At 38.7% G+C, this 61,847-nt stretch overlaps 1 pseudogene; it reads left to right on the top strand.

Annotated features, from left to right (window-relative positions):
- Positions 1–21,129: 21,129 nt before the first annotated feature.
- On the top strand, positions 21,130–56,811 carry LOC105514382 (annotated as a pseudogene).
- Positions 56,812–61,847: the final 5,036 nt, after the last annotated feature.

Genomic DNA, 61,847 nt, shown 5'->3' with positions numbered 1-61,847 from the left:
CCCATCATTCTCAGCCCTAAAACTCCTTAAACTGATAAGCAATTTCAGCAAAGTCTCAAGATGCAAACTCAATGTGCAAAAGTCACAAGCATTGCTTTACAGCAACAATAGCCAAGCAGAGAGTCCAATCATAATGAACTCCCATTCACAACTGCTACAAAAAGAATAAAATAGCTGGGAACGCAGCTAAACAGGGATGTGAAGGACCTTTTCAAGGAGAACTAAAATAAGGGAGGACACAAACAAATGGAAAAACATTCTATCTTCCTGCATAGGAAGAATAAACATGAAAATGTCCATACTGCCCAAAGTAATTTATAGATTCAACGCTATTCCTATCAAACTACCATTGACATTTTTTCACAGAATTATTAAAAAAAAAAACCTTTGAACGTCATATGAAATAAAAGAAGACCCCATAAAGCCACAACAATCCTAAGCAAAAAGAACAAAACTGGAGGCATCACACTACCTGACTTCAAACTATACTACAAGGCTGCAGTAACCAAAACAGCATGGTACTGGTACCAAAATAGGGACCCTTTTTGACTGATGGTTTAAGTCTGTATTTTTTTTTTGTATGCAACCCTAGAAGCCTCTGTCCATCTAGCTTTGTTGTCAGCTAATAACAAAAAGACACAGTCCTTAATGACTTGAGCCAGTAACCATCTCATCATTTGCCAAAAGCTTTATATTTATATTGATGTAGATATTCAAAGCTTCACATGTGTACCATAATCTCTATTTCTTTTACACTTTCACCTACATTTCCTTTGTGTGTGTCCCATGTTTTATTTTGTAGAGTTACAAAGTATAGGTGAAACGTAATCTTCTGGACCTTACCAGTGTGGGGGAGTAGATTTCTAGTGACAGATTTACTCTAGCAGTCCAATCTCCCTAAGATTTGAATTTCTTCCTTACTTTAAACCAGTAAAGATCTATCATCTTCAATTCACCAACAGTGGGCAATATGTTTATAGGTGTTTCACCCAACCAATCAACTAAGCTGCTAGCACCTTTTCTAATTCATTGACCTACAACATTAAATGGAGAATTTCTACTTAGTCGATTTATATCAATAAATTTAGCTTAATCCATTTTTATGTTTCTTGCATCATTCAATCCTGTATTTATAATATCTATTCCCCAGAATAGAATAGAAATCTATTCTGGATTTCTGTTTGTATAATTAGAAAACTTCTGGATTTCTGTTTGTATAATTAGAAAACTCAAGTTAGTACATTTGGAGTACAAAGCAATTGCTCAAGTGTCACACTTTATACCTCACATTTAGGGGTGTATGGGGACTTGAGTCTAGTGATGAGTCTAGAAGCAAAGAAAGTTGGTGGACATGAATCCTAAAGATAATCAGTATCCTACAGATAATCCTAAAGATAATCAGTATTGTCCTGCTTAACACCTGCCTCAGGGGAGACTGTTATTTTTTCCTTAGGTAATTCTGGATTAATTCCTCAGATAGAGATGAAAATTGTTAACACTGTGGGTGGAGAGACCACTACCAATGGGAATAGAGTAAACACTGCCACTGGGGGTGGTGAAGCCACCTCTGCTGGCAAGAAAAGTTTCATCAGAATTTAGAAACTCAATGCTCTAGTTTAATTAGGGTCTTCTCACACATTTACATCTCAAGTTATAGGATCCCATCCTTTTCCCACCAATGCCCCCATTTCAACGGTAGATACCTTGCAAAGCTGAGAATTCAAATTTTGTTTTAACTTACCATATATCATTAAGAGAATTTGTGTTTGATTCTCAGAAATTTCAACCCTGTGACTGCAGTAGAGAAGATTTCCCTGCAGGGCAGACATGGAAGCTTTTGTACTATTTTTGTTAATCCAGAGACAAGAATTGTCTTATCCTTTTCTTTCATCATTTTTCCAGCAACATTAGAACCAACCAACCAACATCATTATACTCTTTACTGTTCCATAAATGTTTGAAAATATTGTTTACAGATTCACCAACTTCCTTGCCTTGAACAAGTGCTTGATTAGAAGTATCATATCCAATGCAGATATTTTGCATATCCCTCTAAACAGATCAAGCCATGAATGATCAGTGTTTTGTCTACTATTGAAAGTAGAGTCTTTAACATTTTGAGGTCTAATCAGATTAGGGAGCCAATTCCAGAAACCTAGAAACCAATTAAGAAAGCTCATCCTTAAATATCTCCTACTCTAGAATCAACCCTGATACCAAAATCTTTATCAGTCAGGGCTCTCCTGAGACAGAATCAACAGATGATAGATAGATAGATAGATAGATAGATAGATAGATAGATAGATAGATAGATAGACAGACAGACACATACATACATACATACATACTAGAGAGAGAGAGATAGAAGAATGAGGGGATCTGTTAGGGAAATTAAATCACACAATTATGGAGGCTGAGAAATACCACGACAGGCTTTCTGCAAGCTAGAGAACCAGGGATGCTAGCAACATGGCTTAGTCCATCTAAAAATTATCAGAACCAGAGAAGCCAATGGTGTAACTCTTAGTTTAAGGCTGAAAGTTTAAGAACCCAGGGGGCCAATGGTGCAAGTCTTTGAGCCCAAAGGCCTGAAGTTCTGATGTCCAAGACCAGCAGAAGAAGACTGTCTCAGCTTTAAAAATAACAGAAATTCACCTTTCCTCTAAATTGTGTTCTATTTGCGCCCTTAGCCATTTGAAAGGTGCCCATCCACATTAAGGACAATCTTCCTTACTCAGTTCAGTGATTCTAGCATCAGTCTCTTCAGGAAAAACCCTCACAGATATGCCTAGAAATAATGCTTTACCAGAAATCTGTTTATTCCTTAATCTGGTCAAGTTGACATATAAAATTAGCCATCCTAGGAGATGTTTGGATTCATTTTTCATTGTTTAAATAATTAAAATAGAAGTTCAGTAAACCTCTGTGATCAAAATGGCTTCTAGTCATGGTATGATATTCCCTCATTATATATTTAGTTCACCAATGTCTTTAAAATATTTTAAATATTTTTAGCAAATTGATTTAGTGTTATTTGTTTATAGTAAGAGAGTTGGCTTTATTAGGTCTTATACCATTATTGGAAATTGGGAGCACTTATTTTACTACCTCTTTGCTGACCTTTCTTTACTCTTAAATTATAAAACCTTCTATGACAGATAAGATATACTCCAAACTCTAAAAAGTATTTATTCTAGTTTTATTTCTCATTTATGTATTCACTATGTAATGTCATCATTGAGATCTTAGATATACCATAGGACACCAAGGGACCTAATTTCTCTCTTGTAGAAGTTTGTTTATCAAATGGAATACATGTCGGGGGAGTTGTGGCATCAAGAGAGAAGTCAGCAATGGCAGTCAGGGAAAGATATATAATCTATCTTGTGTCAAATAGTAGAACAAGATTTTTCTGCAAATATAACTCCTCTAATTCTGCTTATTCATTTAAAGTTCCATCACTTTCAGCTTTCTTTATGCTCTGGCTCACACTAATTGTAGAGCAAACTCAGATCGTATATGCTCACTTTATGTAATTTCTTGAAATCATTCCTAATGACTTCAATGTTCATCTTAATTCTTTCAGAACTAACAACATTTAATTTATTGCTATCATCATTCTGTACTGGCTTCTTATTAATATTGTTCTATACTAGATGATATGATGGCAGGGTACTTTTTTCCCTTTCCACCAAACAAGAAATTCAGTATGATAAAGTTAGAATACTAAACTAGGATTCTAATGCTCTCTCCTTAAAAAATGAAACTCTTCAGTCTTCTAATTTCAAAAATTAATGAAAATGTATTTTATTTATTCCATTTATTATTATTTACAATACATTTTATGTCTTTGTTTAATTAATACTTCTATCTCAACAAACTATCACTTTATTTTACTTTAAAAACCAGTATTTTTTATATCCTTTGTACTTAAAACATTGACATGTACCACATGTTATGTAAAGTATTTTTTATGCTGTTAGCACTTTTTATTCTTTACACATATGAAGAATGTGTGTGTCCTGGCTGTTCAGCAGGTGCTGCTTTTTAATAATTTTCTACACCTGTATTAAGTTATCTTTAATAAAGGGTTTAGGACATGTACACGCTCACAGTGCATACTATTGGGTGCCAACTCCAGCCTTAGATATTATAGGTTGATTTTGGTTTGCACAGTTTTTGTTTGCTTTGGGGGTTCTTTATGTATGCACTGGCATCTGTGCTGGTAATTTATGAAGAAATTGGTAACTAGGTGACAGGTCTTGTTGACTTTTAGTATGTGATTCTTATGTTATTAAGGAAACATGTTATTTATCGGGTAAAGATAAATTCAATTTTACATAAGTCAACAACTTGATGGACTATTAAAAAGCTATAATTCATCAAGGTATTAATTCCATATAGAATATAATATTACATGTGAGAAAAAACAATTTATTTTATGCATATAATAGGTAAAGGGTTTACTGCATAATGCAGGTTAAATTATAATACTGAGTTTTATTTGACCATTGCCTCACAATCTTCATACCCTGTTATCGGTTATGCAGTGTCCAAGCGAAATTCAAATTGAATGCCAATAATAAAATTTGAATTTGAGAGGAAGGCAAGTGATTTTTTACTTCTCTCCTTTTTGCCCTTTCAGATATGAAAAATAGCTTATGCATGCTGGACTTAACCGTTAGGTGATGGGTTGACAGGTGCAGCAAACCACCATGGCACACGTTTACCTATGTAAGAAACCTGCACATCCTGCACATGTATCCCAGAACTTTAAATAATAACATATGTGTTCAAAGAATATCTACATATTTAGAGCAAACTCACTGTTCCAAATGTAGCAATCATCCATTTCTGCCCAGGACACCTTTAGAGAATATTATTAGGTAGCCTAATTTTGTATATTGCAATAGTAATGAGATATATTTTTGATAAGTTAGAAGTGAATCAAAAGGCTAAAATAAATTAGATCAACTGAGGCAATTTGAAATTCTATAATAAACAATAATAATTATAGAAAATTTACAATATATTTATCTGTTTTGCACGGTATTTCTAAAATAAGCTCTGAAAAGCACAAGAGTGTTAGTTGTAGAAATGAGCAGTTGTACATACTCTAAACTAATTGATAAAATAGTGCTATATATTTACACTTAGTTTTTAATATTAATGTATTTATAATAACTTTCTCCTAATCCATTCAAAGATAAGGAAAAAAAGTGAAGAAGTACCACTATATTTTCATGTCATATTGGTTTATCCCCTTCAAAATATTGTATAATATTATGTCATACTAAAATGATATATTACATGCATCCTGCCCTGAATGTCATTTTAAATTTATTGAATAAGAGCAATTTCTTAGAATAAATAGAAACAATATGAAAATGACAAAAGTAACAAGTTGTAATACACATTTTGAATTATTTGGTATATCTAAACTTGGCCAAGTTATATTTAAAGATTTAAAGATTTTTAAAGTGATTGTGAACTTCCTCCACTAAGTAATTTAAGATTCTAGTAGAAGATGGATACAGATGCTACATTCCTACGTTATGGTTGTGTGTCACTGAAATAATCTGGTGCTTCTAAGGAACTTAGAGCAGTCCATGACTATGTGGAAATCATAGATTCCTCAGTCCTTCTTTATGCTATTTATTTTACTGCCCCATCCCTGTACTTATTCTCAAATCTAAATTTATTCACTCAAAGTTAATTTTTTTCACTTGTGACGTATAATTATATATTTGGTACCTTTCTAGGTCATATAAAATAATAATTCACATGCAGTTATTTATTTATTTGTATTTTTTTTTTTGAGATGGAGTCTTTCTCTGTCACCCACGCTGGAGTGCAGTGGCTGGATCTCAGCTCACTGCAAGCTCTGCCTCCTGGGTTTACACCATTCTCCTGCCTCAGCCTCCCGAGTAGCTGGGACTACAGGTGCCCGCCACCACGCCTAGCTAGTTTTTTGTATTTTTTAGTAGAGACGGAGTTTCACCGTTTTAGCCAGGATGGTCTCGATTTCCTGACCTCGTGATCCGCCTGTCTCCGCCTCCCAAAGTAATTTATTTTTATCCAGGGTACCATTGATAAATATTATCAGATGGCCTTGTTATTGTATTAGATGAAGAAGATCAATAGTTCTAGTAAAGTTGCTCAGCTACCTGGAAAACCCCATAAAAACACAATTACAACCACTATAAACGAATCACTTTATAGTCAAAACTCAACCAAACCTTCAACGTGCAGGTGCCTGGGAATTAGAAATATCTTGGATTACTAAGGATAATCATTTAAAATGAGTATTCGGTCACACAATCAGGTAACGCAAGCTATGTTAGTACTATCATTATTCTTGACAAATGAAAATGTGGATACTTGTTTCCCCGAACTATCAAAATGTGAACTATCAAAATTTATTAGAAGTATGTTTACTCTGAAGAAAAATAAACATACTGGTATCAGTGATTTTCTCTAATCTTTTCAGCTCTTCCCTAGTTTCCCATTTTTCTAAAACATCCTCTTTTAATTGCAATCTTGCAATTAATAATCATAAATTGAGCTTATTGTTTATCAGCCCTAATTAAAAACAATAATCACGGGAGTCTAGATGAACATAGATCTGTCCCCTAATAATCTAGTGGATATACTGGTGAATTCTGACAGCTAGAAAAATCATCATTAAACTATTTCTGTGTCACATCATTTTTACTTTGGGGAAAAAATACTTTTAAAATTACACCTATAATTTTATCAGTCTTTGCTCATCATGACAGATTAACTTCAAAGTATATTGCAGAGCAGTTCTCTAGGGGGCCTTGACCTGACCCAGTTCCCCTCCCACCTGTTTTGCCTATAGTTCTGAAGAATAACTGTGGAATGTGCTAGGAATGCAATATGCTAAAAAAAATTTGAAAATGGGGAGGAACTGGTTGGAACAGTCCAGGTTTTCTTCCATCCCCCACTAGAAACACGATATTTTTCAATGCTTTCTCCCAGTAGTTCATACAACTTCAAGGGGTACTTCAGCTGTGGTGCAAGTGGGGTGCATGTAGATAAGACCTGTACCTGATGGGCTGCTTTTTTGAGCATGGGGGTGGACGGTCCAGTGAATCCTAGGTTTCTGTTGTCCCTTGCGCCTATCCGTGAGTAATAAACCTGCTTCATGTAAGTATTTCACTGGACTCAGACAGGTTGGTAACCAGCACATGGTGAATCTACTTCACATATATCATGCAGAGAGTCTTTCAGACCTAGAATATAAGGAGGGTTTTTAAAAACTAGAATATAAGAGGATTGTGCCTCCACCACACATAGGTATCACCATATCTGGCGTTGGATGTTGATGGAAAAAATTATTTCATAAAAATGCTATCTAATAGTAGAAATAAAGCCACTGAATTTTACAGAGAGGATAGATTCACAACTGTTTGAAGGCTTATTATTCATTGTATTTCAAATCCAGAGTTCCCAATCACAGTTTACTTAGCACAGAAAGTTCATCAATTTTTAAGTAATTAATAGCTTTACTTCGCTTGATGCTCTCTCCCTTTGCTGTACATGTTCATTATTATGGCTGTCAATTATCTTCTTAACTGATGATTTTAATAAAGGTAGCTCTACTATTAGCAAATTGCTCAGAAGCTGCTAATAGCTCTCTAGAGTGCACTTGTCTCACCCCTATATCTGCCACCTTATCAAAAGGTCACATTAATTATATCACCCTTATGGAGAGGAAATCAACATGCCAGTCAGATGGGCTCACAATTGTGCCGCAGGTAGAACATAAGGATTAAATCAGGTTTGTTTACTGTCCCAAAGTAGCCCATTTACATTTAGCCCTTGTAAATGCAATTAACACAAATGAAACAATAAATCACACTTAGATTTATGAGTTTACTTTTTGGCAAAAGGCTAATTTGCTATTCTTTTATGTTTATAGTTACTAGTAAAATATTGTAAGTCATCAGATGTTGGTTAAGAATAGTTTTTAAAAATCTTCATAAAATGGTTCCAGAAGAGTAAGGGTTTCATTGTGCCTTTCATTTATCATTTCAATGTTTTACTAATTATGAACATAAATTGATTTTTAATAACCTTCTCTCACTCTTATATGCTCCACATTCTTGAGATCATAGCTTAAGAACTAATTATGAGAAAAGCTAGGACACAGGCCAGGGAAACTGTATGAATTTGAATATTTCTAATTAATATTAATATGTATTACTTGGATAAGTAAATATCTTCTACCCACTTTTTTTTACAAGTGAGTTCTATGTGCCTGGGAGCCAATTTCCTATTCAACATTCTTCTGCCATGAACACATTATTTTTCACACAAGACACAACTATCCATTTGTTCATTTCACATAGTATAGTCTTTCAATACTTATTGGTGTTTTAAATTGAGAACAATGCCACAATTTATAATTATTTTTTCATTACTTTGGACAAATTGCTGACTGTGTACTTAAGTCATGGTCCCAGCAAAACAGATGGCACACACATTTTAGGATAATTTAAGGGTTAAAAAAAACAAAAACAAAAACAAACTATCATTTACACAATTAGAAGTAGATACAGGAAAATAATGAAAGATAACACAGTGATAACAGGTTTTGTGTATCTTAACCCCTAAAGATGGCAGGGGTTGAACAGGGTGAAAAATAGTTTCAGAATGGAAAGCAGAGTCAATAGAAAGTCTTCCTTAAGAGGATCTGTGACTATTGGCTGGAACACAACCAATCCCAGTACCTTGGCCAGGAGGCAGTCAGGGGTTAAACATCCTCATCTCACCCTTCTCTTTCCTGCCAATGTTGGATTCCTTTGTGGTAGCACTTCTTAGAAAAAGTCAAGGCAGACCATTGATGTAATACACATGTATCAGCTTCCTGGGGTAAATAACAGGGTAGAGAGTGGTCAAGAATTAATCTGAAGAGTTAAAATGAAGATGGTTATTTTAGAGACTGAATTCATAAATTTCTAATTGTCAGCTGGGATGAAATAGGACATAGAACTGGAAAAATCTGATATGTGCAAAGTGTGGAAACAGGCAAAGGTATATGCATTCTTAAAAAAAAAAAAAAGGAGTGAAAAACTAAGAAAGCTAAAATTTAAGGAGTTTTAGATTCCCAAAGGATTGATATGTTCGGGAGAGAAGCAGTTTGGAAGCTCTGAGTAAGCAAGAGTAAAATGTAACATCAAGTCCACCAACTTGGAATCAGGGCTACTAAGGCAAACCTCTCTCAAGAGCATCAGTCCTCTGCTATACTACTGAGGAAACTTGTCAAGTTACTAAACAGAAACTTGTAAGTTACTATTCTATGGTAATCTCTTAGGTTTATCTTCCACCAACATACTAACATTTTATTGGAATAAAAACAAAAAAGAGGTTTTCAAAAAATATTATTTTCATATACCTAATTTTTCCATTGTCTTTCTATTCCCACTGGCTCTTAAAATTTACTTATTGTTCAATGTCCAGTCCAAGTACAGATTCTCGTTGTCTTTCTAATTTATTTCCTGTAGGGCTAGTTTGTTATTTTTGACACATTTTCTGTATCACATATTTTTATAGTTCATATTGTATGTAAATTAAATTGTTGCAGATTCTTCCTATGTGCATGTCTTTGATGCACATGTACAATGAATGTTCCCAGAAAGTATTAATAAAGAATACATTTTAACTTCTTTTTAAATCACCAATTTCAGTACCAAGTAGTGTACACAGAATATATTCACTAAATTCTTACTAAATGAGTGAATTTCAAAGGAAAATGGATGATCATAAAAGTACATCTGGAAGGAAATCATGCCCAGAAAATTTATCTGATGACTGCACACACAATTTTTGCTAATATTATGCTGAAGGAAACAAGTGTGTTACAATAACATGAAACATAGTCAATGGCTGGGTTACACTTCACGTCATTCACTTGGTATTTTGGTGTGGAGAAATAATATTTGATCATAAGTTAATAGAATCTAAAATTGTCTTTGTTTGATCTTTATTCTAACTAGTGATATGAATCACACAAAAGCTGTTTAGGATCTTTTCTTCTATGGCATAAGAATATTTTTAAAAATATATTTAGCTATTCAAAAAGTACAATGATATAAACAGAATATGGAAAACTTAGCAGAAAAAACAAGAATTAGAATTAATGACATATTCAATATAAACCTATAAACCATAAAATGAAGTGCCAATCTCAAATCATTTTTAAAAACATGTGGTCTGAAATCATCAAAACTGACTTTAGAAGAAATCAATACTAAAATATTTGTCATACAAATAATTAATGAGAAGGTTATCAAAAATTTCATCAAAGAATTCCTATAATAAAGTTCCTGGGCCAAGAATTCATAGTTCAGAAAGGAAAAGAAAGAATACATAATTTCCTTAATATATAAATGGATTCAAAACAAAAACATGTAAAAACTAGAAATTACTTTTATACAGCCAGCATAAACTCAAAATAAGTGTACCTGAGTATGCTTATGCACACAGATGATGGCATATGTGTACGTGTGTGTGCACACCTCATGTGTATGCACTACACACGCAAGATGAATTCTATTTAAAACATATATGCAGCAAATCTAGTAAGAGAAAATAGCAGAAATTAAATCAACAAGTAATTATCTCAGTGATGCAGGATTTTCACTATCATATGCATATCATAGATGGATGTGATCTGTGATCATCTGACTGAGGGCACAAAAACAAATGCTTAAATGTTTCAGCATAGTACAGCATTTACATCTGTGTGCTATAAGCAATATTGAATAATATCATTGATTTGAAAGACCAAATTTAACAAAATCTTACCTATAATACATACATTTAGTCTTCCTCTTTCATTATTTAATTTTGCTATTCCATCATTATCTGGTTTGAAATAACATGGTTATCATATGTTTAGATAAATATCATATTTTTATAAGTATAGGCAGGGATCCTTAAAATTGGTAAAACATTTTACTCTTTTTTAATGTTTCTTTATATTTCCCCCTTCCACCCATCTAGTCTTCCACAGAAACTTTAGAAAGAAATTATTAGGTTTCAAAAAGTATCCAAATGGAGCAGACTGATATGGCTGTGAATTAATAGTAAAGACTGAGCATGGAGGTTCATGCCTGTAATCCCAGCAATTTGGGAGGCGTAGGCAGGTGGAGCACTTGAGGTCAGAAGTTTGAAACAATCCTGGCCAAATGGTGGGACCCTGTCTCTACCAAAAATACAAAAATTACTTGGATGTGGTGGCGTGTGCCTGTAGTCCCAGCTACTCAGGAGGATGAGGCAGGAGAATCGCTTAAAGCCGGGAGGTGGAGGTTGCAGTGAGATTGTGCCACTCTACTCCAGCCTGGAGGTAAGAGCAAGACCCTGTTTCAAAAAAAAAAAAAAAAAAAAAAAAAGAAGAGAGAGAGACAGAGAGAAACTGGAAATAATTGAGAATAATTGAGGTCTTTAAATATTGAGTTACACCATGCATTAAAAGCAATTCTCTTTTTTTTCTTTTACATAGTTAATTTTTTCTTTCACATAGTTAAGTAAATTTTAACAGATTACATTCCAATGTATTTATTGCTAATTTATTCCTAGGTAATTTGTATGTAGACATAAATTTCCTATAGTAAAATGAATTTCTTATATAATTTTCATTTTTCTTTTGATAATGTATAAGAAATGTTATTTGTTTTATGCTGACCTTATAATTAGCCCTGTTTTATACATTCTTATTAGTTCTTTTTATCTTAACCATATCATTATGATTTCTGCAATACAAAATAATCTAGATTCTTTCTACTTGATATTCACTCTTTTATGTACTTTCTAGTTTTATTGCTATTTTATTGAAAATCATCTCAAATTTTCCATTTAAAATTAGTCATAACAGGCATCCTGGTTTCCAAAATAAAAGATATCTTTCTAATGTTTTTCTTTAAACATAATATACAGTAAATATTTATTTTTAGTGTATTTTTCTGAAACTATGGAGGTAATCGTATAATCCTTCTTCCTTAATCTTTTAATATGACATGCTTACATAAATTTTTTAAAGTTGTATTATCCTTGAGTTCCTGATGTCAGTGTTTTTGTAACAGAGTAAAAGTCTTAATTTAAAAATTTCATTTTGGCATAATTCCAGACTTACAGAAAAGTTGACTTGAGAGTACCAACAATTACTATGTATCAAAAGTCCCCAACTGTAACATTATACTGTAATTCCTTTTTCATTGTCTTTTTCCTGAAAAGACGCAGACATTGTGTTCCTTCAAGGCATTCTCTTAAAGTTGTACTTGAATCAAAGAAAAAATACATAAAGAAGTTGGAAAACCTTTCATACTGAAAAATAATGATACTACTATGTACCACAATTTGTGGGATGCAAACATAGTAGTAGTTAAAAATATTTATAGTTCTTTGTATTGATCCTTAGAAAGATAATGCAAAATCAATTATCTAAACATCCACAATAAGCTACAATAACAGATTACATTAAAACTAAAGAAAGAAGAAAATGGCAACAGCAAATATAAAAGTAGAAATTAAAGACACAGAAAAATACAAGGAAAACTTGGTTCTGTGGAAGATTAATATATTTGTTTGACATGTGGTAAGTCTAATAACACACACACACATACACCAATATAAGGAATTTTTAAAACATTAGATACAGAATGTACAGAGGTGTATGATTTCTTTCCCAGATAGCTTGTGTTTTTCTAAGTATCTTATTTTTATTTATTTCTAACTTAATATGCTTGTGACCAGATAATGTACTTTATTGAGACGATGTATGACTCATATATTGTATCTTGTTAAATGTTTGGTAACATTTACCAACTGAAAAATATATATATTTTGTTAATTGGTTATAAATGTCAAATATTTATTTTTTTTTTAACTCTTCTATTTTCATACTGATATCTTATTCATTTGATGAAGTGGTGATGGAAAGGTGTTAAATTATCTTTATTTTAATAGTTTTTAGGGGAAGAGGTGGTTTTTGGTTATACGGTAACTTATTTAGTAGTAGTTTCTGAGATTTTGATGCACCCATCACCCAAGCAGTGTTCACTGTACACAATGTGTAGTCTCCTTCAGACCTCCTACCTCCCTTCCCTTCAAGTCCCCAAAGTCCATTATATCATTCTTAGGCTTTTGTGTCCTCATAGCTTAGCCCTCACTTATAAGAACATGCAACGTTTGATTTTCCACTCCTGAGTTACTCCACTTAGAATAATAATCTCCAACTCCATTCAGGTTGCTGCAAATGCCATTATTACATAATTTTTTCTTTTCATTTTTTGTTTTTGTTTTTGGAGACAAAGTTTCACTCTTATTGTCCAAGCTAGAGCACAATGTCACGATCTCGGCTCACTGCAACCTCTGCCTCCGAGGTTCAAGTGATTCTCCTGCCTCAGCCTCCTGAGTAGCTGGTCTCACATGTGCCTGCCACCATGCCCTGCTAAGTTTTGTATATTTAGTAGAGATGGAGTTTCACCATGTTGACCGGGCTGGTCTTGAACTCCTGACCTCAGATGATCTGCCCGCTTTGGTCTCCCAAAGTGCTGGGATTACAGGCCTGAGCCACCGGGCCTGGCCTATTATTTTATTTCTTTCTATGCCAGGATAGTATTCCATGCCACATTGTCTTCATTCATTGGTTGATGGACATTTAGATTGGTTCCATATTTTTACAATTGCAAACTGTGCTGCTGTAAACACGCATGTGCATGTCTTCTTCATATAATGACATCTTTTCCTCTAGGTAGATACCCAGTAGTGGGATTGCTGGATCAAATGGAGGTACTACTTTTAGTTCTTTAAGGAATCTCCATACTGTTTTCCACAGTGGTTATACTAGTTTACATTCCCACCATTAATGCAAAAGTGTTCCCTTTTCAACACATCCATGTCAATATCTATTATATTTTGATTTGTTTCTGTTGTCAATGATATCTTTCAGCAGTTTTTTGTAGTTTTCCTTGAAAAGTTCTTTCACCTCCTTGGCTTTGTATGTTCCTCAAATATACATATATACACACACATATATACGTGTATGTACACACATATATACGTATGTGTACACTGTATACGTATATATGTGTACACATATATACGTATATATATGTGTGTACATACACGTATATATATGCATATACGTATATATATGGCAGTTGTTGGAAAAGGGATTAAGTTCTTGATTTGATTCTCAGCTTGGTTGTTGCTGGTATATAGCAGTGCTGATGATTTGTGTACATTGATTTTTGCGTCCTGAAACTTAACTGAATTTATCACATCTAGGAGCTCTTTAGATAAGTCTTTAGAGTTATCTAGATATAATAATATCATCAGAAATCACTGACAGTTTCAACTCCTCTTTACTGATTTGGATGCCCTTTCTTTCTTTCTTTTGTCTGATTTCTCTGGCTAGGACTTCCAGAACTATGATTAATAGATGTGGTGAGCAGGCATCATAGTCTCAGGGGGAATGCTTTTAAACTTTTCCCTATTCAGTATGATGTTGACTGACTGTGGGTTTGTTATAGACGGCTTGTATCACCTTGAGGTATGCCCCTTCTATGCCAATTTTGCTGAGGATTTTAATCATAAAGGGATTCTGAATTTTGACAAATGCTTTTTCTATGTCTATGGAGATGATCATACAATTTTTGTTTTTAATTATGTTTATGTGATGTATCACATTTATGACTTGTATATGTTAAACCATCCCTGTATCCCTGGTATAAAACCCACTTGAAATCATTAGATTATGAATTTGGCTGTTCTTTCTAGCTATATAAAAATTTAACTTTGCATAATCTGAAGTTATATTATTAAGAGCATATGCATTTCAAATTGTTTTGTCTTTTATATGAATCAATTATTTTATCATTATAAAATGTTTCTCTTTCTCTTTTGTACTGATTTTCCTGTGAAGTCTACTTTGACTGGTATTCACATTAGAATTCATATGTTTTTATAACACTGGAACTTATTCCAGACACATGGCATAATAAGGACTACGTTTGTATTCTTGCCTTAAATAAACTAAGAAATTTTTGATAAAATATACAAACCAATACTTTTCAGACAGCGAACATGAGATAGGATAGGACAGTGACCTCAAGACAGGGAAAACGGAGGTAGGAAGTAAATCATCCATCCATCTTATTGCCTTTATTGAACACAGAATAATTTTTCTGAGATTGGATCTATAGAAGTATAATCACAAACACAAGCAAATGGATATAGCACATTGAAGAGGTATTATATTTTTTATGTGTAAGAAACAGGATCAAAATGTGTTAAGTTTACATTTAAGTCTTTAATTCATCTTGAGTCAATTTTTTTGTATATGATGTAAAGAAGGGGTCAGTTTCAATTTTCTATATGGCTAGCCTCTTATCCCAGCATCAATTATTTAATAGGGAGTCCTTTTCCCCATTGTTTGGTTTCGTCTGGTTTGTCAAAGATCAGACGTTTACAGATGTGTGGTCTTATTCCGAGTTCTCTATTCTGTTCCACTGGTTTATGTGTCTGTTCTTGTACAAATACCATTCTGTTTGGATTACTGTAGGCCTGTAGTACAGTTTGAAGTCGAGTAGTGTGATGCCTCCAGCTTTGTTCTTTTTGCTTAGGATTGCCTTGGCTATTCGGGATCTTTGATGGTTCCATATGAATTTTAAAATAGATGTTTCTAATTCTGCAAAGAATGTCAGTAGTAGTATAATGGAATAGCACTGAGTCCATAAATTGTTTTGGGCAGTATGGCCATTTTAACAATATTGATTCTTTTCATCATGTTTTTCATATTTGTGTCATCTCTGATTTCCTTGGGCAGTGGTTTGTGGACTGCAAAACCTTTGGAACACCACCTAGGCTATACCATTTAGAACATAGACATGGGCAAAGATTTCATGATAAAGACACCAAAAGCAATTGTGACAAAAGCAAAAATTGACAAATGGGATTTAATTAAATTAAAGAGCTTCTGCACAGCAAAAAGAAAAAACAAACTATCATCAGAACAAACAGACATCTACAGAATGGGATAAATTTCTGGCAAAATATGCATCTGACAAAAGTCTAACATCCAGCATTTACAACGAACTTAACCAAATTTACAAGAAAAAACAAGGCCATTAAAAAGCAGGCAAAGGACATGAACAGACACTTCTCAAAAGATGACATACATGCGGTCAACAAGCATACTAAAAAAAGTTCAACATCGCTGATTAGAGAAATGCAAATCAAAACCACAATAAGATACCAACTTATGCCAGTAAGAATGGCTATTACTAAAAAGTTAAAAAGTAGATGCTGGTGAGATTGTGGGTAAAAGGGAACACTTTACACGGTTGGTCAGAGTGTAAATTAGTTCCACCATTGTGGAAGACGGTGTGGTAATTCCTCAAAGACCTAAAGACAGAATTACCATTCCACACAGCAATCCCATTAATGGGTATATGCCTAAAGGATAATAAATTGTTCTATTGCAAAGACACATGCATGCATATGTTCCTTGCAGCACTATTCACAATAGCAAACACATGGAATTAATCCAAATGCCCACCGATGACAGACTGGATAAAGAAAATGTGGCACATATACACCTTGGAATACCATGCAGCCACAAAAAAAAAAAAATGAGATAATGTCCTTTGCAAGGACATGGATGGAGTTGGAGGTCATTATTCTAAGCAAACTAAAGTAGGAACAGAAAACCAAATACTGCATGTTCTCGCTTTTAAGTGGAAGCTAAATGATGAGAACACGGACACATAGAGAGGAACAACACAGACTGGGGCCTATCAGGGGGTGAAGGGTTGGGGGAGAGAGAGAAGCAGGAAACATAACTAACGGACACTAGGCTTACTACCTGGGAGATGAAATAATCTGTACAATCAACCCCCATAATGCACGTTTACTTATGTAACAAACCTGCATATCTTACACACGTACACTGATCTAAAAATAGAAGTTTAAAAAAGAGCAAAATGAGTTAAATTCTTGGAAAATTATTTCAAATCAAATTACATATAGCAACGTGTTAAGATCTACTCACTGTAAAGAACTCTTTTACTCATCTGACAAGCATTTAGTGTAAGTGTTCTATTGGCTAGGCAATAGGAACTAGAGGCTGGAAAAAGAATGCTGAAGAAAATGCCCACGCCATTAAGAAATTTGTATATATATGTGTATATATATACATGTATCATGTATTTATTAGAGCAAATTAAGACATTATTGAACAATGGTGCAAATAGCAATTAACAATAACAAAAGGCTAAAATACAAAATTATTAAAACAATAATAGCCTAAAAATTTTTAAATTGAGAGACAATATAATAAGATACTGAAAAGATCCAAATGTCAAAATGTGTGTGTTTGTTGAGGGGGATAGAGTTATGGGGTAAATGTTGGTATCTTTTCATTTCTCTCTTTTTTGTTCTTTGCAATCAAAGTTAAGTTTTCTTCAGTTTAAAATCACTTGTTGCAATGATATTCTTTAGCCTCATGGTAACCAGAAAACAAAATTCAGTAACAGACACCTTAAAAATGACAGACACCTAAAAAGCAAGGAATTAAATCACATTACCAGAGAAAATCACCTCACTATAAATACAGACAGGAAGAAAGGGAAGGATGGAGGAAAAGAAAGGAAGAAAGAAAGGAGAGACAGAAGAGAAAGAGGAAGAAATGAACAGAGAAATAACAAAACACAAAAGAGAGTAGCAAAACAACCAGAAAACAAGTAAAACTGGCAGTAGTATATTTTTACATGTTAGTAATAACCTTGAATATAAATTAATTAAATTCTCCAATTGGGACAGAGTGGCTGAATGGATTTAAAGACAAGATCTAATTATATACTGCCTATAAGAAACTCAGTTCACATATGAAGACATACATAGACTGAAAATGAAGGGATGATAAAAGATATCCCATACAAATGGAAACAAATAAGCAACAGTAGCTGTACATATATTGATAAAACAGAAAGATAATTGTATAATGAGAAAGAAATCAACACAGCAGTATCACCATTATAAGTGCAAATGCAACCAACACTCGAGCACCTAAACACAGAAGCAAATATTAACAGACCTTAAGGGACAGATGGACTGTAATACAATAATAGAGCACCTCAACACTCTACTATAATCAACACCCCACTATCATTAATGAACAGATCATCCAGACGACAAAAAAAAAAACAGTTAAACTGTAATCTCTACTGAATGGACCTAACATTTCACAGCTTTCCCCTCTGCAAATGCACAATGCACATTCTAATTAGCAGCACATGGATCATTCTCCAGGACAGACTACGTGTTAGGCCAAATAACAAGTCACAACATATTTTTAAAAACTGAATTCATATCAAGCATCTTTTCTGATCACAGTGGAATAGTATTAGAAATCAGTAACAGGAGGAACTTTAAAAACTGTACAAACATATGGAAATTAAAATACATGTTCATGAACAATCAATAAAGAAATAAAAAAATTAAAAATTTATTGAAACAATTAAAAATACAAACACAAGAAAACCTGTGGGATGCAGCAAAAACAGTTTTAATAGGAAAAGTGCATAGCCATAAATGCCTACATCAGAAAAGCAAAAAGATCTCAAATAGCCAACCTGACAGTATACCTCAAGTAATGAGAAAAACAAACAAAAATTTCAAAATTAGTAGAAAAGATATCATAAAGATTACAGAAGAAATTTTAAAAACAGAAACAAAAAAATGCAAAATGCAAAAAAATACAGTCAATGGAACAAACAGCTGGGGGGTTTTGAAAAAAAATCAAAATTGACAAGTTTTAACTAGACTAAAGAAAAGAGAAAGAAAGCTGAAATAAAATCATAGATGAGGCTAGGCATAGTGGCTCACACTGGGATCCTAGCACTTTGGGAGGCCAAGGCCGTTTAGATCACTTGAGGTCAAGAGTTCGAAACGACCCTGGCCAACATGGTGAAACTCTCTCTACTAAAATTACAAAAAAATTATCCAGGCGTGTTGGCAGGTGTCTGTAATCCAGCTACTCAAGAGGCTGAGGGAGCAGAATGACTTGAACCTGGGAGGTGGAGGTTGCAGCGAGTCAAGATCACGCCACTGCATTCCAGCCTGGATGACAGAGGGAGACTTTCTATGATATGCTTGAACTTTCTGACTTGTCCTATCTTTCCCTATTTCCTAAATAATTAGTCATTCTACTTTAGGATGACTAATTTACTCTAAGAATTTGCCATACAAGATCCTCTCTCATATAAAATTTCTTTTTTTCATAACATTTCTAACCATAAACACATCTTCATATCCACAATTTTCTTTGTATCACTCCTCCCTACTAATTTCTTATGCCTACCCAAATCAAAAAAGATCAGGCAATGTAAGGTGAAACAGTAAAGCCTTAGATTTTGAGAGGGACCTGTCTGCTTATAGTTCTTGGGATTCCATGAGGAAAGAGAGGTTTCTCCTAAAAGGGGGTCTATGGCACTTTCTGTTTTTCCTGTGGAATCCCAGCCTGTCAGAAATTATCTCAGGTCCGCTCATGTGGGCACTGAGAGTGGCAACAAGACTAGGAAAATAATTCAGACAACTAAGAAGTAAAAGAAAAACTTAGTACTATCTTCATTGTAAAGACAGATAAACTGAGGCACCATGCAGTTTAAAATTTTATGTTCACATAGCGTTAGACTCCACAGCTCTCTCTTTTAACCATCCTGTAATTCTGCTGACTCTACGCCCAGTTACTGATGCACTGGTATGGTAGCTCATGGCCCCTTAGAGCTTGGAACCTGGGTTTCATCTCCTGCTCTACAGCTATATAATATAACAATTTTCCTCCGGATTTGTTGGATTCTAACTCTATATATCCGAAATTTTATTAATATTACTGAATATTAAAGGGGGCTGTGATATCTTTAGTCTGTAGAAACATTAAACAACCTACAAAGGACTGTATGAGTTTAAATAGTATAGAAATTTCTATATGCTTTAAAACATCAAGGCAATGTATTGAGAAACACACCGAAGAAACTACAACCAATCCACTCTGGACAAAAATTTAGACACTATTTCTTCAATACAAGCTATCTAGTGGCGTTTTTACATATCCTTACATACATCAAGAGTAGTTTACATGCTCATAACCTTAAAAATAAAAAGTGTCAACATTATAGACCCTATGCATTTCTGTGGGCTTGAAAAATGATACAATATAGATTGTTTCTTTAAAGTAGTCAATAAAATGCATACACTTCTAGAGTAATCACTAAAAAAAAGATTTCATACCAAAGGTAGTAATATCAGAAATAAAACAGGGTTCAACACTGCAGTTTCTTAAAGGCAGAAGGTAAGAAAGACTTTGTTTTGGTTGTGAATCTTGGCCTTAAAACATTATACACATGATCCTCCCTGTCCTTTTCCTTTGCAAAGATGCGATGAACCACATTTGCTCATGCAGATGACAATACTTTTGAAAATGGTGGCAGAGAAATAAAATGAAGGGAATACAGTTCACTTAATAACCTCATAAACTGGAACTAATTACTCCCGTGACTCTTGCATAGCTCCAGACTACGTGAGAGAGATGAAATGGCTGTTTGCTAGCAATATTTTATTTGATGCTTCATTTTTGATTCCTTGAATAACTACTTACAACACATTAACAGGACCATGAAAGTATAGCTATTCAAGTAACCATAATTAAGCAATCAATGTTTTTCCTCATCTCCAAAGAATAGTAATGGACTGATACAACTCAGTGACAAGTAGTTTATTTTTAACGAAGTTTTGGTTTGTTGTTTGTTAAGGCCATTGCTTAGGATAATGAAAACAAGAGGAGTAGAAACAAGAATAGAAAGAAGAAACAGAAGCAGCAGCATAAGAAAATAAAGAGTAACAAGATGATGATTAGAAGAAGAAAAAAACATACTGAAAGAAAGGAAGAAGAACAGTTGCGGGAATTGGAAAGCCCATTATGATACTTTATTTCCCCTCCTGATTTATGAAATTTGAAAAAATTCCAAGACTTTTCACAACAAAACCAAGCTAAAAGATACACCAATAAGTCACCCCCTAAATTTTGTTAAGAATAAGACAATGTTGCCACTCACACCTGGGCCAGGCACCAGCAGGAGGAGGGCACCTCCAGATTCTGCAGGAGAAGAAGGAGGACTCCTCCTTGTGCTGGCTGTGCCTCCCCTGCTGCCAGCACCTGCAGTACAGCACCTGCAGCTTCCTCCCCACCTCAGGCCGGACTGGGCCTGGCGGGCTCCACAGCATTCCCACTCCAACTTCTCGGATCCCAGACTTGCTGCTGCTGCCACCACTAACACCAACACGACCACCGCTGCTGTTGCCCTCAATGCACTGGCCCACCCTACAAGCCTCCTACCACCTGGCCCCCGCAGACAATTTCCTACCATTCCAGTCGAGCTGCAGTCTCTGTCGCAGCCACCAATTGCAGCGAGGCGAGCCACAGAACCACACTGTCTGCAGGCTCCTGCCTCCAGCATGCAACAGATGACTCCTCCATCTCCTGGCTTGAAGCATCTGGGTGGTCAAAGCCAGATATGCCTAGAACAGGATGCAAGGAGTGGTTGTGTTAGAGGCTCACCTTGTCATGCTGGCTGCTGGGTGGCAGGGGCTGGTTTCAGCAAAGGCACAACTGGGGTGGGTGTTACTGCCTTTGCTGAAACTGGCCCCTGGTTAGGTAGAGCTGGCCAGGAACTGCTGGTCCCACCCTGGCTGCACTCCTCGGTGAGCAGAAGAAGCAAAAACTCAGACCCAGCCAGCCCCCTCCAACCAAGTGCCAGTTCCTGTTTCTGATGCCTCCACCCACGGGGCCCTGTTCCCCCGTGGTGCCCACTACTCCGTACCTGGGAATCACAGGTTCTCTCTGCAACACAGTGAGAAGGTGCAGGCCCGGGAACCATGGTGGGTGTGGGGTCCTTACTGCGCTCAGGATTCCCAGGGAAACATTGTGTGCCTGCCACACTCCAGTACGAGCAGAAGGAGGTTGCCCTCTAGAATCTAGAGTCTGGGAAGAGGAGGACGGCCCCTTCCTCGGAGGCCACAGCTATGGCTGCCACCTCTGTAGACCGCTGCTAGCAGCAGCAGTGCAGTGCAACCCCCAATAGCGTTCCCCCGCCCCATGCATGCCACGGGGCACGTAAACCTGATAGCGCCCCCAAACCGCCTCATTGCCCCCATCTGTGCACCCAGGAATAGTGCCGCTAACCAGCCCTTGCTGGGGGTAGTGACAGCCCAGATAGCGCTCCCAACCTGCCCCCGTCATAACAAAGTAGGAGCTGATAGTACACCTAACCCTCTTCCCAGCTAGTGGTGCAGCCAGCCCGCAGTAGCACACACAACCACCCCCACCACCAGGCAGTGTAGCACCCGATAGCACAGCCAACCCCGCCATCCCACATCCCCCACACCCCCACCCGCAAGGTGACCTTGATAGGCCCCTATCCAGGGTAGTGCATCCCTGGAGAGCTCACCTACCCTGACACCTTTCTACCATGCTGGCCAAGCTGCAATCTCCATCACCTCCACCAACCGCAGTGAAGCGAGCCTAGGTGCCACAGGCACAAGCCTCCAGCTTGGGGTATGTGGATCCCACTTCTGGTTCTCTAAGCTGGGCTCCCAGCTTCAATTCTGATTGGATGAGAGCAAGTCTTAGGACAGCCAATCACAGCATGAGAATAAAGTCCAATCAGAATAGGCCTGGGGGGGGGTCTTCTCTCACCCAATCAGAACATGTAGTCCAGGAACCTCATTTGCATAACCTCAGTATATAAAGCATGCAGAGGGGGCATACCGCCATTTTAGGCTCTTATATGGCTGCCTGCCACGCTGCTCCGTGCAAGGCTTAGAGGACCAGGAGGAGTCGTCGTCACTTGCCACGGCTGGAGGCTGGAGCTGTGGGAGCGGCACCACAGCTCGCCTCGCTGTGGTGGGTGCTGGTGACAGAGACGGAAGCTCGGCTGGAGCGGTAGGAGCCGGTAAGTAGTTCTGGGGTAGTTGGAGGGATAAAGAGAGTTGTTAGCGGCAAAGGGAAAAAGAAGATGGCGGTCAGGAAAAGGCATTGCAAAAAGACGGTGGGGAAAAGATGGTTGGAAAAAAAAGTTTTTGGGTAGATATTGGGGGAAACGAAGGTGGCAAGTGGGAGGAGGAAAGAGAGGGTGGGGGGGGAAACTGGCAAGTAGGAAGGAAAGTTTGCAAAAAGACAGTGGGGAGAAACACGGTGAGGAGAACAGAAAGACGGTGGGGAAAGTAAGGATGATGTGTAAAAAGATTTTGGGTAGACAGAGAGGGAAAACAGGGTGGCATGTGGGAGGAGGAAAGAGAGGGTGCAGAGAGAGGGGCGGAAGGGACAGAAGGTGGTGAGCAGGAGACAGAAGATACTGTGAAAAGATGGTAGGGACAATTTTTTTTTCTTTTTTGATCGATGGAGGAAAAAGGATGGTGATCAGGAGTAGAAAAAAGGGTGGCAAGTAGGAGGAAGAGAAAGTTTTGCAAAAAGACAGTTGGGAGAAAAAACAGTGGGGGAGAAGTTTTTGGGTAGATGGAGGACAGAAAGAGGGTGACAAGCGGGAGGGTGGAAGGAGGGTTGGGAAAACGATGATGGAAAAATAGTTTTGGGGTAGATGGAGGGCTACAGGAAGGTGGCATGTAGGAGGAGGGGCAGGAGTGGGGAAGAGAGGGTGGTGAGCAGAAGAGATTGCAAAGAGATGGTGCGGGGGGAGAGACAGTGAGGAAGAAAGTTTTTGGTAGACGGAGTGGGAAAAGAGGGTGGTGAGCAGGAGGGGCAAAAGAGGATGGCAAGCCGGAGGGAGACAAGGTTTTGCCAAAAGAGCATGAGGAAAAGACAGTGGGCAGAGAAAAGTTTTTCGGTATATAGAGGGGGAAAAGAGGATGGCAACTGGGAGGGAGGCAGGGTTTTGCCAAAAGACAGTGGGCAGAAAAGACAGATGGTGGGCAGAGAAAAGGCAGAGACGGTGGGTAAAGTGGGTAGATGCAGTGGGAAAAGAGGGTGGCAAGTGGGAGGAGAAAAGAGGATGGTGAGAGGGAGCGGGGAAAGAGGTTTGGGAAAAAGACGATGGGGAAAATAGTTTCGGGGTAGATGGAGGGCAAAAGGAGGATGGTAAGGATTAAGGAAAGAAAGAGGGCGAGTGGGAAGTGGGGGAAGGCTTTGTGAAATTTTGGGGGGTAGGTGGAGGAGGAGGAGTGGCGAGCAGGAGTGGGGAGAAGGCTTTGAAAAGATGGTGGGGAGATGTTTTTGCGTAGATGGAGAATGGAAAGAGGGTGGCAGGAAGATGGGGGGAAAGACGATGAGGAAAACCGTTTTTGGGTAGATGGAGGTTGGAAAAGAGGGTGGTGAGCAGCAGGAGTGTGGAGAAGGCGTTGGGAAAAGACGAGGGGAAAGTTTTTGGATAGATGGAGGAACAAAAGAGGGGGATGAGAGCAGAAGGGAGAAAAAGGGTGTCCAGTGAGAGGGAGAAAACAGTAGGGAAAAGTTTTGGGGTAGATGGATGATGAAAAGAGTGGTGAGCAGAAAAGTAGAGAAGGCTTTGCAAAACGACAGTGGGGAAAAATAGTGGGAAAAAAGTTTTGGGGTAGATGGAGGAAGAAAAAGGGTGACGAGAGGGAGGGGGTCAAAGGTGGTTGGGAGAAGAAGGTGGGGGACAAAGTTTTTGGGTAGATCTTTTTTCTGACTTCTTAAATCAGGTTATTTGTATTTTTGCTTTGAGTAGTTTGAGTACTTTATATATTTTGTGTTGCATTAACCCCTTGCCTGATGCATAGTTTGCAAATACTTTCTTCCATTCTGTGGATTGTTTCTTCATTTTACTGATTGCTTCCGCTACTTTGCAGAAGCTTTTAAGTGTGATGCAATTGTATTTTGTCTATTTTTGCTTTTTGTTGCTTGTGCTTTTGATGTACATATTTGGAAATTTCTTGCCCTAGCCAGTTTCACGAAGCATTTTCCTATGTTTTCTTCTCTAGTAGTTTCATAGTTTCAGGTCCTACATTTAAATCTTTATTTTGAGTAAACTTTTGTGTATAATAAGATAACAGCCTAGATGGATTCTTGTACATGTGGGTTTTGGGTTTTCCTAGCACAGTTTATTGAAGAGATTGTCCTTCCCCAATGTGTGTTTTTGGTGCTTTTGTTAAGAGTTTACTGAAAGCTTGAATTTGTTTCTGAGTTCTCTATTCTGCTTCATTAGTCTATGTCGGTCTGTCACTCGTCTCTCTGTCTCTCCCCCTTTTTTTTTTTTTTTTTGCCACTACCATGCTGTTTTGGTTACTAGATTTGTGGTATATTTTAAAATCAGGTAGTGTGATGCCTTCAGTTTTTTTCTTTTTATTCAAGATTGTTTTGTCTATCTGAGGTATTTTGCATTTCCATATGAATTTTAGGAATTTTTTTTTTTTTTTTTTTCGAGACGGAGTCTTGTTCTGTTGCTGAGGCTGGAGTGCACTGGCATGATCTCGGCTCACTGAGAACTCTGCCTCCTGGATTCAAGCAATTCTCCTGCCTCAGCCTCCTGAGTAGCTGGGATTACAGGCGTGCGCCACCATGCCCAGCTAATTTTTGTATACATAGTAGGGAAAGGGTTGCACCATGTTGTTCAGGCTGGTCTCAAATTCCCGACCTTGTGATCCACATGCTTTGGCCTCCCAAAGTGCTGGGATTACAAGTGTGAACCACCGTGCCCGGCCGTTTCTGTTGTTTTTTTTTTTTCCTATTTCTATGAAGAATATCTTTCCTAATTTAACATGGATTCCATTGATTCTGTAGATCACATAGGGTGATATAGATATTTTAACAATAATCTTCTAGTGCTTGGACATGGGATATCTTTACATTTACTTGTGTCTGCTTTAATATCTTACATGCTTTATATGTTTTATAGTTTTTTTTTTTTTTTGAGACGGAGTCTAGCTCTGTCGCCCGCGCTGGGGTGCAGTGGCCGGATATCAGCTCACTGCAAGCTCCGCCTCCCGGGTTTACGCCATTCTCCTGCCTCAGCCTCCCGAGTAGCTGGGACTACAGGCACCCGCCACCTCGCCCGGCTATTTTTTTGTATTTTTTAGTAGAGACGGGGTTTCACCGTGTTAGCCAGGGTGGTCTCGATCTCCTGACCTCGTGATCCGCCCGTCTCGGCCTCCCAAAGTGCTGGGATTACAGGCTTGAGCCACCGCGCCCGGCCTGTTTTATAGTTTTAATTGTGAGATCTTTCACCTTTTTGGTTAAGTTTATCTCTAGGTATCTTTTTTGGGGGGCATTGCGTAACTACTGCAATGAAATAGCTTTCTTGATTTCTTAAGTGTTTCACTATTGGTACATGGGTGTGCTACTCAGTTTTATATATTGATACTGTATCTTGCAACTTTATGAAATGTTTATTATTTGTAGTAGGTTTTTTTTGTGGAATCTTTAGGGTTCTCCATATATATATGACCGTGTCACCTGCAAACAGTGACTATTTGACTTCCTTTTATTTCCAATTTGGAAGCCTTTTTTTCATTCTCCTAAGTCCTCTAGCTAGGACTTCAAGTACTGTGATGAATAAAAGTGGTAAAAGTAGCCACACTTGTTCCAGATCTTAGATGAGGAGCTTTGTCATATACGGACTTTGTCATATGAGTTCTACTATTGAGACCTTCTCATGCATTTTTCAGTTCATCAATTGCATTTTTCAGCTTTGAGGTTTCTGTGGCCTTTTTAAATGACTTCTCTTTGTTAAATTTCTTTGATAAATTTCTGAATTACTTCTCTATATTTGAATTTCATTGAGTATCCTCAAAACAGCCATTTTTTACTTCCCTGTCTGGAGAGTCTCACATCATTTTTTTTTAAAATGGTGTCTTATTTCATCACCTCTGCTGGAGTGCAGTGGCACAATCTTGGCTCACTGCACTCTGCCTCCCAGGTTCAAGAAATTATCCTGTCTCAGCCTCCCAAGTAGCTGGGACTACAGGCACCTGCCACCACACCTAGCTAATTTTTGTCTTTTTAGTAAAGATGGGGTTCCACCTTGTTGGTCAGGCTGGTCTCGAACTCCTGACCTCAGGTAATCCACCTGCTTCGGCCTCCCAATGTTCTGGGATTACAGGTGTGAGCCACCACACCCAGCTGAGTCTCATATCTTAAGCCCACCTGGGTTAGTCACTGGTGACTTATTTATTGTTTGGTGAGGTCATATTTCCTTGAATGTTCTTAATGCTTTTGAGCATATGTTCATGCTTGGGAGTTGAATAAGTGGGTATTTATTCCAGTCTTTGCAGTCTGTTCTTGTTGTGCTTGTCCTTCTTCAGTCTTCCAGAAATTCCAAGAAATTCAAGACTGTTGAGTTCCCCAAGCCTGTGGTCACTGCAGCTGTTTCAGCACCAGAGAGGGCACCTTAATTAAGCTCAGATTCACTGTGGCTTCTGCAGACTGAGGTCCCTGGTGGCCGTGACAGACTTGGAGAAGATAAGGGAGTGATTCCCTGGGTTCCCAGGCAAAGTTCTTCATTTACGTCCCTCTTCTCCTTGCAAGGAATCTGGACACCAAGCTTTGTGGATCTGGGAGAAGTGTGATTTGGGCACTCTCATGGCCACTGCAGCTGGCGTCACACACCCAAAGCCCACAGCCTCCCAGACCAGAGCAGCACTGGGGCTTGTCTGAGTCCTGTGACCTCACTGCTGCTGACTGACTTAGGTTTCTAAGGCAGGTTAGTCTGCTGTTGATGAAGCTGGTCAGGGTTTGGGTCCATCCTGGCTGGGATGAGGGACACTATTCTGCCTGATGCTGTGTCCACTGTGTTAGGGCTTGATACTGGGTTCTCCTCTTTCTTGCGTAGGGAAGGAATTCTCTCTGCACTGCACTGCCTGGAGTTGGGATTGGGGTAACACAGGCAACCCTGTGGCCACTGCAGCTGATGTCACGTACGAAGTCCACAGCTTCCCAGACCAGCACATCGTTGGTTATTGCAGCTCACCCAAAGACCAAAGTGACTCTGGCCTGCCTGTCACTGACGTTTATTTGGGGCTTGAGGCCACTTGAATCAGCTGGTAGTGAAGCAAGTCAGGACTCAGGTTTGTCCCACCAGGGCAGTGGATTCCCTTTTAGGCCAGGTTATATCTAAATGCTCTGTCAGTGGGCACTGGCCTGGAATCAAAGGCCATGGGGTTCTGCCCAGTGTTGTGCTTTACTATAGCAGAGCTGGCACTGGGCTCCAAGGCAAAGTCCCATGGGTCCTTCCTTGTCTCTTTTGCTAGAAGTGGACACATTCTCTGTACTGCCCTGCCTGGGGTTGAGGGAGGGGCAGTGCAGGCACTGCAAGACTGTCTTTTCACCCTCTTTAATGTGTCTTCTATTGTTATTAAGCTAAAACCACACTCTGTGATCTGTCACCTGATTTCTGTAGCTCTTGTGAAGGTATTCTCTTGCTTGGATTGTTGGACGGTGGTTCAATTTAATGTTCTTGCAGAGACACAATCACTGAGATTCTATCTTCCATCTCCCTCCACCTCTTCTCATTTATTTAGTTCTTCTTCAATTTATTTCAGCAATATTTTGGAGGTTTCAGAGTATGAGTTTTGAACTGCTCTTGTTAATTTCTAAATGTATTACTTGTTTTGTTGCTATTATAAATGGGATTGTGTCTTTGGTATAATTTTAAGGCAGTTCATTGACAGTATATAGAAATAAAATGAGTTTTTAGTATTGTGTTTATATCTGGAAACCATGCCAAATTCATTTTGAATACTGTTCTACTGAATTTCTTAGAATTACGTATGTATACGAGATCATGCCATCTATAAATATAAATAATTTTATTATTTTATTTTCAATCAGTATGTTTTCAATTTTCTATTCTTTACTAACTGCACCTCACTAGAATCCACAGTATAATGTTGAGCAGAATTTGCAAGAGTGGACATTCTTTTAACTAATCTTACCAGGAAAGGATTCACCCTTTCATTGCTGAGTGTAATGATAGCTGTGGGTTTCATAGATAACTACCACTAGTTTCAGGAAGTTATCTTACTGTCCATAACTGGAGTGTTTTCATGATGAAAATATCTACTATTTTCTCAAATGCTTTCCGTCTGTTAAGATGCTCATATATTTTGGTCTTTTACTATATTACTATGGTGTTTGCATTCATTGATTTTTCAACCATTAAATCAATGGTGCCTTCCTGGGGTCAATCACATCTGCACACAGTGCATGATCTATTTTATATGTTGGTGGATTCAACTTGGCAGTATTTTGTTGAAGATTTTTGATTTTATAAAACAGAAATACTGGTCTATATTGTTTTATGATTCAGTTTTGGTGTCAGAGTAATCCTGTTTGTAAAATGAATTGGGAAGTGTTCTCCCCCCCCTTTTATTTTCTGCAGCAGTGGGTGAACGATTGATATTCATTTCTTAGAGTGTTTGATTCACCTGGGAAGCTAGCTGAGATGAGATTTTTATTGTAAGGTTTTAAAATTACAATCCAATCTTTTAACCTTCCATAGATCTATTTATATTTTTTATTTCTTCTTTAGACTGTTTTAGTTTCTGTCATTCTAGGACTTCATCCATTCTATCTAGGCTGTCTGTCTGTTTTGGCATAAGATTTTCATTGCATTCTCTTTTAAATCATTTTTATTTTGTAACACTGGCAGTGATGTGTTCTCTTCTCTTGCCGATTTTAGTAATTTGAGTCTCTTGTCTTTTTTTCTTGCTTGGCCTGAGTAAACATTTGCCAATTTTTTTTTAATCTTTCCAAACATTTAATTGTGGTTTATTGATTTTCTCTGTTTCATATTCCCTTTCTGTTTTCTTAACTCTATCCCTCCCCACCATTTTTTTCCTTTTTTTTTTTTCTCTTGAGACAGAGTCTGGCTCTGTCACTGGCTAGAGTGCATTGGTGTGATCTTGGCTCACTGTGACCTCTGACGAGTTCAAGTGATTCTCCTGCCTCAGTCTCCCTAGTGGCTGGGATTACAGGCATACACCACCAGGCCCAGATAATTTTTGTATTTTTAGTAGAGACAGGGTTTCTCTGTGCTGGTGAGGCTGGTCTCAAACTCCCGACCTCAAGCAGTCTGCCCACCTCGGCCTCCCAAAGTGGTGGGATTACAGGTGTGAGCCACCCTGCCCGGCTGGCTTAACTCTTATGAATGTTTGTCTTTAGGAACATTGTATTTGGTTAATTAAAATGTAAGATTTTGGAGCATCAACTGTTCTCTTATATGAAAATAAAAGCATGAATTGGGAAATAATGGGTTCCCCAATTTTTTTGTGGCGGGAACAAAACAACTATCCATGTACATACAGTTTTTGGTTCCCCAGATCATTGAGCCAACTTGGCCAAAATAAGTAACCCCTCATTCCACATCTCAAGAAGGTGGTCTTGCCTTCCTTGGAGACACTAAAATGAATTCGCTGGATATAGTTACTTTTAAGTATATCAGTTTACTTCATGTCCCATTTTCAACCAGTTACTGTACCTGGAGTAATTAACAGAATCAAATTCTGTCATGCACAGGTAAATAAGTAAATTCTATCATTTAGTACCTAAATTCTGCGTATATATTTATATACCTATATTTTACTTGTAATTCAGTGAAAATAAGGCTTTGTATGTATGCGCTGTGTAAAATATGCTGTCTATATTAATTCTCATGATAGTAAAGAATAGATTGAGTAATGGAATGTATTTGAATTTTAAATTTATCTTTCATTTAGTAGCAGAAATAAAATCTTAGCCCTTGACTTGGTAAATACCTCCATTTAAATTAAGATTTTACTTTAGCAGAAACAAAATGTATCTTAATGGGATGATAATTCACTAGTTTACCTCTGATGAATGTCAGTTGGTATTTTATCCATTGTGGAATGACACAGCATCAAAATAAAATAGAATACACTTAGTTAAAAACACAAAAATTATCTTATTGATTAATTTAGACATCAGAAGTTTACATTATAAAATCAAAGGTACTTTTGGTTTTTGTTTTGTTTTTAGAATATTAGCGTATACCTATCAAACATGAACCATAGTAAAGTTCAGTAACACTTTTCATTCCATTTTCAAGTAACCTGAGTTTATGGGTCAGGTTGAAAAGCTTTTAGATGAGTCATTTATGTTTCTGCATGTATTCAAATATTTGTTTGTATATCATGTAGACAACATAAGAAAATATGCACGTATGTAAGCGATTGCATAGAATGGTAAAGAATACATTCTTTTTTTTTTTTTTTTTTTTGAGACGGAGTCTCGCTCTGCCGCCCAGGCTGGAGTGCTGTGGCCGGATCTCAGCTCACTGCAAACTCCACCTCCAGGGTTCACGCCATTCTCCTGCCTCAGCCTCCCGAGTAGCTGGGACTACAGGCAACTGCCACCTCGCGCGGCTAATTTTTTGTATTTTTTAGTAGAGACGGGGTTTCACCGTGTTAGCCAGGGTGGTCTCGATCTCCTGACCTCGTGATCCGCCCGTCTCGGCCTCCCAAAGTGCTGGGATTACAGGCTTGAGCCACTGCGCCCAGCCAAGAATACATTCTTAAAAGAAATAAGAGAGTAAGATGCATTCACTTAATGTTCCAAATAGGTCTCTAGTATCTCAAATGCACTATTCACCCATTACTTTCAAACAGTGTATCAGAGCTAGGCACCGTGGCTCATGCCTGTAATCTCAGCACTTTGGGAAATTGACATGGGTGGATCACTTCAGGTCAGCAGTTCCAGACCAGTCTGCCCAACTTGGCAAAAACCTGTCTTGACTAAAAATCAAAAAAAAAAAAAAAAAAATAGGCATGGTGGCACACCCCTGTAATGCCAGTTACTTGGGAGGTCGAGGAACCAGAATCATTTGAACCTGGGAGGCAGGGGTTGCAGTGAGCTGAGATCATGCTACTGACTCCAGCCTGGGCAACAGAGCAAGACTCTCAAAAACAAAACAAAACAAAACAAAAAACATTATATCATGGTATGTGATTAATCTGAATTCAAAAAATTTTAACATAAACTAAATGAAAATTATTATACAAAATTTTGCTTGTTATCTGTTTTTAATTCACTAGCAATTCAAATCTTGCTGAGAATATTTGCACTGTAAATATTTTTCTCATTGTTGGTTATATTCAAATTTGCTCTCATTTTCAGAGCAACCTGTATAAAATTATTAAAATTGTACATAGCTTGAAATAATATGTTGAATATAATTATCATGTGATACATTTATATTCAATAATTAAAAGCACATGACAATGCTTTTACCTGATCTTAATATTACTTAACCTTAGAAATATAGAATAAATGATAGGAATAATATGGGAGACAAGACTGTGAGAAGCCACGTGTTGTATATCTTTATTGTTTTTATTAAACTTTTTTCCCCACTGCACTTACAACTAAATTTGTCACGGACCATGGTAACTCTTATTGTAATCTTACTGTAGGTACATTCTCTTAAAAGCGTAAATAAAATACATGATCAAAGTCAAACATATGTGCAAGGAAAATATAGAAAATTTAAGTTATAAAAAGCTACTGTTGGTCACTGGCAGCCCTAACGCAGGCAGAGCTGAGAGTGCAGTCACCCAGGTCTGCAGCGGCAGCAGGCTGAGGCCAGTGGAGATGACCCCGATGAGCCCACTTCAGGTCGGGGCTGAGTGTGGGCGCATGGTTCTTGGCATTGTGTGACCCAGTCCTGGCCAACCACCGTCCTCTGTGTGTGTAGGTGTCTGTGGGCCCCAGAGCCCTGCACCGCCCATCCCAAGGCCGCAAGAAGGCCTTCTGCCTGAGACAGTATCAAGGCTGCAGAGTTTTCCTCCAAAGCTACACCTCGATTGGAAGGGGCAAGTTGGAGGACTCTGAATGGTAGCCATGGAGAGATGGCAGAGTTGCCACTGTCACTTTGCAGTGCCTGTAGGACTTAGAGAGCCTGGAGCCTCGGTTCCTTGAACAGCACCCAGATCACCCTGTATCTGGGACACAGTTCATTCCCCCCTTCCCTAATTCTGGAGTAAAATCTTGAGGGCTGTCATCTGTGGAAGCCACCTTGTCCCTTCAGCCATAGATACAGAAATAGTGCCATCGTTCCAGGAGACTCCAGCTGGATCGAGCTGTCACCTCAGTAACCTGTTGAGCAGCCGGAAGCTGATGGCTCTGGGGGTCTTGCTTGCTGGCTCCTGGTCATACATCTTCTGGTCAATGTGAGGCTGCTGTGCCTTCTGTCTGCATTGCTAGCGGTGCTGGGAGGATGGCTGCGCTCCAGCGTCTCTGGAGTGGCTTCAGATCCACTGCTCCTAGAAGGCTTCATCCCATTGGCCACCTGTCCTCTATGTCCTAAGGCAGAAAGACAGCTGGAACAGGAAATCAACTGCACCAACCTGATGTGATTATTTGAGATTTTGTGCTATCCTGGTACCGTTCTGTGAGTCAGGAGCCAGCCTTTGAGGAGGAAATGGAGGCAGCCATGAAAGGGTTGGTCCAGGGGCTTCGGAGGAGGATGAGCATGATGGACCATCATGCTCTTGCCCAGAGTGTTCTGATTCTCTGCCGTTGTCACCTGCAGAGCTACGTTCAGTCAAAGGAGGCCATTACAGGGAAGAATGGTCCAGTTGAGCCTTCCCACCTCTGGGAGGCTTACTGCCGGGCTACTGCCCCACATCCTGCTGTGCACAGCTCCAGTGCTGAAGTCACCTACACACATGGCGTTGGGAATTTGTTGCTTCAAGGGCTGGTGCCCAAATCCCACTTAGAGACTCATACCGGACGTCATGCCGTGGTCGAACTCATCCCATGCAGTGTAATCTTCCCACTGATGAGCAGGCTGTCAGATCCTGACTGGATCCACCTTGTACTCATGGGCATCTTTTCCAAGGCCAGCGATCCAGCACCCTGCCCAGCCAGTGCCCCTGAACAGCCCTCAGTGCCCACATCTCTGCCACTGATTGCTGAGGTACAGCAGCTTCCAGAAGGGAGAGCTCCTTCTCCAATAGCAGCCCCAGGGTTCCTAAGTTAACAGTGAATCAGAGAGTCCTGCAGGCCCCTCCTCAGGGGTTGAAGAAGGCCACACAAGCTGTAGGGGGAGATTTGGGTGGGATGTCTGAAGAAAGAAAAGTAGGAAATAACTCATCACATTTCCTACAGCCAAATATTTGAGGCCCCCTGTTCTTATGTGAAGACTCAGAACTGGAGTCTCTGCTGTCTGAACTAGGCTTAGAAACCATCATGCTCGTGACTCCAGGCCACTTTCTCTCTGTCAGGATTCAGGATGCCCTGTGTGCCCTAGAGGGTTTCCAGGCTCTGGAACCCAAAGATGGTGAGGGAAGGAGAGAGGCTGAAGGAGAAGAGGCTGAGGAGGGTCCAGGGACAGAAACAGAGACAGGCCTGCCTGTCTCCACACTGAACTTCTGCCCAGAGATCCAGATTGACACAGCAGACAAGGAGATAGAACAAGGAGATGTTACCACCTCCATTACAGCTTTGCTGGAGGGGCCGGAAAAGACCTGCTCCTCACGGCTCTCATGCTTAGAAAAGGATTTCGCCAATGATGTGAGTTACCTTGATCCTAGTGTGCCACCAGTTGTGCTTTCCTCCTCTCCACCTGGTCCTCTCAGCTCAGCCACCTTCAGCTTTGAGCCCCTAAGCAGTCCAGATGGCCCAGTTGTCATCCAGAACCTTCATATCACTGGCACCATTACAGCCCGAGAGCACAGTGGCACCAGATTCCACCCATGCACACTGTGTACTGTGAAATATGAGACAGCCCTTGACGGTGACAACAGCAGCAGCCTGCAGCAGTTGGCCTGCCACACTGTGAATCATCGCTGTCGGGTTCTTGAATCTGCAGGTCATCAGGAGAAGAAACCAGATCTACGAAAGTTCATTAAAAATGTGAAAGATCCTAAAAAGTTCTTTCCAGATCTTCCATTTGGAAACATGGACAGTGACAGAGTAGAAGCCTGTAAGAGCCTCCTAGAATAATTCCTAAAGCGACTCTGTGCCGTTCCGGAGGTCACTGACAGTGAGGAGGTGTAGGAGTTCCTTGCTCTGAACACAGATGCTCGTATTTCCTTTGCCAGGAAACAATTTACGGTCTCTAGAATAGAGAAGATGGTGGTGAATATCATTGTGGACACCCTAAAGACAGTGTTTCCTTGCTCTGAATCCCAGAGCCTTACAGAGGAGCTGAGTGAGGCCGAGACTGAAAGCAAGTCCCATACAGAAGGCAAGAAGGCTAGCAAGTCCAGGCTGTGGTTCTCATCCAGTAAAATTTATCCCGCAGTAAGAGAAGAGAAAGAGAGAGAGAAAGAGGAAGGAAGGAAAGAAGGAAGGAAGGAAGGAGAGATTTATTATGAGAAAAGAGTTCCTGTGATTATGAAAGATGACAATCTCAGTATTTCCAGGGTGAGTTGAAATGTTGGAGGCACACGCAGAAGAACCAATGGTGTAGTTCTTGTTTGAGTCCAGAAATTGAGAACCAGGAGAGCTGATGGTGCAGTTCCAGTTAAACAACCAGCAGGATGAAGACCCAGGAGGAGCCGATATGCCAGTTTCAGTATGAAGGTAGGAAAAATTCTCCCTTACTTGGAGGAGGTTCGGCCTTTTTGTTCTATTTAGCTCTTCAGCTGATTGGATGAAGCCCACTCACATTAGTGAGGGCTAGCTGCTTCCTGGTCATCCTCCCTTATCTGTAGTTCTGCATTTTCATTAACACATGGTCAAGCATGATTCAAATATGTCAAACAGGAAATTTCAGAAGTAAACAATTCGTAAGTTTTAAATTACATGCCATTTGGAGTAGCATGAGGCAGTCTCACAGCACCCTACACCATCCCTGGTAGGATGTGAATCACCCCTTTGCCCAACAGATCCTTTCTGTATACACCACCCACCCATTAGTCACTTAGTAGCTGCTTGGTTCTCAGCTTGACTGTTGCAGTATAGCAAGGCGGGGCAGTGTTGGTGTTCTAAGACCCCGTATTGTACTTCGTAATGGCCCCAAAGTGTAATAGTGGGGATGCTGGTAATTTGAATATGCCAAAAGTAAAGTGTGTCCTCTAAGTGAAAAAGTGAAAGTCCTCAACAAGGAAAAATGTTGTGTGTTGAGGCTGCTAAATTCACAGTGAAAGTGAATTTTCTATCCATGAAATAGTGAAGAAGAAAAGAAATTCAGGCTGTTTTTGTTTTCCTATCTCAAACTGCAAAAGTTATAGCCACAGAGTGTGGTAAGTGCTTGGTTAAGATGGAAAAGGCTTTACATTTGTGGGTGGAAGAGATGAACAGAAATATGTCCTGATTGACAGCCATCAGATTCAGAACTATTTGTGGTTGCAGGCATACACTGAAGATTTTTGAAGCTATCTCCCTTCCAAGGATAAGAAGAAACTACTGTACTCAGTGTACCAATGCACATGTTTATCTCATCCAAAACACCCTCACAGAGAGACCCAGAATAGTAATAGATAGCGGAGTACCTAGAGGAGCAGTTACAAACAAAATTTACAATCACCTGTAGTTAGAGTCCTAATTTCCTAATTAAACTTGCTCTTTATTTAATTTAGTCAGCATTTTGACTGAAATCCTTGTAAAGAGTATAGTAAAAATTATTGATATTTGCATATAACACTGTCAAAAATATAGAAATTCCATTTTTAATGTATGCAGTGACTTAAAATTTAGAGTATATTTTCATATTTTTTATTCCGTTGGATCCTAACAGCTTTATTTTATGGTATATGCTCTCATCTTTATTTTTCCAAATGACTATATATATAATTAAATTCTACTTTGATTGTTAAAAAGGATGACATTTTTCTGTTATGTTAATTTTACTTAAATTATATATATGAATTTATTTTCCACATATTCCATACTGAAAACTACTTTATAGAAGCTTTTTGATATATGCTGATAATGTTTATAACCAGAATCTAGTGGTTTCTTTTGCAGCATTTGCTGACTGAATAAATGCATATCACTATTGATTGTATGCTGGTCTATGGCACTCCAATTTGATACTATATCCAGATGAATACAGGTACAAAATGATAAATGAGTCATTCATGAATAGATGCCATTAAATTACAAATGAGTGCAGGGTATAGAGCTTGTGTTTGATATCACAGTTGATCTCGTAGTACTAATCACCAAAATTTTAAAATTAACCTTTCTAAGTGTTTTAACAATTTCTGAATTTATCATTTAAAATGGTACATGATTAGTAAAAGGACAAAATATTCTGTGATCATCAGAAGCTCATATGTATATTATCCTTAAGACATAGATTTTCAAGTTAACTATTTCAGTATCTACATAAAGAAATTATCTAAACATCAGTGGTACTCCTCTTTGATAAATAAAACCATAGTACTTGAAAATTTGTTTATTATTTTGATAAATGTTAAGACTCTACCATAGCCACTTGGATTGGAAATGGTTATATGAAAGAAAAGGGCATGGGCTTTCTAATCAAATAGTCTAGAATATTCTTTTAAGCTTTAGCACTTACGAGTGATATAACCTTAAGCAATTTACCTCCTAATGTTTAGATAGGTAGGTAGGTGATAGACAGGTACACATCTAGTGCAGAGTTTGGCATGTAATAATTGGTAAATTAACATACATTTATTCTTTCCCATAAATTTTACATCCTATTAGATTAAATGTGTGTATTACCCATTGATTGAAAAACACAGAGCGAAGGCCAGAATGAGAGAGAGAGAGAGAACAAGAGGGGGCACAAAAGAGTGTATCTGGAGAAAACTTAAATATCTGCATGTAAATGCTGCTTCCACTTTTGTTATGATTAAGTTAAAAATACATTATTACTGTTGATTAATATATTCAGAAATAAGCTTTAAAAGCTTATTTCTTTTACTTAAAGTTTATTTATTTTACTTAAAGTTTACTTATTTCTTTAACTTAAAGTTAAGCCATTACTATTTTATAATTCAAATAACAATAGTTTACTTTCCATTTTCTTCCAACTTGTATTAATAATTATATGCCTGGTCAAGATTAATATACTGGTCAAGATTAAACTGGGGTAACATAAACACGGGGAATCAATGAAGCCATCCCTTCCTTTCTTGTATGCTTTCTCCTCTAATTTATTCCTTTTTCCAGTAAGGCACAGGTAACATCTTATATTCATACTTTGACATTAAAGTTTATATCAAAAATTTGCCCTATCAAACCTAACAGTGAAAGATCTGCCACAACATAACAGCACAATACTTGCTTATTCAATTCAATCATTTCTATAATCAAATTCAAATTATATTTCATCTTGTTTTCAACTTGTTACTTGAGTACCATAAAACAAGTTGGATTATGATCATTATCATATCCACCATAATCTGAAGACATACGAGATGACTGCTAATCAACTATGAAAAATGTCTGAGTATAAGACTAGCAATAGGAACAGGCAAGGGGCAAATACAATTCTGGAGAGGGAAAGAAACAGTATAACCCACATGATTAATGTTTCTCCACTTAGCTTATTTTTTATAGTACAAACATGGCCAATTTTTATTTACTTTGATAGGCTTTAATGCCTGCACATTTGAAATATTTTAATAGTCTTGATATTTTGTTTTTCAGAAGAGAATATAAAAAATTTATATTAATGTCACCTTATGCCTTTTCTGACTTTTTAAAAGAGACTCAAAATGCATTCTGATACATATTAAAATGTTTGTTTTTTAACGACAAGCCCTATGACATTATGTCTTACAATATTACGTGTGCTAATCTCCTGAGACCTCTTGCTTTCATAAATTGTCAACCAACTGGGAGGTGATTTTCATTCTTGAAATTCAAAAATCCCGCTTCAAAGCAAAGTGCTGTCATAATGGGAAGCATAATTCAAATTAACTAAAATCAAAAGTCAGAGTTTTCTGAAAGCAAAACAGAATCCAAGCAACTTTTGTCATGTCAGCACTCTGTCGTGGTGAGTTCCTACAGTTTTATGTTGCCTTGGCATCCATTTTGAATGGCAGTTTAACTTTCTCATACCAGAAGCAGAGTCCAGTTATCCATGACACAGTTTCTAGATCTACATCCCACCGGCATCAAACTGGTGGCCAGAGACAAGAACTTAGAAGCGTTTTCTGACTAATATATTTGGCTCCCCACTTTCTTGCCACTTTTTTAAAATGGAAAATTTAGGGATTTGTCCTTGAACTTCAAGTCACCCACACTCTCTTCCCTTATATATACCACTAGTTGCCACTCACTCTCTCTCTCTCTCTTTTGCCTTGACTCTTCATTCCTGTCTTGGATGACCCAGGGACAGAGGACTGCCTTCATTATGCTCTCCCTGCCCAGGTTCAAGTAGAAATCTTTGAACTAGTTCTTGTCGTAGTGGTATATGGAATATGTGCCTTCCATTTGGAAAACTAGGGGCTGCTCCAGGCCAGGATTTCCCTGGAACACCAGAGGAAACACAAGGTCAGGATCTTAGCACCAGAGTGATGGTCAGACAGGCATAAAACTGGACATGGTCACACAAGAACCACACACAAGGACCTCTGACAATATAAACAAGTTTCCTGTGTGAGGACCCGTATCCCCTTTCCCAGGTCTCAGGTTGGACAACTAAGCCTAAGGCCATCTGCCAGGCAGAAGAAGTATCTCATGGCAGGCACACTGTAAACACTCACATCCAGCTCCCCTTCATTTCATGTTAAGACAGGGTTGCTAGGGTGACTAGCCACTGTGGCAGCTGCTGGAATCCCAATTTAGCTAGGCACTCTCAAAGCATCTATAACGCCTAATTCTTTTTACTCTTATTAATGTTTGTACAATATCAAGTTAACATAAATGTTCTCTTACAAGTGTGCCTTTCATGTTATAATTCTTATAAAATGAAAGCCTCTCTAAAGCCATTTTAAGAACTTAAATAACATTTACAAGTGCAATTACCTTAATGATCTGAGAATGGCATCTCCAGCTAATGCTGTTACTCCTTAGTGGTATTGGCCTAAGTGAAGTGAGAAATAAGGAGGAATGTAGAGTTGTTGGCAGGGTGCTTTTATGGACTTAATATGTGAACTGAATCAAGTCACAAGGCCTGTGTCCAAAAAACCCTTTTTGATGTCTGACAACTCAATGGCCAAGTACATATAAATATTTTTGTCTTGAATGCTTTCTTTAGAAAATGTTTATTAGTTTGCATATTGATGACGGTTAAGCTGTTGCATGTAAAGTATTTATTTTAAATCATGAACACTATTGCTATATTTACTTTTCATTTATTTAGAGGCAAACATATTATATTCCAGGATAATATGCTAACTTTGAACTATAAATCTGAAATTTGAAATATTGTCCACTAAGATTAACTTTTATAAATTTAATAGTATTGCCTTTTCTTCTGATAGAAAAATTATAAGTGATAATCACCTAATTATCACTAAATAATTACAGAAAGGTTTATACATTTATAGTTTTAAGTAGGAAAGGAAGCAAACATAATTATTCAGAAACTACTTTCAAATAGTTTATAATTTATCATCCCTCTCTAGGTATTATTGCAGTTTATATTTACCTGCAAAGAGTTATTTGTTTAAGAATATGTAATAATATAAATTTAATTTATAAATGGTGAATACAAATTACTGCATATAAATTTTGGTGTCAGGAGGAAATTCAGATGTTAGTACCCTATAGTAAATAACTTTTAAAAAACTTCTCTTTTTAGAAAAAATGAAAGTAATCTCTTCAGTTAATCAAATAACTAGTACTCGATACAATACTGAACATTCAAAGAAACACAGGTGTTTCCAGAAAATTTACAGAATAATTACTCCATTTCCAAATATGTGTGGGTGTCAGTTTTATATCCAGAAGGAATAAGACCACATTTAAGAATTATTTCAAAGAATAATAAAATACAGTATCACAAAGAAAACACATTATCAATAGGGAAAACAAAAGCCTTGATAAGACCATAAAACTAATAATCAATTATAGATTTGTGTAATTAATTTTAAAATATTAATAAAGTCAAAGTAAGCGAATATGGATTTTTATGTGAAATAGTGATTTCTTTTTCCAAAATCCTAGGTGATGTAACATAGAATGGAATATTTTGAGAATTGTTAATATCTTGAAACTAAGCATACTTTATGGAAGAAAGCAATGTGGCTTTTAAAATTTATCTTAAAGCAGCTTTAAAAATTGTTGTATTGGCCGGGCGTGGTGGCTTGTGCCTGTAATCCCAGCACTTTGGAAGGCCAAGGCAGGTGGATCTCCTGAGGTTGGGAGTTCGAGAACAGCTTGGCCAACGTGGTGAAACCCTGTCTTTACTAAAAATACAAAAATTAGCCAGGCGTGGTGGAAGGCACCTGTAATCCCCACTACTTGGGAAGCTGAGGCAGGAGAATCGCTTGAACCTGGGAGGTGGAGGTTGCAGTGAGCTGAGATGGTGCCTCTGCACTCCAGCCTGGGTGACAGAGCAAGAGTCTGTCTCAAAAATATGTATGTATATATATTAAAATGTATATAGATCGGCGGTTCTCAAATGTGCCCCTTGTTAGAAATGCATATTATTAAGTCTACAGCAAATCTATGAATCAAAATTCTTTGGTAGGGACTTGTAGCCTTGTAATCTGTTTTAACAAAATACTGGTACATTTTTTTTTTTTTTTTTTGAGATGGAGTCTCACTCTGTTGCCCAGGCTGGAGTGCAGTGGCCGGATCTCAGCTCACTGAAAGCTCCGCCTCCCGGGTTTAGGCCATTCTCCTGCCTCAGCCTCTGGAGTAGCTGGGATTACAGGCGTCCGCCACCTCGCCCGGCTAGTTTTTTGTATTTTTTAGCAGAGACGGGGTTTCACCATGTTAGCCAGGATGGTCTCGATCTCCTGACCTCGTGATCCGCCCATCTCGGCCTCCCAAAGTGCTGGGATTACAGGCTTGAGCCACCGCGCCCGGCCCAAAATACTGGTACATTTTAAAGAAATAAATGGACTAAGTTTGCAAAATGCCCAGCGTGACATCTTGAATATACAAAAGCTCAAATGTATTGAAATTGTTTGCAATTGCTATTCTTACAATTTCTTAGAATTGCTATATTAATATTTTTATTAACTGCATTTAAAAATATTTTAAAACTTTTTGATAAGGTCTTTTTTCTCTTGACCAGCATTATTTGTCTAATATTTATGTAGTGTTGGTCTATGCCTTGAATTTCTACATGGAGGTATTGATTGGTCTATGCGCATGCATCATAGTTAGACTTATTTTAATTTTAACCTTTTGTATTACATGGTATTACCTTAGTGAGTACATCTTCTTGTTATCTTTCAATACATTCTTATATCATTCATTTATGGTTTTGTGGGGTTTTTTGTTTGTTTCATTTTTAACTCTTGTATATGCATGACATGGTATTATGAGGAAACAGCAGTAGATATATTGTACAGAGTCCCTGTCTTCACACCATGTAGTTTTCAGAGAGAGAGACAGATCATGTGTTTTCACAAACAAGACACCACTTTACTGATTATCTCTTAGGATGAATTATCTCCGTCCTCTTGACTTCTTAAGTAGCTTTCTAAGAATTTTTCAAATTTTGCTACTTTAGATCATGAAATATCTTGCAGATAATTGGGTGAAAGAAAAGGTGTTATTCTTTCCAGTCTTAAAAACATAATTTTAAAAAAGGTCTCTCAAGCCTTGTTTTCTTCTGTGTATTCTGGTATTCTGCCAGCTTACTCTGTGATTTTGTGATTGTGATTGTGATAGTTAATTTTATATGCCAACTTGGCTGGGCCAGTGTCTTACTCCATTTATGTTGCTATGAGAGAATTCCACAGACTGGGTAATTTTTAAAGAAAATAAATGTATTTCTTGTAGTTTTGGAGGCTGAGAAGTCTCTTATCAAAGTACCAGCATCTGGCAAGGGCCTTCTTTCTGCATCTTCCCACAGCAGCAAGCAGAATGGGAAGAGTGCATGAGAGAGGGAGTGGAAGAAGCCCAAATTTATTCTTCCATCGGGAACCAACTGTTGCAATAACTAACCCACTCCTAGGATACTGTCGTTAATCTATTTATGAACTGATCATCCCTTAAACGTCCCACTTCTCAACACTGTAAAATTGAAGATTTTCACTGCACTCCATGGTGAGGCAATATAGTGTATATACACACACACATGCAAACACAGTCTACTGTTGAATTGATCTGTAAGTTATCTTAATGAGAGCTTTTGGGGCTTTTTAAAACCATTATTTTCTCTCACTTGCTTTGAAACCTTTGTCAGCTTATTACTCACTACAGAAGGTTTCAGTTTCCACATTTGAGGGGGAAGGGTTGTTACTTTTTAAGATCTGTGCTAACTTCTTCCCAACCCATGAGTTAATAGTTGCCTGTTCCCATCCCTGAGCCCTGCAACTTGGGGCTGTTGTTCAGCAGTAACTAGGGAGAGATCACGTCTCAAGTAGCCTAGCCCAAGCCAAAGTTTAATGGTTGTCATTTTTTGTCTCACTATCACAGGGGAGCAATATCTATAAAAGGCACAGCCACAGGGCTCCGTTGCTGATGTTTTTGTTCCTGGGTCTCTGTTCCTGGGTGTAAGAAAGGCCAATTCAGTGAGGAATTTAGAGTTGTGAGCCTGATTTTGATTTTCTGCAGTGCATGGCCACTTACCCACCAGGAATAAAACTCAACACCTATTCCTCGAAGGAAAATTAAGCAGACTCATAGTTTTAGCTTTTGTTTCCTAACAATAACTTGAAACGTTTATCTGGTTTTTGAGTATGCCCATAGTCACAAATATAATGTAATATGAATTTAAATTGTTTTATGTCAGGGAGTACTTAATCCAAAAGACATTTTTGAAAAGATCACTCCAGCAATCCAGAATGGATTGGTGGTGCTAAAAGTTAAAACAATAATAAAAGTATGGGAAAAGAGAGGTAACCACAATGATGTGTTTGGACATAAAGAATTAAAATAATAACGTGAACCATGATGAGTGTAACTTACCTCACAGTTGAAAGTGACAGTACTTATTACAAGAGTATTCATTATTAGTAGAAATAGCAACTGACATAAGGGAGACTCCATACCCCTTAATTAATTCCTGTCATTTTTATTCATCTTTTTTAGGCCTCAGCATAAATCTTAGCTCTCTCCATGTATCACCCTCCATTTGTAGAATTTCATGTTTATGTTGATTTATTTCATTTTTACGTTGTCTGACTTTGTCTTTAGGTTAATAATTAACCATATTGTTGTGTCATAAGAATCTTTTCTTGTTTTCTGAAAAGCAGAATAATGTAGTCCAATTTTATTCCAGTAATAAAATTTCTGCCATTAAGTAGAATTTAAAATAAATAAGGTAAAATTTAAAATCCGACTATAAACTGTAATATTGCTGAGTATAAAACAAAATTTAAAACAAAAGGGAAATGAAACTATAGCTGAGTCTAAAGCAACTCGATGGCCTCCTTGAATTTGCTTTTGGCTTTAAAGATGTAATATTCACATTCACCCCTGTAGCTCTGATATTTTTCCTGCACATAGAAAAACAAGTCATCCTGGTTTTTAAAATTATGTTACCTTTAAACAACCCAAAAACGAAAGGTTAAAGAGCTGCACTGTGACATGTATTTTTTATAGAAACAATAATTTTCTCAATTGATGTTAATACTCAGTCATTTAGACTTTTCAAAGCAATGAAGATATTGAAAATGTCCAAAATTAAAGAGAAATAAGAGGAGCCTGAAAAAACCGGCGTACATGCTTTTTAGGAAAACGCCCTGCAAGCGTGATCCAGATCTCACTGCCACAGTCATGGCTATTTAAGAAGTATCAGTACACATGCCCTCAAAAAGCATTGGAATAGTACAGCTTAATAAACATCTCACAGGTCACTGGAGTGACCTTAATCAATTTACTGAAGAAAGTAGCTTTTCAATGAAGAATTTTAAGACACTTAAAAATTGTTAGCTGAAAAATCAATGCTACTTTTTATAATTACTTTGTTCTGTGAGGTGGTTGCAATTATAATTATTCTGGACATGCAATACTAACTACAAAATATCTAAATGCTGTGACACACCTGTGAAAAAAATTTTTTGAATAATATTTCATTTAGAGATAAAAATATTTACTCAAATATTTTAAAGGCTACAATTATCTCAAAATTTACACACTTGTAATTTAATTTGCAGTTGAGTCTCCTAATGCTCCCCTCTCCATTTCACCTTGCATTTCTACATCTTTTTCTTTTTTTTTTAATTTAAAAAAAATTTTTTTTAAATTATACTTTTAGTTCTAGGGTACATGTGCACGACGTGCAGGTTTGTTACATATGTATACATGTGCCATGTTGGTGTGCTGCACCCATTAACTCATCATTTACATTAGGTATATCTCCTAATGCTATCCCTCCCCCCCGCCCCGCCCCACAATAGGACCCGATGTGTGATGATCCCCTTCCTGTGTCCAAATGATCTCATTGTTCAGTTCGCACCTATGAGTGAGAACATGCAGTATTTGGTTTTCTGTTCTTGCGATAGTTTGCATCTTTTTCAATATGGCCATTTTCGTTGGGACAAAGAGACATAAATTTATACTTTCTTTATAGTATCAACTTTGCTTGTTACTCAGCCCTCCTACTTTCTTGATGGCATTTGCCAAGACTTAGTACAGAGCTTTCCTATTTGTACATCTGCCCTTCACAGAACATAAACCTTGTGTGGCAATCTCAGATCAAAAGCCTACTGTTGGTAGTGGAAAACTTTACAGATTGCAATTGGACTTGTTTCTTCCCTGGAACTGCACAACACCCTCCCTAAGCTCAGAAGGAACTTTGAATTTCAAAGTTAAGGTAGAAGTTTCTCTGTGTACATGGCTATGTTGAATATATCTGAAATTCTTGCTGTTTTGTCAAGTTACATTCATGTAGATCTTACTTGTTTTTTTTTATTTGAATGATAACTTTCTAATTTCTTTAATGGCATATAACTTACTCTTTTCTGACAAATGGGCTTTTTTCCTTAATAATTGTTGTACATTACCTAATTCTTTTGTTTTTTTCTACTCATTTTCCCCTTTTAAAACTGCACTTAAATTTATAAATGTTATGCTTAAAAGAAAGATAAGTTATTTCTTCATTTTCATTGAACTAGTTCTCTATAATAATTTCACTGCATTCATATTTATTTACATGTGATGTATTTTTATTTCTACTAGTTAAAATGCAGGAAATTACAAAGATTAATATCAAAACATGAATGCACCACTGAAATTGACCAATAATTTTGTGATGTGTATTCACAGCTATATTTTAAAAATAAACATAGGATTGCAGATACAGATGAAATGCTTTAGGGATCTATCCAGAGAGAGACAATAAATATTACAAATTGTTTACATTAGGCAGTAATTTTCTACATATTGTTATAAGTAGAATGTCACCACCCAAAGATGCCAGACCCAAATCCCTACAATCTATGGATAGATCATGTTACGTGGTAAAGCTGAATTATGGATGTAGATGGAAATAAGTTTGCAAATTTGATGATTAGCTTAAAATAGGAAGATTATCTTTGGGTTATCCTAGTGGGCCAACTGCAATCACACGTGTCCTTTAAAGTAAGAGTGAGGCAGAAGAGGAGTCAGATAGGTTTTTTTGAAGATGCTATGCTGTAGGCTTTAAAGATGGAGGGAAATACTATAAGTCAAGAAAATAGGCAGCCTTTAGAAGCTTGAAAAGGCAAAGAACTGAATTCGTTCTTCCATCAAGGAATGCAGCTTTGCCAAGGCTGATTGAAGGACAATGAGATTTCTAACCTATAGAACTATTAGAGTATATTTGTGTTGTTTTAATCCACTAAGTTTGTGCTAATTTTTTTATAGCAGCACTAGGAAACTAAAACAAATATACATCCACTATAAATGTATGTTTGCAAAAACCTTTAATTGTATTTTAAATAATTAGATTTTACAGTTTATCTGTTTCCTTTACCTACAAATCCTAGTGCCTGACTATATTCACAAGTCTTGTCTTTAGCTGCTTTCATGAGACTGAGTATGTCTGATATGATGTGAGCAAAAGCAACCTGCACCACCTAAGATGAAGCCTATTGAGAAGATCACAGAAAACCCTCCACACTCTCTATCAAACATTTACTGACTGAATACAGAGGAATAGGAGACCGTAAAAGCTGCAGAACCCCATGATCGAAGGACTGAATGATGGTGTGGAACACAGCCTCCACTCCTTTCCTTACTGCCGACATAACAGTCAACTGTGACATGACCAAAATTCTATGATAAGTTGCTGACATCTGGCGTTGTTTAATCCTTGTTACTCTTTCTCCTGCCTTCTCAAAGGCAGATCCCTAGTCGGTATGACTTGAAAAGTACAACATCTAATTCTAACTAAATTGTTGAGATTTTCTTTCCATACAGCACTGTATTTGATACTTAATTGATGAGATTATATAAAAATTTACTTATTTTAATTACTAGCAAGACATCTTTGTAATAATAAACTGCGATGTAATATATTTATCCACTTTAGCAGTAGTTTTGGGAAGATACACACACACAAACATATATGTGATATGTGGATATATAGTAACTGTACTTTGGAAATATATATACATGCACAAAAAGAGAGACATGTATGAAATAGTTTTGGAATATATATATGTAGAACAACTTTACAAAATTCCAAAATAACCACACTATAACCAACAATATATCCCAAAAGTAATAAAATGGATATATAAATTTTAAAAGTTGGTAATCATATGGCTTTTTGGATATTTTGTCAAGTTGCTCCCCAAATTATTCTTAAATACTATCAAAACTGAAATCACTGCCAACAACGTAAAGGGGCTCCAGTCATCCCTATCCTTGTAATTATAGGGTATTGTCAGAACAATAATGACGTAGGTATAAAATACAGGTATAAAGTCTAATTCCCATTTTGTTTTCAATTCCCATGACTATTAGATTAGCAGGGTAGGGTGTTTGGCATTTTGTTGCTTTTATGGATCTCGTTGCTCTCAATTGCCTGTTAGCACTTTGTGAAAACATATTTAAAACCTGAGTTTAATTATCACTCATTGTTCTGAACTTAGTCGTATGGTTACACTTGATTCAAAGTGGGACATTGGCATTTAACTTGCATTTTTCTCCCTCAAATAAAACGTGAGCTATATTACAGTGAGGAAAGGATAAGGGGAGATTGGATGAATAGTAGTGGTCTCTACCTTCACCCCTTTTTATATTTCTAAGTTGTCTGTAATTTATAAGCTTAAACAGTAGATGCAGATATATGGGGAGGTGCCTCCAAACCTATCTTTTAGATCATTAAAAAAAATTGCTTTCCTCTATCCTATTTTAAGATACCTGCTCTAAATTTTTTATAAATGTATTGCATTTTTTATTTAAACGTAATATTTATTTTTCTGAGTCAGAAAGTTATTTGACTTGGAGTTTTTGTTCATGATGGATATGAAAGAAAAATCTATCTTCTAAAATATGTGTAACATGTTGTTTAATCATCATTTATTAGCTCTTCTCAGTTTTATTTTTTATAATTTATCTATCAGATAAATTTGGATTTGATTTAAAAATAATGATTCTATTTAACTATTAGGGTTTACATGAGTATTAGAAGACGTGGCGAGTGAAGTTTGGGGACACTCAAAGAAGTCAGGGAAACTGCATCTGATAAGTTAAGGAAGGAGATACTAGACAGTTTTATTAAGACATTCTCAGCTGTAGTTCTCCTAATGTCAGTAGGAACCTGCAAGCAATTCTTAGGATTCTTTGTTTCCACCAACCATCTCAGGCTACAGCTTAAAAGTTATTTGCTAGTCATTTTCAAGACGCTACCATGAATCACACGTCTGCACATCCCAGATCTCTCTCACCTCATCTACTTGGTATGGAATCTGAATCTCATCCCAGTTCCTTTCTTTGACAAATTCTCACCCAGAATAGCAGAAGGAAGGGAATTAGGAAATATAGTATCAGCTTTTTCTCTTTTCTGTAGTTCAGAAGGAAGACAGTAGAAGTGAGAAGACGGTTGTTTAAAGCAGAAAATTCAACATAGATGACATGTTTCTACTTCTGATATATATAGAAGTTGTATTTCTTTATATATTATATATTTTATATTTATATATGGTATATAGTATTATATATAATACCAAATACATATATATAATATTAATAATGTGATCACACAACTGCTCTCCAGCCTGGGCAACACAGACCCTGTCTCAAATACTCAAATATATATATATATATAGTCTGCAAAGCCTAAAATATTTACTAATTGGCTCTTTGCAGAAAACTCTGGCCAACTCCTGGTTTAGTAGATGAATGATCCTTTGATATATTTTAATAAAAGTTTTACCCAATATACTGAAACGTTTATATTAAATATAGATCCCCATGTACAGTTCCTTGGCAATATTCAGATTGAAGATCCAATATTTCAGCACTCAGGCACTGACAACAAAATTTAATAACTAGCAATCAAGGTACAGTGTCAATGTAGCGTGTAGCTTCCATTTGCAACACAGCAGATATTACAAGAATTCTAACAAAGTTATCTTAAGATGTGTTATCAAACTAAAGGTTTTAATACATTTTAATTGTGAAATAATCAGTTTACTCTAGATCTAACCTCATTTGTCTAAAATGGTTGCATACTACATGATTTTCTGGAAATGAAAATTGAGCTATTTCCTATTGGTAAAGATTTACTTTTGATAATGATAATTTCCTACTGAAAAGGATCCACCTTTTTGATATAATGATGCTGTAATAAATGTCCTTATACATAAGTATATATGTAACAAATCTATATAAATATCCTTAACTTACGTATATATCCTTACTATGCTATATATGTGTGTGTGTGAATATGCCATTAAACTAATGTTTGAAATGTGTTCACCAACAGTGTGCAAAATGTCTTTTTCAATGAGACCATTTCCTTTGCAGCAACACAGATCAAGATGGAGACCATTATCCTGAGCAAACCAATGCAGGAACAGAAAATCCAATGCCACATATTCTTGCTCATTAGTGGGAACTGAACAATGAGAATTCATGGACACAAAGAGGAGAGTAACAGACACCAGGGTCTGCTTGAGAGTGGAGTGTGGCAGGAGGGAGACGACCAAAAAACTACCTTTTGGGTATTTTGCTTATTATGTGGCTGATGAAATAATCTGTAGCCCAAACCTCCTTGATACAGTTTACCTATATAGGCAAATAGATCTTGCTGAAGAGGAAGAATGATTGGCTAAGATAATCCACCAGGACAGCTGGCATATGTTTAGACATAGCTAAATTGAATGCTTTCTGAGGAGGAGTGTATTAGTCTGTTCTCACAGTGCTATAAAGACATACCTGAGACTGGGTAATTGAAAAAGAAAAGAGATTGAATTGGCTCACAGTTCCGTGGGCTGTACAGACTTACATTTATAAGGAGGCCTCAGGAAACTTACAATCATGGCAGAAGGCAAAAAGGAAGCAAGCACATATTCACACGGCTGAAAGGAGTCAGGGGAGGTGCTACACACGTTTTAAACAAGCAGATCTCAGGAGAACTTTCTCTTCAGACAGCACTAGGGGGATGAGGCTAAACCACTAGAAGCCACCTCCGTGATCCAATCACCTTACACCAAGCCCCTCCTCCAACACTGGTCATTACAATTCCACATGAGTGGAATTGGGAGTGGAGGGTGCACAAATCCAAACCATGTCAAGAAGCATTTTAAAAACTGAGGGAAGTTCTAATAGATGGCAAGTCAGGAAAGGGCATTCCATCAGCATAATACTCCTCTCAATCCATGCCAAAGCAGGAGAAAGGGAAAAGTGCAAGGATGAAGATGGGACACAGCAAAATGACAGGATGACTCACAAGATGACCACTGTGGAAAGCATTTACTGACTCAAAATCCAAACCATGAAGACAATAAGAGCAAATTTGCTGAGTTTCTATGCTCTTTTTTTTTTTTAGGGAAGGGCAAAAGCCAGACCCTTGACTTTTTTTTTTTTTATTATACTTTAATCTAGGGTACATGTGCATAACGTGCAGGTTTGTTACATATGTATACTTGTGCCATGTTGGTGTGCTGCACCCATCAACTCGTCAGCACCCATCAACTCGTCATTTACATCAGGAATAACTCCCAGTGCAATCCCTTCCCCTCCCCCCTCCCCGTGATAGGCCCGGGTGTGTGATGTTCCCCTTCCCGAGTCCAAGTGATCTCATTGTTCAGTTCCCACCTACGAGTGAGAACATGCGGTGTTTGGTTTTCTGTTCTTGTGATAGTTTGCTGAGAATGATGGTTTCCAGCTGCATCCATGTCCCTACAAAGGACTCAAACTCATCCTTTGTTATGGCTGCATAGTATTCCATGGTGTATATGTGCCACATTTTCTTAATCCAGTCTGTCACTGATGGACATTTGGGTTGATTCCAAGTCTTTGCTATTGTGAATAGTGCTGCAATAAACATACATGTGCATGTGTCTTTATAGCAGCATGATTTGTAATCCTTTGGGTTTATACCCAGTAATGGGATGGCTGGGTCATGTGGTACTTCTAGTTCTAGATCTTTGAGGAATCGCCATACTGTTTTCCATAATGGTTGAACTAGTTTACAATCCCACCAACAGTGTAAAAGTGTTCCTATTTCTCCACATCCTCTCCAGCACCTGTTGTTTCCTGACTTTTTAATGATTGCCATTCTAACTGGTGTGAGATGGTATCTCATTGTGGTTTTGATTTGCATTTCTCTGATGGCCAGTGATGATGAGCATTTTTTCATGTGTCTGTTGGCTGTATGAATGTCTTCTTTTGAGAAATGTCTGTTCATATCCTTTGCCCACTTTTTGATGGGGTTGTTTGTTTTTTCCTTGTAAATTTGTTTGAGTTCTTTGTAGGTTCTGGATATTAGCCCTTTGCCAGATGAGTAGATTGCAAAAATTTTCTCCCATTCTGTAGGTTGCCTGTTCAACATTGTTATTGTTAATTAACATCATCACCGCCTGCTCTTAAGTGTCTAGATACTTTCTAGAATCTAGTATTACTTTCACTCAAATGTTTTTTGGATATGCCCTGTCATGCATGTGATATTGCATCAACATTCTACATTAACCACAGCAAGATGACTATGTAAGATATGGGATCACTTTAGGGGAGTGTATTTCTACCATATTTTGAGAAGGAAAATGAAGTAGAGATGTCCATTTGTCAATTTCCTCTACATTATGTTAAACATTCAAAGAGATTATTTTATTTATTTCAAAGATGCATTCATGTTGAAATTAAAATTTAAATTAAGAAAATTTATAAACTGAGTCAAAAGAAAAGTAAGCGAGGCAGTTGGTTAATGTGTCGGTTAATGCCACCATACTTCTGCATGACCTGGAAGCGTCAGGCATAAATGACTCTAAAGTATTCGGCATGTGGCCAGGTGTGGTAGCTCATGCTGTCATTCCAGGATGTTGAGAGGCTGAAGCAGGTGGATTGCTTGAGACCAAGCAAGGCAACATGGTGAAACCCCATCTCTATGAAAATATGAAAATTAGCCAAGCATGGGGGTGCCTGCCTTTTAGTACCAGCTACTGGAAAGGCTAAGGTGAGAGGATCATTTGAGCCCAGGAGGTCGAGGCTGCAGTAAGCTCTGGTTGCACCACTGCACTCCAGCCTGGGTGAAAGAGGGAGAGCCTCTGCCCAGGACTCTTAGGACAGCACTATACCCATAGGGATTGCCCGCAGTAACTTCACATTTGAGTGGAAGTGGAGATCATATGTACCTATGCCAATAGGTAGCAAAGGAAAAACATAAGAAATCATGGCAGAAATGACCCAAAGAATGAAAAAGGGTGGGAGTAATTGAGAGAGGCTTTCTGGTGATACAATTTGAACTGATTTCTGGAGAATGGGTTGAATTCCAATAGGGGGAGATGGACCAAAGTTAATTTTGATGAGAGAAATGTCTGGAGCAAAATCTCGAAAAGGAAAACAGGCCCATTTGAAGTGTTAATGAGGGTCCAGTGGGATGCGGTGCAGGAAGAGAGTTCTCAGAGAAAAGGTAGTTGGTCTGATAGGTCAGGGTCTTGCAGGCCGAGGCAAATATTCCATTATTCATTATTCCATTTTTCAGATTGGAAAATAGACACCGAGGGTTCAGGGTCACAAAGCCAGGAAGCGAATCTGGCTGGTCTAGTGGTAGCACCCTCTTCTTAAATGATCCATTAAAGGGCCTCTTTTCCAGGCACTCCAAACATTTTCTCCATCTTTAGCTTCTCCAGAGTATCATGAGGCTCCCTGTCTAACTCACAGGACAGGGTCTCAGAAAAGCAACAGATCGCAACTCATACTAGCTTTTAAATAACAACTTTATAATACTGCAAAACAAGAAATTCAGAGGTTGGGCGAGAGCTAGCACTGGTTAGTCCAGCAGTTCAACAGTAAATCCAAGGACCTGGGTAATCGTTCACCTCTCCACCTCTCCACACCACCATCCTCATGGGCCAGCTTCTACCTCCTCCTGAATGCTGTACCTTTCCCTAGCTTTCTCCTTGATTTTAGCTCAAGTGCTGCTTCCTTCTTGGGGCCAGCCTTTCCTGCCTCCCTCTTGGTGTCAGTCCACCTTCCCAGGCTCTTGCAGCACACCTGGGTCTGCTGCACTTCCCCTTATTACATAATTCTCTGACTAATGTCAGCTCTTTCTGTTCTAAGCTCTACTAGGGAAGAAATTCTGTGCATTTTGCTCACTATTGAACCGTGGAGTCGACCACTCAAATACTTGTCAAATGAGTAAATGGTAGCTCTGTGCATGGCCAAGGAACCCAAGAAACACAAGAAACATGCAAACTACCAAAATACTCTTCACAACTCACTCCCCTCTGGAGAGTTTTCCCTGAGGCACATTCCTGTTGGTTTCTTCCCCTCAAGAAGCATTCTCCTGTCTCCTTCCTGTAAAAGCCAAGTTTTTCTCAGATAGCCACAACATGCCCCATGCAAAGAGATTTGGATTATTCTATCATTTGGACATACTCTGTGCACACTATGCAGGTCCACAGGGTGCTGGTTGCCCCAGCTGTTACTGGTGGTCTTCATGTAGCCAAGATATCGCTAGTGCATGTGGAGAAAATAGAGCAACTGGAGAGAAACTGAGGAGGTAAAAGTGGGCAGGGTTTGGTGATGTTTGGGGATATGAGGGATAAGACAGGTTTTCTTAGGAAAATCTCCCGTTTTTTCCTTTTGGATAATGGTATAGATGAATAAAAGTTCCAATCACGGGGATAGAAAACACTGGAAAATACGAGATTCATTCAGGCAAGTCTGTCATACACTATTCCATCATCAGTTTCATACGTGAAAGGGAGTCAGATCTCATCTCCACCTTGTTTGCTTCTATCATACTGTGTTCTACCTTGTTGGATCAAGTTATCACCCTCCTCCTGGTAGTGGACTTACCTACTAGTGTTTGCACCTCCTCCTTGGCAGCCTAGAAGCTCTGAGACAGCAGGAGCAGTGTGTGTGCACGCATGTGTGTGTGTGTGACTGGATTCCCCACAGCACATTATTGTTTCATCCATAGTAAATGGTGGAGGAATATTTGCGGGCCTTAGCTGGACTGCAGCATTGTGGAGGTCAGATAACCACATTTGATAGACAAGTTGCATTCTAACCTTGAAGCACACAAAATACCCATCTTATCAGCCTCGCTCACACCGGCTGTGCCTTTCCTTTGTGGTTGTATGTTTGAAGAGCTCATGCCGCAAGCTTCTTAAAAAGGGGATTGGACGTTCACCAGCCTCAGGCTGCACGGCAGGGTGACTGTGTCTTTGAATATCCCGGATGGAGGCTGGTCATCCTTTTGTCTTGGGGTGAATAGACTACTCAGGAAGGCAGGGATGTGTGCACCCCCCATTCTTGTTAATGACTTTGCATTTTATTTTGGCAGATCTAAAATAATATTTCAAAAGCAGTGTAGAAGCAGATGGGGACATTACTTGTAATCGTTTAGTATTGTTATGACATGACATTTGCTTACAGAGAGAGAGGCAAGCCACCATCTTCAAGGGAGGCTATAGTCAGTGACCGTGTGATGCTGGTGTTCATGTTGCAATATCATGACAACTGCCTCCCAGTACTGGACTTGATTACTCCTGCTGCATTCCCAGTGATAACTGAGTTGCTTAATTTACGTTCTTCACCACTGTTTGTGAAAGGAAAGTTAGAAAACTACACTATATGTAGCTTCATGCACTGAAAATTTGACGTTATCAAAGGAGGCATGATCTTGTCTCTCTCTATCCCTCTCTAAATGTTTTCTATGATCATATTCAAAGGCTCATGGGGTGAACGGGTCATCAAGGAAGGGCTGGTAACTCAACCACAGGTAAAATATTACAAACATCTGAAACCTGCATTTTTACAGGTGAGAGAAATGAGGCCAGAAATGTTAAGTGCCTCATGTTGAATACAATTTTATTTGGTGATCAGGCAGCCCTGGGTTCAAATCCAGCCTCTATTGCTACCAATTAAGCCGCTTAACTCCATCTGATCCTCAGGTTGCCCATCTGTGGTAATAAGCAGTAATAGCAGCTCTCCTGCAGGACTATGGTGAGAATTACAGCTCAGGCAACGATCATCATACTTCTTGGCACAGAGGTGTTCACTACCTAGGCAGTGTTATTAGATCTAAAGTCACAAAGGGAGTTTTTGAGAAAGATGGAATGAAAACTTGTTTCTCTCAACTCTGAGCTTATTAGGTCACACTGTTTTTGCTTGAATAAAGCAGCCCTGGAGTCTCTCAAGGGAGGGTGTTTGTAACATCTGCTCAGGCACGGTTTCATTTACCATATACCCAGAGACTAGCCCTGTACAAGTTGTGGGGAGATACTCACGGGAATTGGCGGACTTTTGGTCAAATATTTTCCCTAAACCCAGGTCTCTATGGCATTCTACAGAACACTCTGTATCCTTCTAAGGGACACTAGAAGAGCAAATGGATTGTACAGTGAGTTACAAATAAAATGGCCAATCTCAGCATGAAAGACTGAGGGTGTTACCTAAATGAGGACACAGACCTCTCCATCTACATACAGGCAACCCTAAGTGACCATGAGCCTGCCAGAAAGAAAGAACATGCTCTGTAAAAGTTTAATAACAGTGATGAATATTTGAACTTCAGCTCCAGAGCAGATCAGTGGCCTCCCTGCCAGGAACAGAAGCCAAAATACATCAGAATTCTTGAAGGCCCTGAAAGGTAAATGAGAATCCTAGTGTATGGCAAAACATTCCCACAAAAGAAGGGCTCCGTGTGTAGAGACTTAGAAAGAATTCCCAACTTCAGTCCCTTCAGAACCAGAAGCAAAGGTAGGGGACAGCGCAATTAAGTGGCCCTAGATATTTGCCAGGAACTAGAGCCTTCCGGAGAAGTCCAGTTTTCCTATGCAGGGAGAGGACTGGGAGTTCTCTGGTCAGAAGCGTTGTGCCTTTGTTTTCATGAAGACTTTTGGAGTCCCCCAGCATTGGAGGAACATTGCCTTACTGCAGACTCAAGCACAGTCTCTTACCTGGTAAGAAAAATGGAGCTGCATGCAGCTGCTGAAAACTTTAACCAGAAACCCAAAGATGTTGGCACAAAGAAAGGAGGGCTGAAGAAAAGTGACCATGAAAAAACACATTTAGCTCTTAATCTGACCCGTTTCTTCTGGGCCAGGCCTGGTGCCAGGAATGTGGTGATGAAGGAGGCCTGAGCTGAGATCGTGAGGATGAGAAGGGAGTCCACCGTGTAGGGATCTGGGATGATGAAAGGGACCAGCGGATTAGGGGACTCCGCGGCCAGAACTTCTGCTGAGTGGAAAAGGGCTTGGAGTAACTGAGGTCAGCTGGATTCCTTAAGTACTGCTCAGAGCCCTTGAAGCCATCTAAGGGCACACTTCTCAGGCCTGCTCCAAGCCACGCTCAACTGGGAATCTTTTAAGGACAGCTGCTCTGTTAGGCTTGCCTGAGATGGTGTAGTTTTCTCCCGCCGTGGTAGAGGCAGAGACAGTTAAGAGTGCAGGAGCCGGGCCTCACAATGCCGTGGACTAGGGTAAAAGAGGACCCCGGCCTCTCCCAGCCTTGGGCTAAAACATGGGAGGATCCCGACCTGTGGTTCCATGGACCCCTGCAATGCCATGCGCCCTAGGTTATGCTACTGAAGGACCTCTCCGCCCTGGACTAAGGCACCGGAGGATCCTGGCCCTGCCCCGCCCCGCGGTGTCCTGGACTGTGCCACTGCAGAACCCCAGCCCCTCCACACCCTGGACTCTGGCTCTGGAGGACTCCGGCCCTGGCTCGCCCTGAACTATTCCTGCCCCTCAGCGCGCTGGACTGTGTTTCCAGAGAACCTGGTCCTGTGGCAACTTGGGCTACAGTAGCGTGGACTCCAGGACCCCAGTCCTGCCGGGCCCTAGACCAAGACCCAGCAGGACCCGCCATCCCCTGTACTAGGGCACCAGAGGACCCACACCTTGCCGTGCCCTGGACTACATCTTGAAAGGACCCCCCATCCGCTGAGCACTGGACTCCAGCACAGAGGGACCCCCGCCATGGAGATACGAACCACCCCTGCCCCACCGCACCCTGGACTACCGCACGCCAAGACTCTCGCCTGAACGCACCCTACACTCTGGCATGGGAAATCCAGCCCCTCAGAGCCCTGGACTCTGGCATTGGAGGACTCCCACTCCGCTACGTCCTGGACTCCGGCACCAGAGGACTCCTGTCCCGCGGCACCCTGGACACCTGCACTAGAAAACCCTGTCTCCTCTCCCCCTAGACTATAGGAGGGGAGGACTCTGCAAACCGACTCCAGCACAGTAATACCCCTGACCCGCCATGCCTTGTATTCCAGCACTGGAGGACCCCCTGCCACGGCGCTCTCTGGACTACCCCTGCCCCACTGCATCCTGCCCTACAGCACAGCAGGACAGCCTTACCACTGCGCGCTGGACTGAGGCAGGACAGGACTGGGGCCTCGTGTGTGATGGACTGCAGGGCGAGCTGACCCCCGCCCCACCGCGCGTTGGACTATGGCACAGGGGGACCACCACTCCCGCATGCCCTGGACCACCGCAGCACAGGTTCCCCCACTCCCCCGCGCCGGGAAAACGGCACTGGAGGACCCCGGTCCAACCCCTCCACGGACTCCACCACGGAAGACCCTCGCCCTGCTGCGCCCTGTACAAAGGCACAGGAGGACACAGTCTCACTGCCCCGTGGGCTATCGCACAGGAAATCCCCCACCCCCATAGTGCCAGAGACTCTGACAAGAAAAGACCCCTGCCACCTGCTCCCAGGACTACAACAAGGCAGGAACCACACTCCTCTGATGTCCTCACTGTGGGAACTGTGAACCCCGGCCCTGGTATGCCCTGTACTAAGTCACCCAATGACCCCGACCCCACCAGGTCGTGAACTCCAGCACTGGAGGACCATTGCCTTACTGCGGACTCAAGTACTGGACTATGGCAGGGCAGGATCCCTGTCCCACCATGCCCTACACTATGGCATGGGAGGACCCAGTCTCACTGTGCTCTGGACTCCAACACCCTACACAGGGGACTCCCACTCCACCACGTCCTGGACAAGAGAACCCCCGCCCCCCTGCACCCTGGATGTAGGAAGGCAGGAATCCCGCCCTGTCACGCTCCGGACTGTGGCACCTGAGGGTCCACCCCCCAGCGCGCCCTGGACTACTGCTCCGCAGGACTCCTGTTCTGCCGCGCCCTGGACTATGGCATCAGAGGACCCAGCTCCCCGCGACCTGGACTATGGCACCAGAGGACCCAGCTCCCCTGCGTCTTGGACTAAGGCAACAGAGGACCCAGCTTCCCGCGACCTGGACTGTGGCACCACAGGACCCAGCACCGGGCGTGCTGGACTAAGGCACAGTAGGACTCCGGCCGCATTGTGTACTCCTGTACAGGAGGACCCTTGCAGGGCAGCACACTTGACTGAGCTACTGAAGGAGCCACACTCCTGCCTCACCCTGGACTAAGGCACTGGAGAACTCTTCCTCCGCAGAGCCGCAGACTCTTGTAGGAGAGAACCTCCACCCAGCCTGCCCTGGACTGTGGCCCAGTAGGGCCCACACCACGTCATGGACTCCTGTACTGGAGGAAGAATAGTGATAAATGTCCAGGTTTACAAGTTGAAAAGTAGCAATTCATGTGTTACAATGAATGGATTTGATGTAAAATTACAAATGCTGAAACCATTATGTGTAATTGCTTAGCCAGAGCAATTACACAAGACAAAGAAATAAAATAAATCCATATACGGAAAGAAGAGGTAAGATTGTTTCTGTTTTCTGAAAATATAATCTTAAGATGGAGAAAATCTTAAAGACACCACCAAAATAAACGGTTAAAGCTGATAAATTCAATAAAGTTAATAGTTACAAAATCAACATACAAATATCATTATTGTTTCTATACACTACTGACAAACTGTTACCTGAAAAATAAATTGATAAGGTGATTCAATTAATAATAGAATCAAAACAGATATATAAATATATCAAAGGTGGAGGAGTAAATTTAATCAAGAATGTGAAAGATTTGCACACTGAAAACTATAGCACATTGATGAAAAAATTTTAATAGCATAAATAAATAGAGAAACATCCTTTATTGATGGATTCAAAAATCAATATTGTAAGTGTCAATGCTACCCCAATCTACAGATTAAATGCAACCACTATGAAATTCCAATGTCATTCTTCACAAAGCAGAAAAATTACTCCTAACATGTGTATGGAACCACAGAAGACCCCAACTAACCAAAGCAATCTTGAACAGAAAGAACAAAGCTGGAGGCATCAGACAACCCAATTCCAAACTATATTGCAAAGCTACAGTAATTAAAACAGCATAGCAATGGCATACAAACAGACACATAGAACAGTGAAAAGGGATATAGAACCTGTAAATACATCCGTGTGTCTGTGGTCAATTGATTTTTTGATAAAATAACCAAAAAATACACAATGAAGAAAAAAATATTTTCAATAAATGGTATAGAAAAAACTGACCATCCACATACAGAAGAATAAAATTTGACTTCTATTTTGCTCTTTTTACAAGCATCAAATCAAAATTAAAGACGTAAATTTAAAACTACTACAAGGAAATATAGAAGAAGACTGTCTGACATTTGCCTGAGCTGTGATTTTCTGTAGATTATTCCAAAAGCACAGGCAACAAAAGCAAAAACACACAAATGAGATTACATAAAACTAAAAAGCTTTTCCCCAGGAAAAGAAGCAATAATAGAATGAAGAGAACCCACAAAAGGGATAACATTCTTAAAGCATACATCAGGTAACTCAACCTTCTCAAAAATAAGAAAAAAGCTATGTTTATTAAAAAAAAAAATAAGCAAAGAACCTGAATAGACATTTCCTAAGGCATACAAAAGGCCAACAGGTACATGAAAAAACCATAAACATTCCTAATTATCAGAGAAATGAATCAAAGCCACAATGAGATATCACCTCACACATTTTACTATGGCTATTATAAAAACAGATGGAAGATAAGTATTGATGAGGATGTAGAGAAAAAGAAACCCTGTACAGTGTTGGTAGGAATGGAAATTAGTACAACCATCTTGGAAAACAGTATGAAGCTTCCTCAAGAAATTAAAAATATATTTACCCTATGTGTAATTTATTGAACTTTATTGAAAAATATATGATCTGTCAATCCCACTTCTGGATATATGCCCAAAGGAATTTCAATCAGGATGTCAAAAAGAGACATCTGCAATTTCATGTTCATTGCATCATTATTCATAATAGCCATGAATTAGAAACAACCTAAGTGCTTATCAACTGAAGAATGGATAAAAATATGTGGAAAAATTGGAACCCTTCTACACCACTGGTGAGACTTCAAAATGTAAAACAATCTGGCAGTTCTTCAAAATGTTAAACACAGAGTTAGCACATGACCCAGCAATTCCACTCCTGTATATTTACCAAAAAGAAAATAAAACAAATGCTACACAAACAGTAGTATACAAATGTTTATAGCAACAAAAAGTAGAAAACAACAGAAATGTTCATCAACTGAGGAAAGGATAAATAAAATGAATCCATAAAATAGAATCTTATTTAGCAAAAAAAGGGAAAAAAAGTATTAATGCATGCTCCACAATGGATGAACATTAAAAATATGTGAAGCGAAAGAAGTGAGTAAAAAATGACTATGTGTTATGATGATTCCATTTATGTGAAATGTCCAGAATAGGCAAATTCATATTCAGAAAGTAGACAAGTGGTTGCCTAGACTAAGGAGGGGTTTAGGAAAGGCTGGAGAAAACGGGGAAAGTTTGCTAATGGACTCAAGTCTCTTTTAAGGAGCATTAAAATGTTCTAAAATTAAATTAAAATTATATTATGATGATTATTTGTCCACCCAGTTAATATTCTAACAGAATTTGAAGTTTGTACTTTAAATGAGTGAATTACACAATGTATGAATAATATCTCAATAAAGCTGTGGGAAGTTAAAAGTATATGTAGGATGCATACAGAAATACTGCTTATCTTATCTTTATAAATGAATCAAATTCTGTCATTTGCAAAAGCATGGATGTATTTAGAGGACATTATAGTAAGTAAAATAAGCCAGACACAGAAGGACAAATATCTCATAATATCACTTATATGTGAAATCCAAAAATGTGCACTCATAGATTTTAGGAGTAGAATGGTGGTTTATCAGAGGCTGAGCAGGGCTTG

Source organism: Colobus angolensis, unplaced genomic scaffold (assembly GCF_000951035.1).
Source record: "Colobus angolensis palliatus isolate OR3802 unplaced genomic scaffold, Cang.pa_1.0 Scaffold243, whole genome shotgun sequence".
In the NCBI taxonomy this organism is placed as follows: Eukaryota; Metazoa; Chordata; class Mammalia; order Primates; family Cercopithecidae; genus Colobus; species Colobus angolensis.
The sequence above is the reverse complement of the archived record's forward strand: the minus strand, read 5'-3'. Positions and strand labels throughout refer to the sequence as shown.